This window comes from Orbicella faveolata, unplaced genomic scaffold, assembly GCF_042242905.1.
Source record: "Orbicella faveolata isolate gen_17 unplaced genomic scaffold, um_ofav_v1 contig_34, whole genome shotgun sequence".
In the NCBI taxonomy this organism is placed as follows: domain Eukaryota; kingdom Metazoa; phylum Cnidaria; class Anthozoa; order Scleractinia; family Merulinidae; genus Orbicella; species Orbicella faveolata.
Genome location: NW_028301563.1, coordinates 29231586 through 29302542, shown reverse-complemented (window position 1 = coordinate 29302542; position 70957 = coordinate 29231586). Strand labels below are relative to the sequence as shown.

Below are 70957 nucleotides of genomic sequence, written 5' to 3'. Positions count from 1 at the left end.
AAAGCCATTACCATCTAGCTTTATTATTTTATTCTAAAATTTTATTCACTGAAATAACACAAATCCATAACTATTCAATATAAGATATATTCAATACAAGATTTCAAGGCGCATCAGTATGGAATTCCATCGATGAAGATATGTAAAATGTCTTTTCTTTCAACCGGCTGCATGGTATTTTTAATTTTTATTTCGGGTAGCGAAGCTAACACTGCTATTATTTTTGCTTTCACTCTATAACATTTTAATTTCTAACTCTGGGGTTAAATTAAAATGTTTAAAGTCTTTGTTGTTTGCTGTTAGAAAAGTGTTCGCCCTTCTTGGATTGTTTCTACCCAAGCGCTGCGCAATTCCATTCATAAAACCCTGCGGTTAAGACTGCACGTAATAATTGGGGATCCAACGCTATGGGTATAAAACGACCTTACTATGCAATTATACCGAATTAGTATGCTGCATATTTGTATGAACTCCCTGTGAAGTGTATCAAACTGTTTACGTTACTTTAATAATCAATGCATTTTTCCACATTTCATAGTATTCATTCTATATTTTCCAGGATGTTCTATTAATTTTAATTTTATAGTTCTTGTCCCCCTTTACCTTTTTTAAACGTCTGGTTTTATTTTGCTGTAGTATTTCGATTGATTTAAATATCTCTTCTTTTTTTTCGCTCGTCTGCCAGGCATGACAGTAATGAAACTACCTGCATATCATAAGCGTGATGTCATTTTTCCATCTGAAAGAAGTTCTTTTGACGAAAGTTTTATACAAGAGGAGAAGGGTGCCATGAGACTTCCCGCCAGCCTCTTCGCTGCTAGAGGTAACGAAAATTTATTGTTTATCCTTTTTAGGTTAATTGCACTTGATTACCTTAAATTTTGACTAACTCCTGGCCAATTCGCAAGAATAGGAAGTTAGGTGTCTTCAACAGACAGTCCATCTCATCAACTTGTTTGTTGTAGCAATTACTTGGTATAATAAGTATTTTGGAGAATGAAATATTTTTTTCCATGTTTATTCAATCTGTTTCAGAACGCTATGTGGTCTGTATGCTGTACAAAAATGCCGCCGAATTAATGCCCGAAGAGGAGAATGGGGTAGATAACGAGTAAGTATTTTTTTTTTCCCTTGCTGTTTTGTTTTGATATTTTCAATAACTGTGCGAACTCCTCACAGGAAACTGAAAATAACTATAAGGGCCAACTATAGCCCAGACCATATCCGACAGTATGTTGACTTTGTTGAAACGACATTGCAACGGCAAGTGAAATTAAGTCTGCTCCTATGAGTAAGGTTTTTCCTGATATTCAACATACTTTTTCTTAACATGGTGATCAAATGCGAGCTTTTTGCTTCTTTAGATTGGAAACAACTATTCGTTCCCGGATTATATCTTGCTCAATAACTCCAGAAATTCAAGGCATATTAAACGATGACGTGATAATCAAGGTTAAAAATAGAAAGGTACGTAACAGGAAGAAATTAAAAAAAAAGATACAATTCAATTTAGAGTCAACGAGGACTAGTTAGAAGATAGCAATGAACTTAGAATCTGAAAAACTGTCGGTTTTGTTCAAGGTTTTTAAGTCGTGCCCTTTAATTTGTCTTCATAAGGCGTTGTTCAGTTGTTCAAAAACGTAAATTATTGATTAGTTGAACGAAACAATTAATTTTTCAGTGGTATGAAGTTTTCAAGCAAAACATTTTTCTGCATTGTAGCCGATTGGACTGATTCCCACCAGAACATGAAGACGATTGTAAAAACTAAGTTGTTGCAGTAAATAATTTCTAAACGTCATTTCTACTCATTTTTGGGAGATATTATTGAAACTGAATGTCGACTCAGTTGTGTACTTAAAGTAGACAGTTGTAACCTTCTGGCTGCAATGCGAAATTGCAGGAAACGTCAAACACCGTGAAACATGTTAATGTCCTTTCTTCAGAGACAAACGACAGCCAAGAAATCGAGCTGTGCATTCTGGGACTTCTCTATCAGGTAGATAAATTTCCAGAAAATCTCATGCAACTTGTTAACAAATGCATTAGTTCCTTTTTGCTATTTTTCTCGAAATTATCATCAATCGTTTTTTACATGGTTGACTGATTGATTGACTGATTGATTGATTGACTGAATGATTATATACACGAATGATAGTACACGCATTTCAAACCCGAAAAAAGCAACAACTTCTGTCAACACAACTACTTCTCCCACTGAAAAGCCAACCTAAACATTACTTCTTTCTATCCTTCCCTTGAGAAGCGATCGTTTCCTACTCTTCGATCATCCACAATAAAATTTATTGACTGGGAAAGTATCTCCTTTGGTGTAATATCTCCTCTCAGACTACATATTAAGCATGCCTTATTAGGAAGTCCAGTGGTACTTCCGCTTCCTGTCGGCTTCCTCGCACATCTTCCCTCTTTCGCTACCAGGCTTCTTTCGAATTTTGATTTTGATAAATTTCCTTCTGCGTAGAACAAAGTTTGACGGAGCGTGGTCAAAAAAAGGTTGTACATTGGTCCAGGAAACAGAAGAACACACCACTTGCCAATGTAATCATTTGACAAATTTTGCTGTTTTAATGGAAGTGGGAGAAACGGAGGTAGGAAAGTCCAGACTTCACTTAATCTCATTTCGGTACGGTTAACCTAGCCTTGTCAGTTTGCAGCAAAATTTAAGTTTATAACTTTTTTTTTAGATTCCAGATGGTCACAAGTTTGCCCTGGAGATGGTGACCTACATTGGATTTGCCCTGTCTCTAGTCGGCGAGATTCTTACCATACTAGTCTACTTGATTCTTATGTAAGTATCATCTTTTTCCCCTTTCAATTATCCTGTAGTATTTCAATAACGCGCTTTTTGAAATTAAAGGTATCACAAGAAGACAAACGTCTTTCCCATCGAGTTGGCGGTGAGTGCAACGCTAGAGCTCAAGGGGAAACAATACTCACTGGAAGCTATCTGTTACATTGAAGAGTTTCCCTATAACACAGTGATAACTATATATGTCGCAGTCTCGAGGTATGTGTCCAGTCAAGTACTAATCCAAAGTCCAAACAGTTCCTACCCAAAGGATTTCTCCCAGTTTTGATTCCGCTCATGTGAAAGAATTGCGGTGTTTATGGGCACATTTTTCGACAAGCATCAAAAATGTGTACAGTTGTACAAATCAAAGCAAAACAAACACGAGGAGGAACGATTCTGTAATCGATAAAAAAAACCTCCTTTTGAAGGCTTTTGAGTCACTTCTTGGCAGGTTTTCTTTAATAGGCTTTTGTTTTTGGACATTTCTGCTGAAAATTGCGCGGAGAGTCTTGATTGTAACTTGCAAATGCTAAGACCCCTTATAAATTCTGAAGATCTCTTTCGTTTCTTTCCAAGGAACCTAAGAACTACGCAGTCTCATATTCGGCTAAATCTGGTCACCTCTCTGGCCATTGCCCAGTTGATATTTATGGCCGGTATCAATGCCACTTCGGTGAAGGTAATTTCGATCTAGTTGTTGTTGTTGTTGTTGTTGTTGTTGTTTTTTTTTCCATACTTAATAATATACAACATATAATATAAAGTATTTAAATATTTCTTGGCATTTACCACTTATAATGATTGACTTTGTACATAGCACATGACTGAGAGGGGCCATAAATAATGGGAGAAATTTCATTCCAAACTTGCGAAAACTATAACCGCAAACGTTACAATGAGCCTTTTTTATTGTTTTGTTTGTTCAGTTGTTTCTTCATTGTTTCGTTGGTTATATCGAGCGTAAAGCTGCATGACTGTTTATTGTTTTGTATTTTTACTCATTCGACATTCTTTGTTGTCGTTAATTAATAGATATAATTATATTGAATTTATACATTAAATGTTTAGTTTGAAATTTTCCATTGCCTGAGTTCTCGAATATGATTTTACGAGAAAAAAGAGAAAATCAGCAAAATAAAAAGCTTACAGGAGACAGGAATTAATAACTTCTACAAGGTTTCTGAAGAGCAAAACATGAACCGACAGTGTCATTTTAATTTTTTCATGTTATTTGTTTTATTTCATATTCTTCTTTCAGGCTCTGTGCATTGCTGTTGCTATAACAGTGAACTATCTATACCTCGTTGCTTTTGGATGGATGGTTATGGAAGGAGTTATGTTGTATTTGAAAGTCGTTAAAGTCTTCAATATTTCCACAAACAACATGTACTTTTATGGCTTCGCATGGGGTAATAAAATTAATACATAAAATCAATGCAGTAAAGAATAGACTTTACGTGCTGCTTTTATGTACATTGGCGCTGAGTTCGTTACGTCCTCGATTCGCTTCTGACGTTCGTAAGAGAAGTATCACTTACATCGTACTTGTTTACCAGCTTCTGTTCTCCGGCTACTAGTGTAGACAGTTTCCCGTAAGGGAATAATTATAAGTTGGAGCGGTTTTACTATCCTTTCTTTTTCTCACAGTGTGACCTAGTGAACATACAAAACATTTTTGTTCTTGTTTCTATTGAAACTAAAAACCCTCGTAAAAGTTTGTGCTCACTCCAAAAAAGGGAACACTGTTCACACTTCACACAGCAAAAATCTCTTGTTCTCCCAAACTACTACTATTGTTCCTAGCTATAAGTCAAAAATCAGTCAATGAATGAAACTGTAAACGATATTGAAATATTTTCTTTGCGAAACTCAAACATCAGTCTAGAGACCCTCGTACATTTATTTTCATCACTGATTTCACGATACAGAGAAATTAATAATAACCTGCTGTACTTTTGTATTTTTCTTCAGGCGTTCCAACAATCGTGGTTGCAACTACCATTTGCACAAATGTTTTGGTTAACGGGGATATGAGCAGCAGCATGCGGGAAGACGTGTGAGTATGAATGGTCACGTGTTTCTTTCTACTCGCATGACGTCATGTTAAATTAAATAGAGCGAAAAATGCCAAGCTTCTCTTGGTACTGCATTCACTTGTCAAAACAGAATTGGCAACTATTTTCAAGAATCAGCTTAAAGGAGCTACGTCACGGTTAGGGCGTCTTCAAAAGTTTAGTCTAAATTTTTCAAGTTTGCCGTTTGTAATCCTTGTCAATCTTCTCCATCCTTAATTAACCATTCTTGTTCCTTTATGGTTTATTATTATCTCTTTGGTGTTTTTCCATTTTAGTAAACTTCTGTTTTCAGGTTTCCTTCAATTTAAAGGGAATTCAGTAGCGGCCAAACAAAAAAAAAAAAAAAGAAAAAAGGGATATAACTCGCTTAATGGACACCGGCTGTAAGGGCTGCATCCTATGCTGCACATAATGCCCTTCAAGTCATTTATTTTTTTTATTGTATTAATATTAGTATTAGTATAGTTTTTTAGCAGTGTCCCCTAAGTAGTATGGTGTTTTTGTTCCCAGGCTATAAGGCTTTTTGACACTTTAGTAAAGTTCTCACTCGCTCACTCACAAAAAAAGAGAACCGCCGAGTACGGTGACTGAGCTCCTTTAACAGTGCATTCTTCAACACGTTATGCCTGACGAGTAATTGTGTTTACAAAATTAATTTCATATGGATTGAAGTCTGATATGCAGTAACTGAACAAAAGCACTTGTTCACGCTTCTTTTATCTTTGAAGAAACCAAAACACATGAAAGTATCCCTCTAGTTATGCTTAATTCCTTTCTTTCGTTTTCATTTTTTTAAATTCTTTGTTATAGTTGCTGGTTCTCATTTTCGTCTGGTCTTGTATGGGCTTTTGTTGGATCTGTGTTAGCTGCAAGCTTGGTAAGTTGAAAATTCTCTTCTTACAAAACGTCACGGACGTATCTTTGAAAATCTGAGAAGAAGGAAAACTATCGAACGCAGGGCTAGATTTAATAGCGTCATAACCAAGCTTGTTATCTTGCACAGCACCCTCCAGACTGTCTAGGAAGATCGTGGTTGCAGACCTGTCCGAGTATTAATCTGTTATTTTGATAACAGCCCAATCTGATCAGAGACGATCTTGATTCAAGCATTTTTTTTCTTTTAGGTAAACTTAGCCATACTCATACGTATCACAGTGGAAATAATGAGGCTAAAAGATATGTCTGGCAATTCGGAGAATCACTCATTCAGGCAAGTAGTTTAGTTCTGTTGTTGGCAGATGCTACAGTCTGCGAATGCTGTCGTATATCGTAGTGTCAAATCGATGGCTGGTTGACTACAGGCGTGTTTTGCCGTATCACGTGTTGTTTTCGTGAGATGCGCTGCACTTTTAGCAAGTCGTTAGTGCTGAAGAACGGGGCGAGTAAAATAAGCTGTGATAGTACACAAACTAACAGGCGGTTATCAACAGGTGTTTTGCATGCAATAACTGCGTTGTTGTGGTTATGGTTGTTTGAGCGGTTTTTAATTGAGTATCGTAAAACTAAACCCAAACCTATCACTCCAGTCGATTACCGTGAACGACACAGACAACCCAATGAACCAATCAAAACTCCAACTAAATACGTGTAGATGACTTAGAGCGCGGGAAAACGTGTGCAAGTGAGTCAAGATTGGTTGGTTTTGGTTTTACTTCTTATTGGATGACAAAGTGGCAGGAGCTTTTTAAGGGGTTTAGCGAAGCAAAGCAAAACCAATTACTTACAGACTCTCAAGCGAAAAGTTCAGTAAGCGCTCTGTTATTGATGATTGTGTAGCGATTGTTTAACTTTATTGTTTTTCGCCTTCATTTTCTAGGCAAAGCCTGAAGGCGTGTGTGGTGCTTTTCCCTTTGTTTGGTGTAACCTGGTTATTCGGTGTTCTCACCGTCACGGATGCAGGGCTGATCTTTCAATATTTATTCACAATTCTTAATTCTTTACAGGTAAAAAGAAAAGTCAAACGACAAAATAACATCATAAGAGAAAAAAACGTGGAAATTTCGATAAGATGCCACCGAAAATTCAACAAAATAAAATTCGCCAAAATTTACGGATGGTAGTGAACATTCGTGGCAACGAAGTTTCGCGGCCATTTTGAGTATCAAAACAAAAGTTCGAAGAAAAGCAGAGACGTGGAAAATTTATGGGGTACGCAGTTACATGGAAAGGCCACAGTGCCCAAGTAAATTTGATAAAGAAATTTTCAGGGCTTCTTAGCTTCTTCAACTTTAGAGCACTTGTCAAAATCGTCTATTACTCTCTTGCAGGGATTTCTCATCTTCATTTTCCACGTTGTCAGAAGTAAAGAAATCAGAGCGGCGCTGGAAGCAAGAAGACAAAGATGGGAAACGTCAAGAAATGTGTCAGTGGCGAATGAAAAATCCACTCTCGGCAAGGGAACATCGAGCACAATGAAACCGAAAAAAGCGTTCGTGGTAATGAACAAGATTAGCCCCGAGACCGTGATGAACAGCAAGAATAGCTTGCCTTCTGTTACATAAATTATCATGTACAAATTATTTGCATAAATTATCATGCTAAAACACACTGATTCTGAGAAACTTACGGATTTCGATAGCAAAGGCGAGTACGTTGTGAACACAATTAATTCAGAAACGGTTGCACATCACCAGACTGATAAGCTAAATTGCCAGCTAGTCGATAAATTATCATTGGCAAGACTGAAAAGAATATCTTAATTACCAAAAGTTGCATAAATGGTTATAATGAATGAATCTATTGAATGAAAGCGTTTTCATCATATAATGAACTATCGCAAGGAATGAGACGTCAAAGAATAGCGATATTGCAATATTACTGTTAAAGATGATTTCCAGTCCGTGCTGCTCAGTCTCAGCACCCCAATGTTTGTGAGCCTCACTCGATGAAATGCGAATCGATTTTCTTCGTTACTTATACTGCTTACCTTATCTTTGCGGCATTTATATTCTTTTTTCCAACTGTTTCTTTGCTTTTTACAACAACGACGTTGTTTCATCAAGCGATGTCAGAGAGAACAAAACATTGAGCTTTGCATCTATAATGGCGGTTGACATGAAACTTTGAGTTTAATTCCTGTAAGTTGTTACGAAATGTGACATTTTGTGACGCCTTACATGAAACGGAACAAACAAAGTGAACAAACTCCCGAGGGTGCGCAGTGCGGACTGAAAAGCATCTTAAAGTACATTTCATTCTTGCTTTTCAATCAGTGTTACAAAATTGAAAGAATTCACTACACGAAGATAGCGAAGGAAGCTAAAATTGTTATAGATTGATATCATCAGAGGCACAATCCACACACAGATTTAGCAGATATCTTAATGATTATTTTTAATCCTGAAATGTTTGAGAGTACCAGATACAGAATATCTCAAAATCACATAAATTATACTTGACCCAATAATTCACAAGATGAGATCTGACATTTTAAAACCACCAGCGTGATTGAAAAACATCATAATCCACTCAGGCGCATGTTTAACAAAACAGAACGATTTATATGTAGAAAAATGTAAATAAATGCGTTTGTTCTTTGTTGTTTAATTTGCTTCTCCTCATTCCATTTGGATATCATGATGCGTTAGTTTTTGTTCTTCCAGTGTATATTACGAACTAATATACACTATTCTCTTTTTCTCAGCTCGTGAGCGGGCGGAATCAACAAATCCTACAATCTGATTGGTTCCTGGAGCGGGAGGAATTTTCTCATCCGGACCGCCACAGCGGGCGAAATCCGTCGAGTTGATCTATTTTCGCGAACGAATTAGCGGTAATCTTCAATCTTTCGCCCTTTTTATACTTCCATAGACGATTAATCAACGCAAATTTATCTCTGTTCACCTTTAAATAGCAAGGAAAGTCACTGTGAGTAAATTCAATTGAGTTTTTTGAAGTTGTGAGAGTTTGTTTGGCTGTTTGTAACTCGGCGCTGTAATGGCGCGTAATCCTGTGTGTCGCTCTCTGAACAATTTTCAGTAAAAAATGTAGCAATTTCAGTCGAGTCTACCTCTCTGATCGTTGCTGTAATTTTGAGATAAATTCTGTGGAATACACTTAACGAATTTCTTCGCTATCTGCTATTCAATTTACGGTAGAAAAATCTGATTTCGAGTGATTAGCAGCGACTGACAGAAATTGTTTTTGTAGTACAACTTCAAACTTTGACGAAATTTCACACCGAAAAACACTTTTGGAGAACTTAACTGGTGAACTAAATACAACTAACATAAAGTAGTTCGAAATAAATCTGTCCTTTAATACATCTTTCTTTGTCTAGTATCCGAGTTACCCGCTTGTTCGTTCGTTAGAATTTTTTCAAGTACGAATGGTTTGTAGACGGTGCGTAAGCCGATTCAGCGACAAAGTTGCATAAACAAACCCACTTGCAAGCCAGTTTACCACAACAGAAAAAGATAAACATGTTATTGTCCGGCTTAGGGTCGGTCCGTATAGTGAAAAACTGTGACCTCGGGCATTTTCAAGACCTCGGTCACAGTCTTTCACTATACGGACCTCCCAGTCGGCCAATAACATATATATATATATAGGAAACAGGATTTTATGCTTATCCCAAGATGAAATGAATACATCACATATTCATTCGTCTTATTACGTTTCGCCCCTGAGTGTTACAATCATTACAAAATAGACCAACTACGGGGAAACTCTTACCAGTTTCCAGCAACATAGCCTTTCTGAAGAGAAATAAGGCCGCCAAGTGGAGTATTTCTGATCATCCTATTTTCGACTGTAATGGAACCCCTTTTACTTGATCGATAATATATTCATAGTCTCTCGCTTTGCCCTCACATTCTTCACGTGTAGTTTGCCACTTGGGGATAACGAGACTTCATATTTCCAGGCTTCTTTTTTCCCCAAGAGACAATCTCTCCTCGAGGCGTGAACGCGACAGAAAAATTCAAACATCGTTGATTTAGAGTGCCAAACATCAAAAGAAATCTTTCTTACAAAGGTGACATAAAAAATGTGAGAGATTGATCTACATTATCGTGATAATGGAACCCACATGAGGGCTTCCTCGCACCCAGTACTTTGCTTTTATGTTTTCTTAAGTGGTAAACTGAGGTGCCCTGAGAGGTAAGGGAAGGGGACACGGACAGCTAAGGCCCCTTCCCATGCAAACCCCTGCATCCAATCTCGCGTCACTGTCGCAAGAGCCTGATTATAATATGGCACGACTTAAATATTCTCTGTCACCATTAAAGCAATTTACGTGACCGCACGAGGAGAAAATAACAAATGTAATTATATTAAGACAAAACGTTGCGCTGCAAAGGTCTTTTTTTTTTAATAATAACAATAAAAATTTTAAAACTCACTAACACAAAAGTTACAATCCATTTACATTGAAACTCGATCGTTTTTGCATTTCGTGGGAGGTACGACAAAAAGTAATTACATTTAAATCGATGGCAGGCGATGGAGGAGCAAGGAAGGCGAAAATTGGGAAATTTGAAACGAAACGCAAACTAACTTTTTAAGCAATTGACGCTTCTTTTCTCAAGATGCAAATTTGTGCCGAGTTTTCTGACAAATTTCCGTCAGCAAACAGCTAGCAAAAGCTGCCAGCAAGTCGTTGTATCATAAATGACATGCTGTATTGGCCATCTCATGAATAATACAGTCACCTGTAAATAGAACAAATTAAAATGTAAATGCAGAGTTGTCAAAGGATAAAAGCTCTTAAGCAGTGAACACGAAACACCTGTTTGAAACCGAAAACAAATTCCAAATTTTGCACGCAGCGACTTAATGATGGAACCTGTGCGAAAGTGTGCTTTCTGAATAGCTCATATTAGAGAAAATAATATTCAGATGAAAGCCATTTACTGGTTCATTCAGTGGTTCAATTTATTGGCGGCGACGGTAGCTATTTTCAGATAATTACGCGGAAATGCTATATTTTGATAGTGCGACGTACGATATGTCGTCAAATAGTACTAAAACAGAGTTTTTAAGGATGAAATTAACATTATGGGTAGAAAGCATCCATTTGACTATTTTACTAGATCACAGAAAATGTTTCTAAACGAGCATTTGGGATTCGTGACTCCTTGCAACTCTGACCAAATTTTGAATTATCCTTGTAAAATTAATAGGCTGCCCAGGAAACCGCGACAGGGCAAAGAAGATCGCGAAACACGGAATTTTGCCTCCGGTATCATCACTACACGAACACTCTAAGCCACCAATCAAAAGCCGCCGACTTACTGGATTAGAGGTTTCAAGTATTTTTATCCAAAAATCGAGAAGCCTTACGACTCAAATGTCTTTTTTTTTTCCTTTATAAGGATTAGATGCTAGGTAATTTAACGGAGCGGAAAAAAAAAAAACAGCGGTAATTGGTGGACTTGTGCATGGGTAATGATCAAAACAAGCGGGCAGGCAAGCGTCATGAAATAACTACCATGAAATAATTTATCGTGTTCCTTAGTTTTCTTATCGATTGCCATCTTTTAGTTTTTGTTATATAAAATCAGTATAAAAGTTGGAATAAAAATCGAATGTTATAATAAATGCGCATAAATTAGTTCTAGACGCCACAAAAATGAAAGAGGCCGTCAATTCAAGTAAGATTGGGCATAATTTTTGAAGTAACACTCGTGAGAGGACTAACGATGGGGAATCATTATTTGCGGAAACCTGCTTGCTATGCACGAACGCGAATTGAAACTGAAAGCGCGATCAAAGCTTAAAAACTTCAACAACGGCTGTTCCAGTTACCTTAATGGGTGTTTGACAAGCAGATTCAATTTATGCATAAGTTCTATCAAAGTTTCCTCTTTGGCGGAGCCGACAGATCGAAAATGATTCTAAGCGGGAATGGTGTGCTGTGTTGGCAAGCGTTGCTGGCTCTCTTGTACCTCGTTGACGGTAAGTTTGAGAATTCGCTTTTTTCTGACATGCAACAGGAATTATGGAAGAGCTGTTGTGAGTGTGATTGGAGGAGAAGTGATGTTTCAGCCGAAAGTAAAAGCTTAAAGACAAACAGAAAAAATAATAACTCTATCCAATTAATTATTGAGTATCTCTGCGTGTGTTTTTAACATCATAATGTCGTTGGTCTGTGGTGATCAAAAAGCTCTATCTAACATCAATGCTTAAGATTCACCACTCGTTTTAAGTCATATTTAAAAGGAGTATTTTATTTTGGAGAAAATCCCTAAAGCGTTAATATTTGTCTAAGCTATTTAATATACATCAAGTGTTTTCAAAACATCGTCCGTTTTATTTTAAATTATACGCCCGTCGATAAATTTCCTCAGAAAAGCCATTTATCTTAAGGTTTTAGAGAAGTTTCAACAACACTCCAATGATTTCACATCTTACGTCATGTACGAGATATTTAACTGAAATTTCCAATTTCCTTAAAATATCTCGCCTTCATCTTATTTAACTCAACAAAAATCACACGGCATTAACTTAGGACTTGCATATGTATTTTTAAGTCAAGACAAAAGCTAATTTTAAACTTCGTATACCACATTTAGCTGTTTCAAGAAAATCTGAAGAACACAGCGGAAACGTCAAGGGCAATAGATATGAAGTGAAATTTAAAATTTTCCGCTTTCGTCGAAAATGATATGCTGTTCTTCAAACAGGATGTCGGCACGAACTAGTCAAAATATAGCCGTGTTTGTGATTTAATTTTCTCATGCAGGGTCAAATGGGTTTGCAATTTCAGCTTGAATCAGATATAAAGAGGTTAAAGTGCATTTTTTTGCCTTCAGAGTAAACATCTCCGCAGCAAACGCTAAAATTTAATTTATATTTGGTGTGATAAACATGCAAATGTCCCCATGTTATGACATCATAACTTCCTCTCATTTCAGTAACAGCGATAGGCACGGTCCTTGCATAAATTACCGCTGATCAGCTATACCTTTGGAACTAATTTCATTGTCTCTAAATTAGCATTTGATTGTTGAGGTCTTAGCCAGATCTTTCAAAATAGAATCTCCAAATGCCATAAGCTTCGTCTTATTAGAATAAATTTCTGAACTAAATCGTGTATTGAATTTGCCAGTGCAATTTGGAAGACTATAGAAAACTAATTTGCATATTAATATACATTAGTAGGAGTAGCACCGTTCTTATACGATCAAAGTACTCATCCGGAGATAGATTTTAGAACGATATCGTCTAATCTGTTTTTGCGATCGTTCAAGTTCGTGGATATTCTCAATTGCTTTTTCAGGCTACGAGTTAGACGGTTACCCAAGGAATTGGACCTCGGCTGCAAACACATTCACGGGAAAAGATCATGGTGTGCTATTGGCCAGAATTACGAGCATTGAAGAGCTTTGTGAGGCCCAGGCAGAGATGAAGCTCAATTATGGATACTGGACTGCGCTCAAACTCAACAGTATGGGCGTGTACCAGTGGGGGCATCTCGCCAACAACACAGCTAACGTTACAGAGGAACTACTAGACAGGACTCAGCCAGTGGATCGCTGCTATGTGATAAACAGATCTGTGATGAAACTATTGTCAAAAGACTGCGACAGCCTTCAAGGAGTTTTACTCTCATACCCGGACGATGATGATGGTAAGCAGACAATCTCATCTAGTCATATCATCAGAAACTATTTATCATATTAGGCCAGGATAGAAAACATACCCGCTTTTTTTTCAAACTTATATAAAGTTTGATAAAAAAGGGGTTAGAGTTTTGAAAATTTGGGTGGTTCTGAAAAGTTGTATCTTATCTTATGCGTTTCTAATTATTCGAAGAATTTAGAGCCTTTTTGAATTAAATAACTTTAAAAACCTTTTCAAATAACTCTGTGAAGATTCTTATGATGCCACCATAGTAGTGTCAGCTGACAAAATAATGTAGTATCGATCAATGGAAGTAGAAGTCATGAAAAGTGCCGGACTGTAGCTGTTGTCAGTCACCTTAGCGGAAAAAAAAATTGTTCCTATCTACACGTTTTTTTGTCCTAGTGCTACATAAATTGTTTTTATGTTATTTCCCATTGCAGATAATTCAAGTTCAAACCGGCTTCTGGAATATTATTCGGATGGATGCATCGAATACGAGGTAATCGAGAGAAAATTTAGAAAGTCAAGATGTGTGTCAAGATGTGGTGTCAAGATGTCTACCGAATGTCAAGTTACTTCTTTTGATAACCAAACTGATCCAACATGCATGCTTATCTCCACCATATTACATAAGCAATACTTTAAATATATGAACCATAAAAAGCTGTTCAAGAGTAATTCGTGTAGCAATTACGGTGCCAATGTTGGTCACATTCTTACGGAAATAGAGAACACGTCTGCGTGTTTGGGAGGGCAAGTGCACAATCATTATTGCATTTGCGTGCAAGAAGAACGCGTATTTATCATTATGTACTGTGTACCACTATGTATAAAGAGTCAATAGCGGATAATATTTGGATCACAACCATGTTTATTGAAAACATTATTCATTCAAAGCAGCGTAGCCAGTCAAACTAGATCTCGCAACTGTTATACGGACACAAGAATGTCACCAATTAATGACAAAGACAAATGTTTCTTTCGTATTTCCTTGCAGCTTTCAAAATGCTCAAAACTCGTCGATTCAACAAAGCAGGTAAATACTTCATTAATTGATTTATGAAAATCATTCTAAATTTGCTTTCGTTTTCCCTTGAATTGGAAAGCAATGATTAGCAGGCTGGAGGGGGCGGGGGAGGGGAGGGGGTGGTACGACATTTTAATCCTAAAATGGTTGCTTGGGGTAAAATTGTTATTTTGATATATAAAATAACGGTATACGGGATATGTGGGCCTACCTACCAGCGCCTCCCACCAACCTCTCCCCAACCGATTCCCTTCTGAAGGGGGCCTCAAGCTTGTTGATATTTCTAGAACCTCTTACACTGATACTTCACATGCAAGTTACTTTTTGCTGTTGCTGTTAATTTCTCTAATGCGTTTGTAACCGTCAAAACACACAGCTGAGGTTGATAATAGTTATGTTCATTGTATAGAATTTCAACAGCTTTTTAAATGATCAACTAATGAGAGGTCATAAGGGATATTTCTTCATTCAATGGTTGTCCCTGTTTGAATTGTTTGATCGATTGATCGTATTTAAAAGGAATTGCCGCAGCCATGGTCTTGCAAACGGTCTAACGGAATGTCATATGGAAGCTGCCAAGTCGAGGAGGCTATCTTAAAATGCTGCCAGACCTACTGTCAAGCAGGCAACCACACCTACAGGGTAGACACAGCATCCGGCACGGGTAAGTGAGCATTAACTCTCTATCGTTACACTTACCCTTCGAGCGAAGATCAGATCAGAATTACCCACTGTCAACTGTCAATCAAACATAGGTAATCAGTTTGAAAGTGTGTCTTGATTGGGTCGCGTCCGTCTCATTCCCAGGGGTACCTCCTCAGTTAACAGCGGTGCTAGCGCTTGTGGAGTTATAGGCTTGCCGCGCTTGGAAACGCGCTGTGCTTTCTGTTTTCTAAACAGTGATGCTAGGATAAGTTGTGAAGCCACAGAGCATCACATTTCACATCAGAATTAATTCTATTAGAGACGTGATTGTGACCGAAAAAATGCAGTTTGTAGCCAACACTGTGGGGCAATCCGCAGCGTTTACAATGTTCTTGATGATTAGCCAAACACAACACAAACAATGCCCCTAGCCAAGTGTCAGCCATCTCCAGCCCTCAATCTATTCGCCGGGAGATTAAACTAAAGGCGGGAGATGACTGTCATTTCAGCACACCTCTAGCCCTTATAACAAAATAGGTGCATATTGACAAGAACGAATCTAACTAGAGATTTTAAATAGGTTCAGGTCAAGTGAACATTGTTATATTTGCATAAGCTAACCACCGGCTCAATAAATTTTTCATAATAAATTGACGCCTTAAAGGTCCCCAGTATTTTCTTAATGAATTTAATTACTGCAGAAACAAAAGTAACAAAAGTGCCCAGAGGATATAACAAAGATGTGGAGATCAGTTTTAACACAAGTGCCAACAATGAAGAAAACAAAGAGGTTAAAGTCACAATTGCATCCCAAGTGTTCAATAATACAGGTAGGTAGCATTCATTATTGCATTAATTCACTAACTAATTAGTCTAATAATTAATTCTCTTTAGACCGGAGCGGGCCATTTCCGTGAAAACAATGTCTTGAAGCAAGTTTTGAAAATTCTGGTTTTTTTTGTTTTGTTTTGTTTTTTTTTCTGTTTTGAATTAAAAATCAAATTTACATTTTTGGGGTCGCTATTAACGCATTCTAGTCCCCAAAGGCCACGCTCTTTTTAGTCAGCGCCAGAAATTGCGACCTCTGGCCGAACCCGATTTCCTGAGCATGCACAGAGTTTTCGTTTCGTATTTGCAGCCAATCAGCTTTGTCAGAGTTGGCGGAAAGTCCGTGAATCGCGGACTTCCGGTGTTGGACCAGCTCAGAGGTCGCGATTCTTGGTGCTGACCAAAAGGAGCGCGACCTCTGAGAAAGAGAACGCTATAAACATTAATTTTTTTTTCTAATTTTGAGTCAGATTTGAGTCAGAAATCCAAAAATGACGTCTGTTTGGAAGCTGTGACGTATTATGTGTGACTGTTGTCACTTTGTTATCCCGCATTGCGGATTTCAAAGGAAAAAAAATGCTGGACGTGCTATTCGCAAATTTTTACCAAGTTTTGCCGTAGCTTTAACACTGATTGGGAGGGGAGCACTTGGGGCAAAAAGGTAATAGCTTGTATAAAAGTGCTTTTCACGCGTTCTAATTGGTTAACTCGGAGGTTATTAGCACTGTATTATTCACCTCTGAGCAACATGGCGCGAATCATTTTGGAAATTTTGACTTTTGAAGGTTTATCAGGTCAGAAATGAAGCAATGCGGTATAAAACGGTGGATATTTAACTCGCCGCTTCGTGGATCGGTAAATATCCACCGCTATTCACCTGCACTTCAATGAATAATTATTAATCAGAACATGTCACTCAGCTCACTATATCGAAATTTTGCATTTATTATTCTTATATTCCTCCGGCTTTTAGAGAGGGTTGTCGCTGTTTTGTTACATCGCACCACAGGTGATCAAGAATTCAAACTGACGAACACCAGAAAGTAAGTACACGTACAATTGACTTTCATCTTGATTTCTTGAAGATTAGGGATGGCGCAGTGGTGAGAGCCCTCACTTGCCTGTGTCATATGTGGCTTGAGTTTGTTGCTGGTTCTTGCCTTGCTCCGAGGGTTTTTCTCTGGGTTCTCCGGTCTCGTCCCTCCACAAAAAACAACATTTCCAAATTCCAATTCGACCAAGATAGAGGACCCGCATGCGAATCAGCTAGGGCTGATGTAGCTTCCTCTCTAAACAAATATATACCTCTTACTAATCGAGTTCAAGGGCCGCACTGTAAGTTACGGACCGAGTTTTTCCCCATCGATTCATGATGGCTTAAGCGCAAAGCGCGCAGGGCATAAATAGAAGAGGAAAAACGAGGATCCGTAACTTTCAGAACGGACCGAGAAGACGAGCTTTGTAAAATAGATATTTATTATATCTCTACTGTTTCGGCCGGGTTCGGGAACGATCTCTATTCTCGCGGAACGGCTTAAAATTTCTGACGCAAGTCAAAATTAAAACGAATCAATTTGAAATCTTTGTTAAGTGACTCTTAAGTCGTTTGCAGGTCTTACTACACAATTTTAGAAGTTAAAGAGAATTGTAAACTTTTACTTGCTATAAAGGTTGACAAAACTTGACGATAAAACACGAAACATTTTGGCAACAAAAACAGTTTTAAGTTTTAGCGGGCCGTACAGTCGAATATCGCCCGCTAAATTGACCAATTACGGCGCGCGTACTAACTGAGATATATAATAATACAATTAATCGTTTCTCTTTTAATTCAGTTTCCTACTCTATTCTGATGTTGTTGGAGTTGTACTTGAGCCCCCCAATAAGGAGATTATTCCAAATAAGGTCATCATCTACTTCAGTCACAACAAGGTGAGATGCTATAGCTCTCTGCTTAGAATGTAATTCTCTTATCTCTTCAAATGAGGCAGAAATTTTTAGACAAGACATTTCCGACCAGAAGAAGTTGGGACGAGACATATTGCTTACTCTCGCAGTCGCTTACTAACGATGTTCAATCATTTCTTTTCTCTGCACTCGGTCTCCCTCACCTCGCCACATGTAGGACAGCTTGCTTGATAATGAATCTGAGATAAGTTGTGTTTGAATCACCAACTGACAGCGTTAAGTTTCAAGAAGAACTTCATTATGGTGTATAGTACATCCAAAATTGTTTCCATTAAAGTCGTAGAATTGGCCTTCGTCAAGAAATATAACATGAACAGTCCCAGATAATTTGCTGGATTCGTCATCATAACGAAAACCAAAGATGTGAAAGTAACTTAGAATAGCTAAAGGTAGCATTTTGTTTATATTTGTGCGATGACTGTGCTGCTGAATGGCAGTACATGCATGTCTTCTTTTTTATTATTTCTTTTTAGCCCGAATCCAGTCAAAGAATCCATGAAAGAAAATGTGTCTTTTGGAAAGGAGATTTCGAGTAAGGTTTCGTCTGCTTGTTTCTTAAGCTTTGCTTGCTTGTGTTTTGATAAGTATTCCTCTTGTCCTTCAATCGTGATGAAGCATTCATTACGCTAACTTTCGACTTGAAAATGCTCACTTCCCAAGGCCCAAAATCCATGAAAAAATCACTAAAACAAACAGTGTCTTCCGAAAGGAAGATTTCAAGTGCGGTTATGTTTGCTTGTGTTTTGATATGTAAGATATTCCTCTTCCCCTTCAATCGTAATTTAGCATTCATTACGTTTCGAAATACTCGATTTCCCATACCACGTCACGCAGTTAGATTCACTCCCACAATACCACTCTCCTAGGGATTAACAAAGCTCAGTAACAAAATGCTGGGGGAATAACCTTAGTTTGCGGGTGTAGTCATCTAGATCTTATGCTACCGAAACCAAAGGTCGCTTCTGAAGCCACTAGTTTCCACTGAAAACTGCTAATTTATTTAAAGTAACATTGCGCTGATACTTTATTTAAGGACCTTGAATGGCTCGTGGTCAAGTGATGGGTGCGAGGTGTTCAACAATTCATCACCTGAGACAACAATCTGCGGCTGCAATCATCTCACCAATTTTGCTGTTCTAATGCAATTCAAAGATGTAGAGGTAGGGGTCACTCAATGCATGAATAAGCTAGTTTCTACCTTGAAATATTCCAGGTGTTGGTTCTTAGATGGCCGGCATTAAGAACATGATCTCAAAGTACAAAACAAAACAAACAAAAACAACAAAACGAACAAACAAAAAGAGAGAAAAAGATAATAGAAAAATGAAATGATCGGTTAAGGAACGTTTGTCGGGTAGCCTCCTTATTTTACTTCATGTAAAATACATTCGGCCTCGACCTCGCACTTGGGATGAATTTTGAGCCTAATTACACAGATTATACGGCTCATTTTACAAATCAAAGATAGCTTCTTGTCTAATAATCATAAGCGACACACAAGGATAGGTATAACTGTCCTACTCTTTAATTTGTCACTTCTATGAATTGAAATATAGCCTTAGTTCTCCAAATAGCGACAATGCATAATATAGCTTTTCTGTCGACACTGTTGAACAATCATCTCCGTGCAGTGGAATTCTGACCACACACATAATATTAGTAGTTTTAGAAGTTTAATAGGTATACATCACCTCCATAGATATTAGCTAACACTACTTTCTCCTTCTTTTTTTCTTTTTTTTTTTTTTTGATTTTGATCTTTTATTCTGTTATTGTTCTATTCTATCAGGATATCCCACCTAAACACAAAATAACGTTACTAGTTATAACGTACATTGGATGTGCCTTATCTCTCGCTGGAGAAGTTCTGACTGTCTTTATATATGTTATATTTATGTGAGTACTTCCATTCCAAAATTGTACTAAACTTGTCGGCAAGTAATAGGCCATTTTACAGTTGTGTGCTTAGTTACCTGGCCTATGAATGCAAGCGAGGCTGGAAGTGACCTTGCTTTGATACAAACCAATCTGCTTTTCTCATTTAATTGCCGGCTAGTTAGCATAAGAACAGCTTGATTTACACAACAAAAACAGTGACGTCGTAATCAAACCAAGGTCACCTCCAGCCTCGGTACCATTCAAGGGCCCGGTCACTGATCAGGCAACTGTAAATGTTCTATTGATCTGTGAGCTATTGACAAATCGCGATATTTGCTGATGACCGAGTTCAATAACAAAGTTTGTTTCTATATTTGAATCACTCTCTGACCACCCAGGTAAGCGATCTGCCATTTTCCACACAAGAGCGTGGTTACAATTACGCATGAGCAGAATATTAGTTGCAGCTAAACACATTTATACGGCATTACGCATCAAAGAGCTATTATTTGTAGGCAATTATTTGCATGTCGCGCGTTACTTTATTGCTCAATAAAAGGAGGAAAAATTGCACCCATTGATAAAATACATTATTATTTAATATATTTCTGAAATGAGAAGTTTTGATAATCTTTTTTTTTTCTAATAAAAGGCATTATGTGTACTGAAAATAGCTTTTCTATTTGTATTATTTTCTTTTTGCAGGAAATTCAAGGCAGAAGGAATTCAGATTCGCATTAACCTTGCTATAGCTTTGTTTCTGGCTCAAGTTGTGTTTCTTTCAGGGATCGACGCTACGAATAACGAGGTGTGAATTTTTAGCAAGGAATTCAACATTTTGAAAACCACTTTGTCGTCATGAATAGGTTAAATAGAATAAACCCTTTTATCTATTTTTTTTTTCAAAGTAGAATACTTCGTTTTGTACATTTTATAAGACTAAATTAGTACAATAGTAGGTTCAATGTATCTTTACAATCAAAGAAAACAATTTTTAAGTGATGTCTGTCTGGTTTAAACTAACATCTATTAGAAGTCGCACAAACCTCGAACAACCCCCAAATGGGTCTTTTTTAGGGGTTTATATTAATTCAATTTTTTCGAGGAGTATTCCCGATATATATTTTCACATGGGAACCTCCCCCCTCCGGGTTCATTACGGCTATCATGGGATAAACTGAATACTAGTCAGGTTCTTATGGGACGCCAGAAGTGCAATTAGCTTATTATGCCCTCTTGGCGTAACGCGTTAGCATTACTAGGCTTCTTTTATTACACAAAGTTTAGTTGCATTGTATACCGAATGGTATAAAAATGCTATCTGACATATGACGGTATCATTTTTATCAACACACGTGACCTCATTTTTGATATCAGTTTAACTGCGCTTAAATTTGTTGGTGCGTGATCGAAACATCTTCGGATCTTCCTCGGAAGTCTATCTTTAGAAAAACTTGGTAATCTTAACCTCTTTTCTCTTCAGTCTGTGTGCGTCTTAGTTGCTGTGTTGCTTCATTACTTGTATCTGGCGTCGTTTGGTTGGATGTTACTGGAAGGAGTCTTCCTGTATGTCATGATCGTTGAGGTCTTTAGTACTGTGAACGTGCGATACTTGTATTTATTTGCATGGGGTAAGTAATCCTTTTGTGTCCTTATGTCCTTATGTCGCTCGGGTGACCCAGGCCTTAGTCGTTACGTTGTCAACGATTTGACAACTCGATACTATTCGACGCGAAGTCTCGTTACGATAGTGGTAAAAAGAAAAAAAGAACCGCGTAGCTATTTTGACAACTCGGACTCTCGTGACAGTGTTTCGATCTGGATCAACGGAATGTGAAAACACAAATATAAACAGATTTCCAGCCATTCAATAGAACCTGGCGATAACAGTACTGTGTGAAATTTCTCCAAAAGTTGCATGACAGTCTTGAGTCTGATCCAGTTAAACTGCATCAAATTACTAAAATCCCCTTTTGTTTTAAGAGAGCTTTCCTGGTCTTTGCTCCATCCGTTTGTTAGAAGAACTAATCCTTTTTCAGTTGTAACTTACAAGCGATACCTCATATCTGTCGATAGGTTATCCTGTTATACCAGTTGTAATTTCTTTTGTCATCGGTGCTGACAGTGACGAAGGGTTACAGAATTACACAAACGAAAACTTGTAAGTACACGGAGCATTGTTGAAGCGCATTAGTTAAAGTTCCGAAGATTGTTTCAACGACAGTCGCAGATTCGTCAGAGACGTGGTCATCAGGGCTCAGTCATTCAAAGGGTGGATTACGCTATCAGGATAAATCGTTATCCAGTGGATAATAAACAATTTTTGGATGAGGTTTTTGTGATATCCGTACTAATCAAGGTCGAGGTAAGTGTTATCAGCCGAAGCCGAAGTCTGAGGCTGATAACACTAACCGGGGCCTTGATTATTTCGGATATCACAAAAACCGAATCTTATAATTGTTTTAGTATACATTGTATTAAAGAAAATAACAGCAAACACATTATCGCACCGAACACAGTTTATTTTCGACAAGCCATGTTCTACGTGAACTTGACATTGTTCTTGGCAATCATGCATTGCGCGCGCAACCTACGGATTATTTACTAATCTGCTAGCAGATTAGTGAATAATCTTTAGGTTGCGCCGTTTCACAGAATTTACTGTAGGCTTTTAGCCAAAGAGAAGACAGATGGTGACTATAATGCATAATAATTGCTGTTGTACTGTAGCTGGAGTTTAGCGGAATCTAACGCGCGCTCTTATTGGCTCATTTACGGTTATGTGCCAATGGCTAAATCTGAGAAAACAAACCTGTTTCTCTCGGGGTCAGTGATTAAGTGTCTAATAAAACCCCGGCGAAAAAACAAACTATGCTACCCACTGGATAGTGATTTATCCGGTGAATAGCGTAGTAGCAATCCACACTAGGAATCCTTGTTATAGTACAATATCTATGAATAACTGCCACACACTTATGTGATTCATTTCACAGCTGCTGGTTGTCATTCTATAAGCATTTAAGCTGGGCATTCATCGCCCCTGTACTACTTATCACACTGGTAAGTTCCACTTATAGTCTGCGAGCAACGTCATCCTTAAACTCGCTCCCATGCCAAAGCGAAAAACCAGTTTGCACGCACGTTCTATTCACCGACCAACTGATAAAAACAAATATCATATGAAAGTTAAATTTTCGAATAAAAACAGGACTCTCCGAATTCAGTCAAAACTGGGTCAATATAGAAGCTTCAGTTCCCGCATAGCAAATTGCTTCCCAGATTAATTTCAGCCACGTTTGTCAGCTTTTACTTAAATGCTAAAATTGCTATAAACGGGCAATTAGCACGAACACCGACAGGTCTGGATAAGGTTAAAATGATTACATAACTGCTTCAAATACTGATGGATTGATGATGATTGACTAAGGGACTGAGTAAGTGACTGACTGACTGACGGACGGACAGACAGACAAAGACAAACAGACACAGACAGAAAGACAGGAAGACAGACAAAGACAGACAGACAGAAAGACAGACAGACAAATACAGACAGGTAGACAGACAGACAGACAAAGACAGACACAGACAGAATGACTGACTTCCTGACTGCCTGACTTCCTGACTGCCTGACTGTCTGACTACCTGACTGCCTGATTGAGTGCCTGGCTGACATAGTGTCTGACTGTCATTCTTCTGTCTGACTGTCATTCTTCTGTCTGACTGACTGACTGTCTGAATGACATATACTGACTGGCTGACCAACTGATTGATTAATAAGCGACCGATAATTTTTATAAACCCATTTTCCTTTTTTATCTTTAGATCAATTTTGTGATACTAATGGCTGTTCTACGAGAAATCAGAAATCTGCACGAGCCCAACCCGTCTAAAATGAAAACTTTCAAGTAAGTTGTGTATTTCACTCAATCGTTGTTATCGGAACTGATGTTTTTTTTGTCCAACAATCGATAACTCTATTGCTATTTATTTTGTTTTCCTTCGTTGCTTCGGAAAAGGCTCATTTCCCCCCGAGGCCCTCAATGTTGAGGTCGAGTCACCCGTTTCTCTTGGGCCCAAATTAAATGTTTTGTTCTACATCCCAACTCAAAAATAGAAAAAAAAAAAAAACTGCGAAAAAATTATTTGCCTGACGCCAGCTAGCACAACAAATTTGCCGCGGGTTCAAGATGCACGACCTCATCACGTTCGAGTCGATAGTGCAAGTTGTTGTTAGTGAGTTTCGTTCGCCCTAGAGAGTTGGTAAGTTTTGACCCACGACACGCGACACGTTCTCCTCAAATCGGAAAACGTTTTTGAGTTGGAACTAAACCAAATATGTTTCTCTTGTATGTTATTTTCTTCATGCAGTATGGCCTTACACTACCTTAAGAATCAGTGCGTAACTGTTTGTTTCTTGTCTTGCTATTGTTTCATTTTTCTTTTTGAATTTTTTTTTTTTTTTTTTTTATACAAAACCAAGAGCTCAGTCGCAGTATCTTGGCCATCTACAAAATTACCTTTCAATTGAAAAAAACCTGAAAATAGTAGTTTACGAAGATAGATAAACACCCAAGAAATAAAATAAACCATAAAGGAACAATGATAGTTCAGAATGGAGAAGATTAACACGGATTACAAACGACGAACTTGAAAAATTTGGGTTAAACTCTTCAAGATGCACAAACCGTGACGTAGCTCCTTTAAGCCCCAAAATACATACTCAAGAAGAAACGTGCTTTTTCCTAATTAAACCATTGCTATTTTATTGTGTGTTTCTCGCCTTAGCAAAAGTCTCAAGTCATTTGTCATCTTAACTCCTCTGCTGGGTTTGACTTGGGTGTTTGGTCTGTTGGCAGTCACAGACGCCGGACTGGTGTTTCAATACATTTTTACCATTCTTAATTCTACACAGGTCTGTATACGGTTATTTATTGCTTTGGCAGCCGTACTCATAGTTGAACAATTTGCTGTATGGCCTTACTCTATAGAATTGCCAGGTTTAAAATGAACTTTAATTTTATTATTGTTTGTTTAATTTTCGAATTTTTACAAAGAAGTGAGGTAGAGACTCAAAATATACATTGACTAACAAGCTTTATAACAGCAAAGTGCATTAAAACCGCCGCGTTTCTCGGCCATAGAATAAAATAGGATACCGTTTTTTTTTTTTTTTACATTTAACAGGCTCTTCTCAAGATATCGATTCTCATAAGATGCGTCCTTTACTTCAACAGGGCATGCTCATATTTCTTCTGCATGTGCTGAGAAACAGCGAAGTACGGACAGCTTTTCATCACAAGCTTCTGAAATGGAGGTTTGACATGTTTTATAGCAGCACTAGCGTCAATCGTGTCCAAGGTGACGTCTCGCAATCAAAAGGGAAAAGAAAACGGCAAATTGATCCAGATGAATCTAATAACAAGGAGTTACACAGTACTCGTCAGTCAGGAGAACAAATGGCACTTTCGGTTCAAGTCTCCATCCGAGTAATGGCTGAGCCTGCGGTTTCCAGCGGAAGTGTTACTTATTAGAAACGTGTTTTAAAAGACACGCTCCTCTTGGCACGTTTTACATGCAGTTGAACCGTAGTTAATAGAGGGAATGGTTATGAAACCAGGCAAAGTTTTTTTGTTGTATGTTTCTGTTGGCTATTTTGGGGTTTAACCTTCACAAAACCTGGCAAAATACAAAAAGTGGTTATGTGTGCTCATACAACTAACCAATAGAAGTATTGCGATTACGTAATTCATGCATAGTCAGTGAGCGTAAAGCGAAAGATGTCCAAGGTCAAGGACCTTCCAACATAAATCTTAGCCTGTTTGTTTGCTTCTTTGATGTTTACCGGGCTCCTCAACCATTTCCCTCTATTAACTATGGTTGAACGAAACAAAAAAACTAGCTAAACATGTTTTCTCGGCTGGTCTGCTTGGATATTATGAAAAAAGACATTCACCTAAAAGATAGTTAAAATAAATAAGAGAAAAAAAAAGCACAGTCTTTTTATGATTTTTCAATGGGGAGCGGAGTATGAAAAGAAAGGGAAACAGTGAGGATTTGATACAAAATGAACTAAGCAGTTTAAAAAATGTAAAGTAAACGTCGAAAGAGTTTTTAACTACAAGTTGACTTTAACCTGTTTGTAACAATATTGCACGTCTCCTAGGTGTTTTTTCACTATGTTCCTAATCGTAAAGCCCAAATTAACACCTTTTTTTTAAAGAAAGATATTGAATAGGACTCAGATTCTACGGAAAAGAATCCTAATCCAAAATATGGCTATACGGTAGGTTAGATTCTCCTACATATAATTTCCCCTATTTCGTTTTGCTCTAGCACCAGAAATTAAGTAAAGATTCATAGTAAAAAAAAGTGAATGCTTATCTCCTGTGTTTTCATTGTATTCGTAATCATAAAGCTCAAGTTCATTATTTTTCATCAGAGATATTGATTGAGGAGGTGAATCCCAATCCGCTGGATATGGCTATAACGCAGTTTTACTTTCTCCTACAGCTAATTTCCTCAATTTGTAATAATCAAGCACCTGAAATTAAGCAAGAATTCGTAGTGAAACAGTGGCATCCACTAGAAATATTATTTATTTTTGTCTTTTTATCATAAAACAGATTATAAATGAAAAAAAAAAAAAGATAAATTCTTATAGAATTTAAAACGGAAGGTGAAAAAAAGGGCAAAAGGTAAATTTAGGGAATTTTTCAAAGTTGATATTTTGAGCCCTAACTTTTCTTCGACGCAAATCAAAGCTATAAAGGGGCTACTTCCTCGATTCTGAGTAGAGGAATCCTTATCCAAGATATGGCTATAACTTTCTTTTAGATTCTCCTACATATAATTTCCTCTTTGTTTGTTTGTTTGTTTGTTTGTTTGTTTGTTTGTTTCAGGGACCAGAAATAAAGTAAAAATTCCTAGTAAAAAAGTGGCATCCGATGGAAATATTATTCATTTCTTTCTATTTTTATCACGAAACAGGTTGTAAATGAAGAAAAAGAAGATTAATTCCTACAGAATTTATTGAATTGCAACGGGAAGTGAAAAAGAAAAATGAAAAAGCTAAATTAGTACAGCAGGAAGTGAATTCAGGTTTAGGCTGGAGGTGGAAAGCTAACGCACAAAACAATTAACACTCGCAAGACACCTTTCTGTTAATTCCAGTTATCTAGTGTTTTCTACGTAGGTGTTTGTGAAATCTGACCCTAAAGCAATAATCCTTGCACGTACATCTCTTTTGCTGGCGTGAATAGCTATTTACTAGAAAAGAAAGATTTATTTTCAAATGAAATAAGCACAGATGCAGCTTGATATCCAACGTCAGTCTTATAACACCGGTTCTTACAACGATTCTACACGACACAACGTAATGTTCCAATGTTAAATATTGTTTAAGAAATGATGCTTTTCGTACGTGCATTTCCATTTTCTCTAACTACAGCTGAAGACCAGTAAAAAACCCCGGATTTTGTTTTCATTCGTGTGCAAATGTTGATTACAAAACTGAATATAATGAGGTTGAATGTTGCATAACCAGTATTTAATATAAATTCAAGGACGCTTATTAGTTACGTTGTGTAACATTTCGGTAAAACAGTCTTAATGTAAGTAGGAAACTCAACGTGTAGTTAGCAACAAAGGACCCTTACAGCACTGCACCTGGTAATGACAATGACGTATTTTTGTGATATTATATAATAACATAAAAGAAAACACCATGTTTTATGAAATATAAAATAGAAACTGTTTTCCTTCATGATTTTACCGGTAGAGTTTTAGACTTTCCCTCAAGTTGAACTTCGAAAACCGAGTTTTGAACGCGAAAAATGTGTGCTCTAAATTTGAGTACGACGCGAGAGGGGTAGAAGGACACTGAGAAAGTGTAGTGGAGTTTCAATGGCTCATTTTGTGTTCTTTCTCGATCTTTGAACCCTGAAAGGAAATATTTGTACATTAATGAGTTTTTGTTTGTCTGATATCCGTTAGTTTTCCTGTTGCCATCCAAAACAGAGGGAACTCCTAGTTTTTTTCTTTATTTCGTCTAATATCCGTTAGTTTGCCATTTTAATTCAAAACAGAAGCAACGCCTATGGGCAGTCATTGGGTAAGGTGTTGGTTACCTTTAAACTCTAAGCTCTAACATGTGTTTAATTAAGTCAGTTCCTGAAAGTTCTCGAAGGTTCAAAACCAATTTAACTGAACAGCTGCAAAAAAGAAAAACACGATTTTACTGTCCTGTTTTTGCTTAAAAAAAGTCGCAAATATTATGCTGCTATATGCAAGCTATGTAGCGCAAAGTAAAGGAAAAAGAGAAATGCTTGAGATAGAAAGGCTTCGAAATAATGCTGTTTTGGTTGTAGAGACAGGATAATGAAACAGACCCTGAGAAACGACTGAGTGGGCTTAAATGCCAATCAAAATAATCAGAGGCGATCGTATTGGCTGAACATCAGATGAAAGTGTCTCTCTTTTGTCAATCTGTTTTCAAATCGGTGGGCACTTCAACACAATGTTTAAATTATGACAGTTTTGCATGCAGTGGATTCTGTTATTGTGCTCTTGTCAGTGAGCCGGTCACACGAACTCTGGAAGAAGTTGTCCACGAAGGAAAAACACCCCAAGGAGAAAAGGAAGGTAGGCTTAAGAAGTAGGCACGAGTCAGTTCTATCGATTGAAACTTCTCTGAGCGGCGTAAAAACGTTATCGATCTCCGAGTTGCGTTGTTCTAAGATGTTCTGAGCATATCGCTTTCTAGGTGGCAGGCGAACTTTACAATTGCGTAACTCCACTCGAATTTGCTCCATTTCAGGTCTTTTTTGACCGATCTGTTCAGTTTAAAGAGATTTCTAGCTTTTATTAGTAGCAGAAAACAATGATGATTATGTCAACCAATTAATACAAATTGCAACTCGACTTCTTTCTGAATTTGTTAGCAAGTAAAGCTACCATTACTAGTTGAGATTATATACAAGAAGAAACTAAATTATGTAGCTACATAAAAACTAGTAACATACATGACAAATTACAATTATTTCGAATTGAACTAAGACCAGTTATGAAAATCCTCTTTTTCCATCGCAATCGAGCGACCATACATTACCAACCGTTCTAAACCTAAACCTCTCAAAGGAAAGAAATATTGAAATAAGTACAATTTTATGTCTTAATATCAAAACAATTGGATAAAACAAAACAAATGGACAACTGGTTCTCGCTTTTCCCTGAAAACCATTTAGGTTATTCCCCCGGCTTGATTTTCCGTACTAATAAAACAAATGAAAATTATTTAAGCAATAGACCACTCTTTCTATGGGTTTACCGGCGCAGTAAAACACGCGGGATGTTGGAAGACCACGAGAGCAACTTGTAAATCACGAGCCGTTAGGGGAGTGACTTTCAAGCTTTTCGAGTGTTCTCCAACAACCCAAGTGGTTTCTTGCGCCCGTAAACCCATAGAAAGAGTGGTCTATCGCTTTTATGAAATGACTATAGAAAACGTCTGTCAATGTACTTTTGTGATCAAGTTGCTTATTCTCATCAAATTCATGAGGTGATGCGACAAACCAATCACAGCGACTGAGAGAATAAAAGCACGGACACGAAATCTGCAGAGCAAAGCGACGAAAACATTTCACGCTGAGAAAGTGTTAAGAAAGGAAAGGGAACGGCTATCGGTGAAAGGCAATTAAAAAGAATATTATTTAACTCAAAAGTATTTTCACTGGGAAGTGCAGGGATTCGTAGGTGGAATCGGTCATTACAAAAGTAAAAGGCTGTAACGTGAAAGTTGTGCAAGTAGTCGAAACCTCATGTGCTTGGAGAACTGATTCAACGCAGTGTTAAACGATAACTTTCCAAAGTTTTGTGAATGGAATAAAGGTTAGTTACAAAAACGCTGCTTCCGAAATTTATTCAGCGCTGAAGGTTATGAAGTCCGTTTTTCTCTGTATTTTGCTAAATGAAAACTATTGCTTGAAAGCTAAGCTTATGGAAACCAAATTCATTTATCGTATTATGCATGCATATGCACGCATGCACTCAGTTTAACCTCAAAATGTCTGATAGAAAGAAATCTTTTTCCTGCTTTTTTGACAACCCAAATTGATCAGTCAAGCCCACTGAGCTGACTTTGCCCTCCACATACCGTGGAAAGTACCGAAAAAAGGGTTTAAAACTTCTTTAATTTTAATCTCAAACGTAACCGGAGTCGGCGCAAAGTTTTTGCATGTAAAAAAAAGGTAAAGCTTTATATGACGATCAACCTCTGGTGCTTTTTTTTCCTTGCAAATCCTCATGTATATGTTGAATGAAAACATATTCGTGTTATTTTTAGTATTTTATTTGTTATCGCTAGAGTAGTTGTCTAGTTCCCGCGTAGAGCTGCCATAGATCGGGAAGCGTGGTTTAGCGGTACAATAGAACATAGGTTTAGCAACTCTATTGACCAATCAGAGCGTGCGTAGTATCTCAGTTATTTTATAATTGGTTTGAGCTTATGCTACAAGAAATATTCTTTCATTTACTTGAAAGCCATATGATTAATTAATCCTTAAACTTTATTGACCAAGCTTATTCGGTCAAGATGGTTTGAGTTTGGCCTCGTTCTTTTTTTGCGAGTTTATGGACCTCGATTCCGTCTCGTTCCATCTAAAAGGCAAAAAAAGAACTTAGCCAATATATATCCATATGACTTCACATGATGTCAGTAGATACCCTAAAATGATAACAGAAAGTAAGTTCTAATGCTTAACTTGGAATGGTACACTAAAAGGAACCAAAACGTTTGGTTGGATGTGGCGAAGAAAGATCAGTTTCGTGCGATTTCACTCATTAAAGGATAATACATTTTGAAGGTTTTATTTAAAATGGTTGCTGTGGCAACTAAGTACACCCTTTTGAGGTAATGTTTCCTTTAGAACTGGCGCCAACAGCTCCAGCTCTTTTCCAAAACAAGACTGAATTTCAAACAAACATATCGTGTAAGTTTCTGTTTCGCCCTTTGCAATAGTCTGTCCTCGTTTGATTTAACCAGAAATAGTACAAAACATTTTTCTCTCTGAAATGTTACATTAGTTTCTAGCTATGCTCTTTACTCCTGAAAAGTAGTAAGCAATGGGGATATTGTCGGTGTGTTTCGTTGCAATTCTTGCTGCTCATGTCCCATTTATTGGACGAGGTGTTTACGCTAAAGGTCATTTTGGAGGTAAGAAAATTGTTAATTGTTTCTCTTTTTTTGCTCCCAATATCAGAACTTGAGTTAATTTTATTTTTTATGACATTTTCTTTTACAAAGATCTAATTTTGCCATAGTTTTGGTCAGTTCAGAGCTAAAATAATTACGACTCATCATCATCATCATAATTCATGGCTCTCCTCTAGGAGAATAGGACCATTGACTTGTCTCTTCCAATCTGCTTTGTCTCTCGCAACGGCGACAGCTTCATTCCAAGTGGAAAAATCCATCTTCTACCTCTCTCCCTCTGATGTCTCCTTTCGTCGGCCTCTTCTCCTCTTTCCCTCAGGTGCCCAGGTTAGGGCAATGCGTGGGTTCTATTGGTGGTTCGAATCCATACGCAGTAAATGCCCTATCAATCGCTACATTGGTCTCCTAATCTGCTCTTTGATGGTGCGCAAGTCCTAGCGCTTAGCCTCACTTCTTCGTTGGTAACCCTTATCGGCCAATATATCTTTACCAACCTCCGTAGGTACTTATAAATGAATTTGTCTAGCTTCACCTCATCCCTCTTGGTCATTCTGTAAGTCTCGCATTCATAGAGTACCACTGCTGTGACGCTGGACTTGAAGATCCTGATCTTGGTGTTTTTGCTCAATTGACCACTTCTCCAGATCTTGGCATGTTCGCCTGTGCTCCTCATCACCCAATCAATCACCAAGACAGACAGGAACCCTGACATATTGCATCGCTGCTTAACATCTGACTTCACCTCCAACCAATCTGTCCTTTCATAGCCGTCCACCACTGCACTTGTACAGTTAGTGTACTTGACTTGCACCATTCTCACGATCTTCGTTGGTAGTCCATAGCATCTCCTGCTCTTTCAGAGAATGTCTTTCTTTATGCTGTTGAAAGCATTCTCGTAATCCACGAACCAAAGGCAGAGGCTGGAGTTCTATTCAGTTGCCTGCTCAACAATATTCCTGAGTACAAAGATCTGTTCTGATGTACTCCTTCCCTTTCTAAAGCCAGCTTGTTCCCTTCTCAACTCAGCATCTGTCCCGGCAACAATCAGGACTCTGCCCGACAACTTGGCCACAATGTACATGAGGGTGATACCTCTCCAGTTCCCACAACTTGTGAAATCCCCTTTCTTGGGCAGTTTGATGATAAACCCCTCAGGGACACTTTCTTCCTCCTATACTGTGTTGAATAGCCCATGCAGGGCATTTACTGTCGTTTCAGCGTCAGCCTTTGAAAGTCTGCCGTAATGCTATCTATACCTGGAGCCTTTCCACTTTTCACGTCCCCAAATGCACTCTTGATCTCCTCTCTTGTTATCTCTCCAATACTGTCATTCACTACATCTGTCTCATCCACATCAGTAACTTCAGCCTGTTTAGAATTTTCCTCCATATATAAAAAGCTCTTGACATCTGACTTTGACCTCGCCTTGTTTTGGTCAATAGCCTTCCTTCTTTGCTCTTCATCATTCCTAACTTCCTTGGCCCTTCGTTGCATAACCTCCTAATTGCTTCATATGCTCCTTTCCTTTGGCCCTGCCGCACAGCGTCTTCAGCTTCTTATGCGACACTGTTGATCCATTTTCTCTTGTCCTTCCTAACACTGCTCTTCATCCTCTCATCCTTTTCTTTATACTCATTTTCTGTCTTTGCTTTTCGGCTTTTCTGATCTTGCATCATCTATCTTTTTTTTAGAGTCCTCCTCTTCTTGATCTTTCTCCAACCTTCCGTGCTGATCCAGCTCTTACACTTCCTCTTTCTGCGCCCTAATACATTCAGTGCCGTTTCAGTGTAGGTGGTCTTGATCTTCTGCCACGTTTGATTTATGTTGTTGGTTGGGTCAGGTTACTCACTGTTCTGGTGGTCATCCACAACCGTGTCGTTCCGGTCTGGCGTCTGCAGGATGCCGAATCTATTCCTCAGTTCGAGCTTGAACTGCTGTCTGACCTCAGGTATTCTCACTTCACTCTCCTCATACCTGGCGGCCCCTTCCTGTTTCTCGCCTGTGCTGTTCAACCTGAGTTCGGCCTTCGTTATGACAAGGGTGTGGTCGCTCCCCACATCAGCTCCTGTGTGCGCTCTTGTGTCTGGGGCGGACCTCTTAATCCGGGGCCTGACTGCTGATGTTTAACAAAACAGAACGATTTATATGTAGAAAAATGTAAATAAATGCGTTTGTTCTTTGTTGTTTAATTTGCTTCTCCTCATTCCATTTGGATATCATGATGCGTTAGTTTTTGTTCTTCCAGTGTATATTACGAACTAATATACACTATTCTCTTTTTCTCAGCTCGTGAGCGGGCGGAATCAACAAATCCTGCAATCTGATTGGTTCCTGGAGCGGGAGGAATTTTCTCATCCGGACCGCCACAGCGGGCGAAATCCGTCGAGTTGATCTATTTTCGCGAACGAATTAGCGGTAATCTTTAATCTTTCGCCCTTTTTATACTTCCATAGACGATTAATCAACGCAAGTTTATCTCTGTTCACCTTTAAATAGCAAGGAAAGTCACTGTGAGTAAATTCAATCGAGTTTTTTGAAGTTGTGAGAGTTTGTTTGGCTGTTTGTAACTCGGCGCTGTAATGGCGCGTAATCCTGTGTGTCGCTCTCTGAACAATTTTCAGTAAAAAATGTAGCAATTTCAGTCGAGTCTACCTCTCTGATCGTTGCTGTAATTTTGAGATAAATTCTGTGGAATACACTTAACGAATTTCTTCGCTATCTGCTATTCAATTTACGGTAGAAAAATCTGATTTCGAGTGATTAGCAGCGACTGACAGAAATTGTTTTTGTAGTACAACTTCAAACTTTGACGAAATTTCACACCGAAAAACACTTTTGGAGAACTTAACTGGTGAACTAAATACAACTAACAAAAAGTAGTTCGAAATAAATCTGTCCTTTAAGGTTACAGTATACCTTCGGCTCGGCAATTTTCTTCAAATTTGGATTTTTGGGTCAAAATAGTGGTCGAAGAATAATCTCTAATTTCTGAAAACATTTTTTGAAAAAGGCTAAATATTGGTGGAGAAATGGCGGTTTTACGTTTTCACCGGAAGTAAAAGTTTACCTCTTGATTGACAGCCCTATAGCGCGTATGCAATCAACCGAGACGATTTTCGCGGGAATTACCTATATGGATGTCACGAATTGACTACTCAGTTGATCAGCATTGTTGTTCTGACTACCCAGCATCTTTGGTATTAGGCGTGTTTCTATTAAGTTATAAGTAAACATAGACCACGTTTAAACCATGGACCAGTTCGAAAAAGCGAAAACAGCGAAGAACGAATGAAAATACATCAATGAGTGAAGAAGCGAAAGTTCGCCACGCGGATGAAGCTATAGTTATTGTATAAGGCGGGCAAATATTCGTGGTAAGAGAAAAGAAAGGTTCTGTAAAAATTTCGGAACTTGACAGCAATAACAGGGATGCTGACAGAGACTCTTCTGATGAGTCCGATATCGACGAATCGTCGGACTCATTGAGACCATTTGAAATATTAACCATGCACAGTTGCCCACACACAGTTGCTCTCCGCGCTTTCTTTTGTTTGTTTCCTTCGCTCAGCCACTCTAGCGTTCGTATCCTTTTTAGTCTTCTCCAATTTGCCAGACCAGCTTCAAGAAAAACCGAGCTACAGAAAAATCATCTCTCTGCCTTCGGTTCCTTGAGCGCATTGCGAAACACAAGAGTTTTTTAGAGATTCGCGCGTAAATTTCACCAGGAGGTTAACGGTAGTAAACTTTCCCTGCACTGATTGGCTTAGTTATCTGAGAACCCAGTTGAAGGCGTTTGTGGGTGGAGTTTGTTTGCGAAGCAGAAAATTTTTCTTAGCGCTGTTTTCTCGAATAAATTTTTCCACTTGAAGCAGACACTTTAAAGAGTTATAACTCAAAGGGAATTTGTTCAATTGTTCTTAAATTTGGACAGTGCCTAGTTTAACATATAAACTACAAAAGCGTGTCTGGGAATTGTTAATTTCGAAATACTTTTTCTTCGAGAGCGATTTTTGTACGATCACTCCACATTTTTTTAATCCTATTTCGAAAATGTTCTGTAACTTTTTACTGCAATTGAATATGCCAAAACGCAGACACGTTTTTTAAGCGCTTTGGGCCCTGAAACCGAGGAAAAAATTAAATAAGCGAAAAACGAAATTCGCTTTGACTTGTAGCTTTCGAAAGGTGATTCGGGCGCTCGCATTTAGTGGTCGTGAAAAATTCGACAATTCATTTTCTTTCAAAATTCTTGGTATAGTTTGATAGCCAGCCCCATAAGCTTTAATTTGATATAGGGGTTTAGGTATCTACAGCTTAAACTGCACGCGCATACGCGTATACTGTAACCTTAATACATCTTTCTTTGTCTAGTATCCGAGTTACCCGCTTGTTCGCTCGTTAGAATTTTTTCAAGTACGAATGGTTTGTAGACGGTGCGTAAGCCAATTCAGCGACAAAGTTGCATAAACAAACCCACTTGCAAGCCAGTTTACCACAACAGAAAAAGATAAACATGTTATTGTCCGGCTTAGGGTCGGTCCGTATAGTGAAAAACTGTGACCTCGGGCATTTTCAAGACCTCGGTCACAGTCTTTCACTATACGGACCTCCCAGCCGGCCAATAACATATATATATAGGAAACAGGATTTTATGCTTATCCCAAGATGAAATGAATACATTACATATTCATTCGTCTTATTACGTTTCGCCCCTGAGTGTTACAATCATTACAAAATAGACCAACTACGCGGAAACTCTTACCAGTTTCCAGCAACATAGCCTTTCTGAAGAGAAATAAGGCCGCCAAGTGGAGTATTTCTGATCATCCTATTTTCGACTGTAATGGAACCCCTTTTACTTGATCGATAATATATTCATAGTCTCTCGCTTTGCCCTCACATTCTTCACGTGCAGTTTGCCACTTGGGGATAACGAGACTTCATATTTCCAGGCTTCTTTTTTCCCCAAGAGACAATCTCTCCTCGAGGCGTGAACGCGACAGAAAAATTCAAACATCGTTGATTTAGAGTGCCAAACATCAAAAGAAATCTTTCTTACAAAGGTGACATAAAAAATGTGAGAGATTGATCTACATTATCGTGATAATGGAACCCACATGAGGGCTTCCTCGCACCCAGTACTTTGCTTTTATGTTTTCTTCAGTGGTAAACTGAGGTGCCCTGAGAGGTAAGGGAAGGGGACACGGACAGCTAAGGCCCCTTCCCATGCAAACCCCTGCATCCAATCTCGCGTCACTGTCGCAAGAGCCTGATTATAATATGGCACGACTTAAATATTCTCTGTCACCATTAAAGCAATTTACGTGACCGCACGAGGAGAAAATAACAAATGTAATTATATTAAGACAAAACGTTGCGCTGCAAAGGTCTTTTTTTTTAATAATAACAATAAAAATTTTAAAACTCACTAACACAAAAGTTACAATCCATTTACATTGAAACTCGATCGTTTTTGCATTTTGTGGGAGGTACGACAAAAAGTAATTACATTTAAATCGATGGCAGGCGATGAAGGAGCAAGGAAGGCGAAAATTGGGAAATTTGAAACGAAACGCAAACTAACTTTTTAAACAATTGACGCTTCTTTTCTCAAGATGCAAATTTGTGCCGAGTTTTCTGACAAATTTCCGTCAGCAAACAGCTAGCAAAAGCTGCCAGCAAGTCGTTGTATCATAAATGACATGCTGTATTGGCCATCTCATGAATAATACAGTCACCTATAAATAGAACAAATTAAAATGTAAATGCAGAGTTGTCAAAGGATAAAAGCTCTTAAGCAGTGAACACGAAACACCTGTCTGAAACCGAAAACAAATTCCAAATTTTGCACGCAGCGACTTAATGATGGAACCTTCTGTGCGAAAGTGTGCTTTCTGAATAGCTCATTTTAGAGAAAATAATATTCAGATGAAAGCCATTTACTGGTTCATTCAGTGGTTCAATTTATTGGCGGCGACGGTAGCTATTTTCAGATAATTACGTGGAAATGCTATATTTTGATAGTGCGACGTACGATATGTCGTCAAATAGTACTAAAACAGAGTTTTTAAGGATGAAATTAACATTATGGGTAGAAAGCATCCATTTGACTATTTTACTAGATCACAGAAAATGTTTCTAAACGAGCATTTGGGATTCGTGACTCCTTGCAACTCTGACCAAATTTTGAATTATCCTTGTAAAATTAATAGGCTGCCCAGGAAACCGCGACAGGGCAAAGAAGATCGCGAAACACGGAATTTTGCCTCCGGTATCATCACTACACGAACACTCTAAGCCATCAATCAAAAGCCGCCGACTTACTGGATTAGAGGTTTCAGGTATTCTTATCCAAAAATCGAGAAGCCTTACGACTCAAATGTCTGTTATTTTTTTTTCCTTTATAAGGATTAGATGCTAGGTAATTTAACGGAGCGGAAAAAAAAAAACAGCGGTAATTGGTGGACTTGTGCATGGGTAATGATCAAAACAAGCGGGCAGGCAAGCGTCATGAAATAACTACCATGAAATAACTTATCGTGTTCCTTAGTTTTCTTATCGATTGCCATCTTTTAGTTTTTGTTATATAAAATCAGCATAAAAGTTGGAATAAAAATCGAATGTTATAATAAATGCGCATAAATTAGTTCTAGACACCACAAAAATGAAAGAGGCAGTCAATTCAAGTAAGATTGGGCATAATTTTTGAAGTAACACTCGTGAGAGGACTAACGATAGGGAATCATTATTTGCGGAAACCTGCTTGCTATGCACGAACGCGAATTGAAACTGAAAGCGCGATCAAAGCTTAAAAACTTCAACAACGGCTGTTCCAGTTACCTTAATGGATGTTTGACAAGCAGATTCAATTTATGCATAAGTTCTATCAAAGTTTCCTCTTTGGCGGAGCCGACAGATCGAAAATGATTCTAAGCGGGAATGGTGTGCTGTGTTGGCAAGCGTTGCTGGCTCTCTTGTACTTCGTTGACGGTAAGTTTGAGAATTCGCTTTTTTCTGACATGCAACAGGAATTATGGAAGAGCTGTTGTGAGTGTGATTGGAAGAGAAGTGATGTTTCAGCCGAAAGTGAAAGCTTAAAGACAAACAGAAAAAAATAATAACTCTATCCAATTAATTATTGAGTATCTCTGCGCGTGTTTTTAACATCATAATGTCGTTGGTCTGTGGTGATCAAAAAGCTCTATCTAACATCAATGCTTAAGATTCACCACTCGTTTTAAGTCATATTTAAAAGGAGTATTTTATTTTGGAGAAAATCCCTAAAGCGTTAATATTTGTCTAAGCTATTTAATATACATCAAGTGTTTTCAAAACATCGTCCGTTTTATTTTAAATTATACGGCCGTCGATAAATTTCCTCAGAAAAGCCATTTATCTTAAGGTTTTAGAGAAGTTTCAACAACACTCCAACGATTTCACATCTTACGTCATGTACGAGATATTTAACTGAAATTTCCAATTTCCTTAAAATATCTCGCCTTCATCTTATTTGACTCAACAAAAATCACACGGCATTAACTTAGGACTTGCATATGTATTTTTAAGTCAAGACAAAAGCTAATTTTAAACTTCGTATACCACATTTAGCTGTTTCAAGAAAATCTGAAGAACACAGCGGAAACGTCAAGGGCAATAGATATGAAGTGAAAATTAAAATTTTCCGCTTTCGTCGAAAATGATATGCTGTTCTTCAAACAGGATGTCGGCACGAACTAATCAAAATATAGCCATGTTTATGGTTTAATTTTCTCATGCAGGGTCAAATGGGTTTGCAATTTCAGCTTGAATCAGATATAAAGAGGTTAAAGTGCAATTTTTTTTGCCTTCAGAGTAAACATCTCCGCAGCAAACGCTAAAATTTAATTTATATTTGGTGTGATAAACATGCAAATGTCCCCATGTTATGACATCATAACTTCCTCTCATTTCAGTAACAGCGATAGGCAAGGTCCTTGCATAAATTACCGCTGATCAGCTATACCTTTGGAACTAATTTCATTGTCTCTAAATTAGCATTTGATTGTTGAGGTCTTAGCCAGATCTTTCAAAATAGAATCTCCAAATGCGCATGCCATAAGCTTCGTCTTATTAGAATAAATTTCTGAACTAAATCGTGTATTCAATTTGCTAGCGCAATTTGGAAGACTAGAAAACTAATTTACATATTAATATACATTAGTAGGAGTAGCACCGTTCTTATACGATCAAAGTACTCATCCGGAGATAGATTTTAGAACGATATCGTCTAATCTGTTTTTGCGATCGTTCAAGTTCCTGGATATTCTCAGTTGCTTTTTCAGGCTACGAGTCAGTCGATGACCTAACGAGTTGGACCTCGGCTGCAAAGACATTAACGGGAAAAGATGGCGGTGTGCTATTGGCCAGAATTACGAGCATTGAAGAACTTTGTGAGGCCCAGGCAGAGACTCGCATGAAGCTCAATTATGGATACTGGACTGCGCTCAAACTCAACAGTATGGGCGTGTACCAGTGGGGGCATCTCGCCAACAACACAGCTAACGTTACAGAGGAACTGCTAGACAGGACTCAGCCAGTGGATCGCTGCTATGTGATAAACAGATCTGCGATGAAACTATTGTCAAAAGACTGCGACAGCCTTCAAGGAGTTTTACACTCATACCCGGACGATGATGATGATAAGCAGACAATCTCATGTAGTTATATCATCAGAAACTATTTACCATATTAGGCCAGGATAGAAAACATACCCGCTTTTTTTTCAAACTTATATAAAGTTTGATAAAAAAGGGGTTAGAGTTTTGAAAATTTGGGTGGTTCCGAAAAGTTGTATCTTATCTAATTATTCGAAGAATTTAGAGCCTTTTTGAATTAAATAACTTTAAAAACCTTTTCAAATAACTCTGTGAAGATTCTTATCATGCCACCATAGTAGTGTCAACTGACAAAATAATGTAGTATCGATCAATGGAAGTAGAAGTCATGAAAAGTGCCGGACTGTAGCTGTTGTCAGTCACCTTAACGGAAAAAAAAAATTGTTCCCATCTACACGTTTTTTTGTCCTAGTGCTACATAAATTGTTTTTATGTTATTTCCCATTGCAGATAATTCAAGTTCAAACCGGCCTCTGGAATATTCGGATGGATGCATCGAATACGAGGTAATCGAGAGAAAATTTAGAAAGTCAAGATGTATGTCAAGATGTGGTGTCAAGATGTCTACCGAATGTCAAGTTACTTCTTTTGATAACCAAACTGATCCAACATGCATGTTTATCTCCACCATATTACATAAGCAATACTTTAAATATATGAACCATAAAAAGCTGTTCAAGAGTAATTCGTGTAGCAATTACGATGCCAATGTTGGTCACATTCTTACGGAAATAGAGAACACGTCTGCGTGTTTGGGAGGGCCAGTGCCCAATCATTATTGCATTTGCGTGCAAGAAGAACGCGTATTTATCATTATGTACTGTGTACCACTATGTATAAAGAGTCAATAGCGGATAATATTCGGATCATAACCATGTTTATTGAAAACATTATTCATTCAAAGCAGCGTAGCCAGTCAAACTAGATCTCGCTACTGTTATACGGACACAAGAATGTCACCAATTAATGACAAAGACAAATGTTTCTTTCGTATTTCCTTACAGCTTTCAAAATGCTCAAAACTCGTCGATTCAACAAAGCAGGTAAATACGTCATTAATTGATTTATGAAAATCATTCTAAATTTGCTTTCGTTTTCCCTTGAATTGGAAAGCAATGATTAGCAGGCTGGAGGGGGCGGGGGAGGGGAGGGGGTGGTACGACATTTTAATCCTAAAATGGTTGCTTGGGGTAAAATTGTTATTTTGATATATAAAATAACGGTATACGGGATATGCGGGCCTACCTACCAGCGCCTCCCACCAACCTCTCCCCAACCGATTCCCTTCTGAAGGGGGCCTCAAGCTTGTTGATATTTCTAGAACCCCTTACACTGATACTTCACATGCAAGTTACTTTTTGCTGTTGCTGTTAATTTCTCTAATGCGTTTGTAACCGTCAAAACACACAGCTGAGGTTGATAATAGCTATGTTCACTGTATAGAATTTCAACAGCCTTTTAAATGATCAACTAATGAGAGGTCATGAGAGATATTTCTTCATTCAATGGTTGTCCCTGTTTGAATTGTTCGATCGATTGATCGTATTTAAAAGGAATTGCCGCAGCCATGGTCTTGCAAACGGTCTAACGGAACGTCATATGGAAGCTGCCAAGTCGAGGAGGCTATCTTAAAATGCTGCCAGACCTACTGTCAAGCAGGCAACCACACCTACAGGGTAGACACAGCATCCGGCATGGGTAAGTGAGCATTAACTCTCTATCGTTACACTTACCCTTCGAGCGAAGATCAGATCAGAATTACCCACTGTCAACTGTCAATCAAACATAGGTAATCAGTTTGAAAGTGTGTCTTGATTGGGTCTCGTCCGTCTCATTCCCAGGGGTACCTCCTAAGTTAACAGCGGTGCTAGCGCTTGTGGAGTTATAGGCTTGCCGCGCTTGGAAACGCGCTGTGCTTTCTGTTTTCTAAACAGCGATGCTAGGATAAGTTGTGAAGCCACAGAGCATCACATTTCACATTAGAATTAATTCTATTAGAGACGTGATTGTGACCGAAAAAAATGCAGTTTGTAGCCAACACTATGGGGCAATCTGCAGCGTTTACAATGTTCTTAATGATTAGCCAAACACAACACAAACAATGCCCCTAGCCAAGTGTCAGCCATCTCCAGCCCTCAATCTATTCGCCGGGAGATTAAACTAAAGGCGGGAGATGACTCTCATTTCAGCACACCTCTAGCCCTAATAACAAAATAGGTGCATATTGACAAGAACGAATCTAACTAGAGGTTTTAAATAGGTTCAGGTCAACTGAACATTGTTATATTTGCATAAGCTAACCACCGGCTCAATAAATTTTTCATAATAAATTGTGGCCTTAAAGGTCCTCAGTATTTTCTTAATGAATTTAATTACTGCAGAAACAAAAGTAACAAAAGTGCCCAGAGGATATTACAAAGATGTGGAGATCAGTTTTAACACAAGTGCCAACAATGAAGAAAACAAAGAGGTTAAAGTCACAATTGCATCCCAAGTGTTCAATAATACAGGTAGGTAGCATTCATTATTGCATTAATTCCCTAACTAATTAGTCTGATAATTAATTCTCTTTAGACCGGAGCGGGCCATTTCCGTGAAAGCAATGTCTTGAAGCAAGTTTTGAAAATTCTGGTTTTTTTTTTTTTTCTTCTGTTTTGAATTACAAATCAAATTTACATTTTTGGGGTCGCTATTAACGCATTCTAGTCCCCAGAGGCCGCGCTCTTTTTGGTCAGCGCCAGAAATTACGACCTCTGGCCGAACCCGATTTCCTGAGCATGCACAGAGTTTTCGTTTCGTATTCTCAGTCAATCAGCTTTGTCAGAGTTGGCGGAAAGTCCGTGAATCGCGGACTTCCGGTGTTGGACCAGCTCAGAGGTCGCGATTCTTGGTGCTGACCAAAAGGAGCGCGACCTCTGAGAAAGAGAACGCTATAAACATTTTTTTTTTTTCTAATTTTGAGTCAGATTTGAGTCAGAAATCCAAAAATGACGTCTATTTGGAAGCTGTGACGTATTATGTGTGACTGTTGTCACTTTGTTATCCCGCATTGCGGACTTCAAAGGAAAAAATGCTGGACGTGCTATTCGCAAATTTTTACCAAGTTTTGCCGTAGCTTTAACACTGATTGGGAGGGGAGCACTTGGGGCAAAAAGGTAATAGCTTGTATAAAAGTGCTTTTCACGCGTTCTAATTGGTTAACTCGGAGGTTATTAGCAGTGTATTATTCACCTCTGAGCAACATGGCGCGAATCAGTTTGGAAATTTTGACTTTTGAAGGTTTATCAGGTCAGAAATGAAGCAATGCGGTATAAAGCGGTGGATATTTAACTCGCCGCTTCGTGGATCGGTAAATATCCACCGCTATTCACCTGCACTTCGGTGAATAATTGTTAAACAGAACATGTAACTCAGCTCACTATATCGAAATTTTGGATTTATTTTTCTTATATTCCTCCGGCTTTTAGAGAGGGTTGTCGCTGTTTTGTTACATCGCACCACAGGTGATCAAGAATTCAAACTGACGAACACCAGAGAGTAAGTACACGTACAATTGACCTTCATCTTGATTTCTTGAAGGGTAGGGATGGCGCAGTGGTGAGAGCCCTCGCCTGCCTGTGTCATATGTGGCTTGAGTTTGTTGCTGGTTCTTGCCTTGCTCCGAGGGTTTTTCTCCGGGTTCTCCGGTCTCGTCCCTCAACAAAAAACAACATTTCCAAATTCCAATTCGACCAAGATAGAGGACCTGCATGCGAATCAGCTAGGGCTGATGTAACTTCCTCTCTAAACAAATATGTACCTCTTACTAATCGAGTTCAAGGGCCACACTGTAAGTTACGGACCGAGTTTTTCCCTATCGATTCATGATGGCTTAAGCGCAAAGCGCGTGGGGCATAAATAGAAGAGGAAAAACGAGGATCCGTAACTTTCAGAACGGACCGAGAAGACGAGCTTTGTAAAATAGATATTAATTATATCTCTATTGTTTCGGCCGGGTTCGGGAACGATCTCTATTCTCGCGGAACGGCTTAAAATTTCTGACGCAAGTCAAAATTAAAACGAATCAATTTGAAATCTTTGTTAAGTGACTCTTAAGTCGTTAGCAGGTCTCACTACACAATTTTAGAAGTTAAAGAGAGTTGTAAACTTTTACTTGCTATAAAGGTTGAGAAAACTTGGCGATAAAACACGAAACATTTTGGCAACAAAAACAGTTTTAAGTTTTAGCGGGCCGTACAGTCGAATATCGCCCGCTAAATTGACCAATTACGGCGCGCGTACTAACTGAGATATATAATAATACAATTAATCGTTTCTCTTTTAATTCAGTTTCCTACTCTATTCTGATGTTGTTGGAGTTGTACTTAAGCCCCCCAATAAGGAGATTATTCCAAATAAGGTCATCATCTACTTCAGTCACAACAAGGTGAGATGCTATAGCTCTCTGCTTAGAATGTAATTCTCTTATCTCTTCAAATGAGGCAGAAATTTTTAGACAAGACAATTCCGACCAGAAGAAGTTGGGACGAGACATATTGCTTACTCTCGCAGTCGCTTACTAACGATGTTCAATCATTTCTTTTCTCTGCACTCGGTCTCCCTCACCTCGTTTTATGTAGGACAGCTTGCTTGATAATGAATCTGAGATATGTTTGAATCACCAACAGACAGCGTTAAGTTTCAAGAAGAACTTCATTATGGTGTATAGTACATCCAAAATTGTTTCCATTAAGGCCGTAGAATTGGTCTTCGTCAAGAAATATAACATGAACAGTCCCAGATAATTTGCTGGATTCGCCATCATAACGAAAACCAAAGATGTGAAAGTAACTTAGAATAGCTAAAGGTAGCATTTTGTTTATATTTGTGCGATGACTGGGCTGCTGAATGGCAGTACATGCATGTCTTTTTTTTATTATTTCTTTTTAGCCCGAATCCAGTCAAAGAATCCATGAAAGAAAATGTGTCTTTTGGAAAGAAGATTTCGAGTAAGGTTTCGTCTGCTTGTTTCTTAAGCTTTGCTTGCTTGTGTTTTGATAAGTATTCCTCTTGTCCTTCAATCGTAATTAAGCATTCATTACGCTAACTTTCGAGTTGAAAATGCTCACTTCCCAAGGCCCAAAACCCATCAAATAATCACTAAAAGAAACTGTGTCTTCCGAAAGGAAGATTTCAAGTGCGGTTATGTTTGCTTGTGTTTTGATATGTAAGATATTCCTCTTCCCCTTCAATCGTAATTTAGCATTCATTACGTTTCGAAATATTCGATTTCCCATACCACGTCACGCAGTTAGATTCACTCCCACAGTACCACTCTCCTAGGGATTAACAAAGCTCAGTAACAAAATGCTGGGGGAATAACCCTAGTTTGCGGGTGTAGTCATCTAGATCTTATGCTACCGGAACCAAAGGTCGCTTCTGAAGCCACCAGTTTCCACTGAAAACTGCTAATTTATTTAACGTAACATTGCGCTGATACTTTATTTAAGGACCTTGAATGGCTCGTGGTCAAGTGATGGGTGCGAGGTGTTGGACAATTCATCACCTGAGACAACAATCTGCGGCTGCAATCATCTCACCAATTTTGCTGTCTTAATGCAATTCAAAGATGTAGAGGTAGGGGTCACTCAATGCATGAATAAGCTAGTTTCTACCTTGATTCCAGGTGTTGGTTCTTAGATGGCCGGCATTAAGAACATGATCTCAAAGTACAAAACAAAACAAACAAAAAGAACAAAAAGAGCAAACAAAAAGAGAGAAAGAAATAACAGAAAAATGAAATGATCGGTTAAGGAACGTTTGTTGGGTAGCCTCCTTATTTTACTTCATGTAAAATACATTCAGCCTCGACCTCGCACTTGGGATGAACTTTGAGCCTAATTGCACAGATTATACGGCTCATTTTACAAATCGAAGATAGCTTCTTGTCTAATGATCATAAGCGACACACAAGGAGAGGTATAACTGTCCTACTCTTTAATTTGTCACCTCTATGAATTGAAATATAGCCTTAGTTCTCCAAATAGCGACAATGCATAATATAGCTTTTCTGTCGACACGGTTGGACAATCACAATTTCTCTCCGTGCAGTGGAATTCTGACCACACACATAATATTAGTAGTTTTAGAAGTTTAATAGAGATACATCATCTCCATAGATATTAGCTAACACTAGCTGCTCATAAAATAGAAGTTGTATGTGATTTTTGCACCAAACCGGCAGGATATTTACGTACTCCTTCCTTTCTCGTTCTTTTTTTTTTTTTTTTTTGATTTTGATCTTTTATTCTGTTGTTGTTCTATTCTTTCAGGATATCCCACCTAAACACAAAATAACGTTACTAGTTATTACCTACATTGGATGTGCCTTATCTCTTGCTGGAGAAGTTCTGACTGTCTTTATATATGTTATATTTATGTGAGTACTTCCATTCCAAAATTGTACTAAACTTGTCGGCAAGTAATAGGCCATTTTACAGTTGTGTGCTTAGTTACCTGGCCTATGAATGCAAGCGAGGCTGGAGGTGACCTTGCTTTGATACAAACCAATCTGCTTTTCTCATTTAATTGCCGGCTAGTTAGCATAAGAACAACTTGATTTACACAACAAAAACAGTGACGTCGTAATCAAAACAAGGTCACCTCCAGCCTCGGTACCATTCAAAGGCCCGGTCACTGATCAGGCAACTGTGAATGTTCTATTGATCTGTGAGCCATTGACAAATCGCGATATTTGGCGATAACCGAGTTCAATAACAAAGTTTGTTTCTATATTTGAATCACTCTCTGACTACCCAGGTAAGCGATCTGCCATTTTCCACACAAGAGCGTGGTTACAATTACGCACGAGCAGAATATTAGTTGCAGCTAAACACATTTATAAGGCATTACGCATCAAAGAGCTATTAATTGTAGGCAATTATTTGCATGTCGCGCGTTACTTTATTGCTCAATAAAAGGAGGAAAACTTGCACCCATTGATAAAATACATTATTACTTAATATATTTCTGAAATGAGAAGTTTTGATAATCTTTTTTTTTCTAATAAAAGGCATTATGTGTACTGAAAATAGCTTTTTTATTTGTATTATTTTCTTTTTGCAGGAAATTCAAAGCAGAAGGAATTCAGATTCGCATTAACCTTGCTATAGCTTTGTTTCTGGCTCAAGTTGTGTTTCTTTCAGGAATCGACGCTACGAATAACAAGGTGTGAATTTTTAGCAAGAAATCCAACATTTTGAAAACCACTTTGACGTCATGAATAGGTTAAATGGAATCAACCCTTTTATCTGTATTTTTTTTCAAAGTAGGATACTTCGTTTTGTACATTTTATAAGGCTAAATTAGTACAATAGGAGGTTCAATGTATCTTTACAATCAAAGAAAACAATTATAAAGTGATGTCTGTCTGGTTTAAACTAGCATCTATTAGAAGTCGCACAAACCTCGAACAACACCAAAATGGGTCTTTTTTAGGGGTTTATATTAATTCAATTTTTTCGAGGAGTATTCCTGATATATATTTTCACATGGGAAGCTCCCCCAACCGGGTTCATTACGGCTATCATGGGATAAACTGAATACTAGTCAGATTCTTATGGGACGCCAGAAGTGCAATTAGCTTATTATGCCCTCTTGGCGTAACGCGTTAGCATTTCTAGGCTTCTTTTATTACACAAAGTTTAGTTGCATCGTATACCGAATGGTATAAAAATGCTATCTGACATATGACGGTATCATTTTTATCAACACACGTGACCTCATTTTTGATATCAGTTTAACTGCGCTTAAATTTGTTGGTGTGCGATCGAAACATCTTTGGATCTTCCTCGGAAGTCTATCTTTAGAAAAACTTGGTAATCTTAACCTCTTTTCTCTTCAGTCTGTGTGCGTCTTAGTTGCTGTGTTGCTTCATTACTTGTATCTGGCGTCGTTTGGTTGGATGTTACTGGAAGGAGTCTTCCTGTATGTCATGATCGTTGAGGTCTTTAGTACTGTGAACGTGCGATACTTGTATTTATTTGCATGGGGTAAGTTATCCTTTTGTGTCCTTATGTCCTTATGTCGCTCGGGTGACCCAGGCCTTTGTCGTTACGTTGTCAACGATTTGACAACTCGATACTATTTGACGCGAAATCTCGTTACGATAGTGGTAAAAAGAAAAAAAAGAACTGCGTAGCTATTTTGACAACTCGGACTCTCGTGACAGTGTTTCTGGATCAACGGAATGTGAAAACACAAATATAAACAGATTTCCACCCATTCAATAGAACCTGGCGATAACAGTACTGTTTGAAATTTCTCCAAAAGTTGCATGACAGTCTTGAGTCTGATCCAGTTAAACTGCATCAAATTACTAAAATCCCCTTTTGTTTTAAGAGAGCTTTCCTGGTCTTTGCTCAATCCGTTTGTTAGAAGAACTAATCCTTTTTCAGTTGTAACTTACAAGCGATACCTCATATCTGTCGATAGGTTATCCTGTTATACCAGTTGTAATTTCTCTTGTCATCGGTGCTGACAGTGACGAAGGGTTACAGAATTACACAAACGAAAACTTGTAAGTACACGGAGCATTGTTGAAGCGCATTAGTTAAAGTTCCGAAGATTGTTTCAACGACCGTCGCAGATTCGTCAGAGACGTGGTCATCAGGGCTCAGTCATTCAAAGGGTGGATTACGCTATCAGGATAAATCGTTATCCAGTGGATAATAAACGATTATTGGATGAAGTTTTTGTGATATCCGGACCAATCAAGGTCGAGGTAAGTGTTATCAGCCGAAGCCGAAGTCTGAGGCTGATAACACTAACCGGGGCCTTGATTATTTCGGATATCACAAAAACCGAACCTTATAATTGTTTTAGTATACATTGTGTTAAAGAAAATAACAACAAACACATTATCGCACCGAACACAGTTTATTTTCGACAAGCCATGTTCTACGTGAACTTGACATTGTTCTTGGCAATCATGCATTGCGCGCGCAACCTACGGATTATTCACTAATCTGCTAGCAGATTAGTGAATAATCTGTAGGTTGCGCTGTTTCCCAGAATTAACTGTAGGCTTTTAGCCAATGAGAAGACAGATGGTGACTATAATGCATAATAATTGCTGTTGTACTATAGAGTTTAGCGGAATCTAACGCGCGCTCTTATTGGCTCATTTACGGTTATGTGCCAATGGCTAAATCTGAGAAAACAAACCTGTTTCCCTCGGGGTCAGTGATTAAGTGTATAATAAAACCCCGGCGAAAAAACAAACTATGCTATCCACTGGATAGTGATTTATCCGGTGAATAGCGTAGTAGCAATCCACACTAGGAATCCTTGTTATAGTACAATATCTATGAATAACTGCCACACACTTATGTGATTCATTTCACAGCTGCTGGTTGTCATTCTATAAGCATTTAAGCTGGGCATTCATCGCCCCTGTACTACTTGTCACACTGGTAAGTTCCACTTATAGCCTGCGAGCAACGTCATCCTTAAACTCGCTCCCATGCCAAAGCGAAAAACCAGTTTGCACGCACGTTCTATTCACCGACCAACTGATAAAAACAAATATCATATGAAAGTTAAATTTTCGAATAAAAACAGGACTCTCCGAATTCAGTCAAAACTGGGTCAATATAGAAGCTTCAGTTCCCGCATAGCAAATTGCTTCCCAGATTAATTTCAGCCACGTTTGTCAGCTTTTACTTAAATGCTAAAATTGCTATAAACGGGCAATTAGCACGAACACCGACAGGTCTGGATAAGGTTAAAATGATTACATAACTGCTTCAAATACTGATGGATTGATGATGATTGACTAAGGGACTGAGTAAGTGACTGACTGACTGACTGACGGACAGACAGACAAAGACAAGCAGACACAGACAGAAAGACAGGAAGACAGACAAAGACAGATAGACAGAAAGACAGACAGACAAATACAGACAGGTAGACAGACAGACAGACAAAGACAGACACAGACAGAATGACTGACTTCCTGACTGCCTGACTGTTTGACTACTTGACTGCCTGATTGAGTGCCTGGCTGACGTAGTGTCTGACTGTGATTCTTCTGTCTGACTGACTGACTGTCTGAATTACATATACTGACTGGCTGACCAACTGATTGATTAATAAGCGACCGGTAATTTTTATAAACCCATTTTCCTTTTTTATCTTTAGATCAATTTTGTGATACTAATGGCTGTTCTACGAGAAATCAGAAATCTGCACGAGCCCAACCCGTCTAAAATGAAAACTTTCAAGTAAGTTGTGTATTTCACTCAATCTTTGTTATCGGAACTGATGTTTTTTTTGTCCAACAATCGATAACTCTATTGCTATTTATTTTGTTTTCCTTCGTTGCTTCGGAAAAGGCTCATTTTCCCCCGAGGCCCTCAATGTTGAGGTCGAGTCACCCGTTTCTCTTGGGCCCAAATTAAATGTTTTGTTCTACATCCCAACTCAAAAATAGAAAAAAAAAAAAAAAAAAACTGCGAAAAAATTATTTGCCTGACGCCAGCTAGCACAACAAATTTGCCGCGGGTTCAAGATGCACGACCTCATCACGTTCGAGTCGATAATGCAAGTTGTTGTTAGTGAGTTTCGTTCGCCCTAGAGAGTTGGTAAGTTTTGACCCACGACACGCGACACGTTCTCCTCAAATCGGAAAACGTTTTTGAGTTGGAACTAAACCAAATATGTTTCTTTTGTATGTTATTTTCTTCATGCAGTATGGCCTTACACTACCTTAAGAGTCAGTGCGTAACTGTTTGTTTCTTGTCTTGCTATTGTTTCATTTTTCTTTCTGAATTTTTTTTTTTTTTTTTATACAAAACCAAGAGCTCAGTCGCAGTATCTTGGCCATCTACAAAATTCTCTTTAAATTGAAGAAAACCTGAAAATAGTAGTTTACGAAGATAGATAAACACCCAAGAAATAAAATAAACCATAAAGGAACAATGATAGTTCAGAATGGAGAAGATTAACACGGATTACAAACGACGAACTTGAAAAATTTGGGTTAAACTCTTCAAGATGCACAAACCGTGACGTAGCTCCTTTAAGCCCCAAAATACATACTCAAGAAGAAACGTGCTTTTTCCTAATTAAACCATTGCTATTTTATTGTGTGTTTCTCGCCTTAGCAAAAGTCTCAAGTCATTTGTCATCTTAACTCCTCTGCTGGGTTTGACTTGGGTGTTTGGTCTGTTGGCAGTCACAGACGCCGGACTGGTGTTTCAATACATTTTTACCATTCTTAATTCTACACAGGTCTGTATACGGTTATTTATTGCTTTGGCAGCCGTACTCATAGTTGAACAATTTGCTGTATGGCCTTACTCTATAGAATTGCCAGGTTTAAAATGAACTTTAATTTTATTATTATTTGTTTAATTTTCGAATTTTTACAAAGAAGTGAGGTAGAGACTCAAAATATACATTGACTAACAAGCTTTATAACAGCAAAGTGCATTAAAACCGTCGCGTTTCTCGACCATAGAATAAAATAGGATAATGCCTTTTTTTTTTTTTTACATTTAACAGGCTCTTCTCAAGATATTGATTCTCATAAGATGCATCCTTTACTTCAACAGGGCATGCTCATATTTCTTCTGCATGTGTTGAGAAACAGCGAAGTACGGACAGCTTTTCATCACAAGCTTCTGAAATGGAGGTTTGACATGTTTTATAGCCGCACTAGCGTCAATCGTGTCCAAGGAGACGTCTCGCAATCAAAAGGGAAAAGAAAACGGCAAATTGATCCAGATGAATCTAATAACAAGGAGTTACACAGTATTCGTCAGTCAGGAGAACAAATGGCACTTTCGGTTCAAGTCTCCACTCCGAGTAATGGCTGAGCCTGCGGTTTCCAGCGGAAGTGTTACTTATTAGAAACGTGTTTTAAAAGACAAGCTCCTCTTGGCACGTTTTACATGTAGTTGAACCATAGTTGATAGAGGGAATGGTTATGAAACCAGGCAAAGTTCTTTGTTGCATGCTTTTGTTGGCTATTTCGAGGTTTAACCTTCAAAAAACCTGGCAAAATACAAAAGGTGGTTATGTTTGCTCATACAACTAAGCAATAGAAGCATTGCGATTACGTAATTTATGCATAGTCAGTAAGTAGAAAGCCAAAGATGTGCAAAGTCAAGGACCTTCCAACATAAATCTTAGCCTGTTTGTTTGCTTCTTTGGTGTTTACCGGGCTTCTTAACCAAATTTCCGTCTATTAACTATGTTTGAACGAAACAAAAAAAAAACTAATTAAACATGTTTCTTCGGCTAGTCTGGCTGGATATTATGAGAAAAGGAAAAAAACAAAAAACATTTGCCTAAAAGATAGTTAAAATAAATAAAAGATGAGATGATGGGGAGCGGGCTTCGAAAAGAAACGAAAACAGTGAGGATTTGATACAAAATGTAAGCAGTTTAAAAAACGTAAAGTAAACGTCGAAAGAGTTTTTGACTACAAGTTGACCGTAACCTGTTTGTAACAATATTACACGTCTCCTAGGTGTTTTTTCACTATGTTCGTAATCATAAAGCCCAAATTAATACCTTTTTTTTAAAACAAAGATATTGAATAGGACTAAGATTCTACGGAAAAGAATCCTAATCCAAAATGTGGCTACACGGTACGTTAGATTCTCCTACATATAATTTCCCCTATTTTGTTTTGCTCTAGCACCAGAAATTAAGTAAAGATTCATAGTAAAAAAAGTGAATGCTTATCTCTTGTGTTTTCATTGTATTCGTAATCATAAAGCTCAAGTTCATTATTTTTCATCAGAGATATTGATTGAGGAGATGAATCCCAATCCGCTGGATACGGCTATAACGTAGATTTACTTTCTCCGACATCTAATTTCTTCAATTTGTTTTAATCAAGCTCCTGAAATTAAGTAAAAATTCGTAGTGAAACAGTAGCATCCACTAGAAATATTATTCATTTGTGTCTTTTTATCACAAAATAGATTATAAATGAAAAAAAAAAAAAGATAAATTCCTACAGAATTTGTCAAACGGAAGGTCAAAAAAAATTGCAAAAGGTAAATTTAGGGAATTTTTCAAAGTTGATATTTTGAGCCATAACCTAACTTCGATCTTCGATGCAAATCAAAACTTTAAAGGGGCTACGTCCTCGATTCTGCGACAGGAATCCTTATCCAAGATATAGCTATAACGTTGTTTTAGATTCTCCTACATATAATTTCCACTTTGTGTGTGTGTGTGTGTGTGTGTTTTTTTTTTTGGTTTCAAGGACCAGAAATAAAGTAAAAATTTGTGGTAAAAAAGTGGCATCCGATGAGAATATTATTCATTTCTTTCAATTTTTATTACGAAACAGTTTATAAATGAAGAAAAATAAGATTAATTCCTACAGAATTTATTGATTTGCAACGGGACGTGAAAAAGAAAAATGAAAAAGCTAAATTGATACAGCAGGAAATGAATTCAGGTTTAGGCTGATGGCGGAAGGCCTAGGCTAACGCACAAAACAATTAACACTCACAAGGCACGTCTCTGTTAATTCCAGTTATCTCGTGTTTTCTACGTAGGAGTTTGTGAAATCTGACGCTAAAGCAATAATCCTTGCACGTACATCTCTTTTGCTGGCGTAAATAGCTATTTACTTGAAAAGAAAGATTTAGTTTCAAATGAAATGAGCACAGATGCAGCTTCATATCCAACGTCAGTCTTATAACACCGATTCTCACACCGATTCCACACGACACAACGTAATGTTCCAATATTAAATATTGTTTAAGAAATTATGCTTTTCGTACGTGCATTTCCATTTTCTCTAACTACAGCTGAAGACCAGTAAAAAAACCCGGATTTTGTTTTCATTCGTGTGCAAATGTTGATTACAAAACTGAATATAATGAGCTTGAATGTTGCATAACCAGTATTTAATAAAAATTCAAGCACGCTTATTAGTTATGTTGTGTAACATTTCGGTAAAACAGTCTTAATGTTAGTAGAAAACTCGACATGTAGTTAGCAACAAAGGACCCTTACAGCACTGCACCTGGCAATGCCAATGACGTATTTTTGTGATATTAGTAACATAAAAGAAAACACCATGTTTATGAAATATAAAATGGAGACTGTTTTCCTTCCTGGTTTTACCGGTAGAGTTTTATTTTTTCCCTCAAGCTGAACTTCGAAAACCGAGTTCTGAACGCGAAAACTGTGTGCTCTTAACTTGAATACGACGAGAGAGAGGGGAAGAACGACACTGAGAAAGTTTAGTGGAGTTTCAATGGTTCATTTTGTGTTCTTTTACGATCTTTGAACCCTGAAAGGAAATATTGTTCATCGATGATTTTTTGTTTGTCTGATATCCGTTAGTTTTCCTGTTGTCATCAAAAACAGTGGTAACTCCTAGTTTTTTTTCTTTATTTGGTCTAATATCCGTTAGTTTTACCATTTTAATTAAAAACAGAAACAACGCCTATGGGCAGTCATTGGGTAAGGCGTTGGTTACCTTTAAACTCTAAGCTCTAACATGTGTTTAATTAAGTCAGTTCCTGAAAGTTCTCGAAAGTTCAAAACCAATTTAACTGAACAGCTGCAAAAAAGAAAAACACGATTTTACTGTCCTATTTTTGCTTAAAAAAAAGTCGCAAATATTATGCTGCTATATGCAAGCTATGTAGCGCAAAGTAAAGGAAAAAGAGAAATGCTTGAGATAGAAAGGCTTCGAAATAATACTGCTTTGGTTGTAGAAGAAACCGGATAATGAAACAGACCCTGAGAAGTTAGCAGACCCTGAGAAACGACTGAGTGGGCTTAAATGCCAATCAAAATAATCAGAGGGGATTGTATTGGCTAAACATCAGAAGAAAGTGTCTCTCTTTTGTCAATTTGTTTTCAAATCGGTAGACACTTCAACACAATGTTTAAATCATAGTTTTGCAGTTGATTCTGTCATTGTACCCTTGCCAGTGAGCCGGTCACACGAACTCTGGAAGAAGTTGTCCACAAAGGAAAAATACCCCAAGGAGAAAAGGAAGGTAGGCTTAAGTAGTAGGCATGAGTCAGTTCTATCGATTGAAACTTCTCTGAGCGGCGTAAAAACGTTATCGATCTCCGAGTTGCGTTGTTCTAAGATGTTCTGAGCATATCGCTTTTTAGGTGGCAGGCGAACTTTACAGTTGCGTAACTCCGCTCGAATTTGCTCCATCTCAGGTCTTTTTTGACCGATCAGTTCAGTTTAAAGAGATTTCTAGCTTTTATTAGTAGCAGAAAACAATGATGATTGTGTCAACCAATTAATACAAATTGCAACTCTACTTCTTTCTGAATTTGTTAGCAAGTAAAGCTACCATTACTAGTTGAGATTATATACAAGAAGAAACTAAATTATGTAGCTACATAAAAACTAGTAACATGCATGACAAATTACAATTATTTCGAAATGAACTAAGACCAGTTAGGAAAATCCTATTTTTCCATCGCAATCGAGCGACCATACATTACCAACCGTTCTAAACCTAAACCTCTCAAAGGAAAGAAATGTTGAAATAAGTACAATTTTATGTCTTAATATCAAAACAATTGTGATAAAACAAAACAAATGGACAGCTGGTTCTCACTTTTCCCTGAAAACCATTTAGGATATTCCCCGGCTTGATTTTCCGTACTAATAAAACAAATGAAAATTATTTAAGCAATAGACCACTCTTTCTATGGGTTTACCGGCGCAGTAAACCACGCGGGATGTTGGGAAAACACGAGAAAAACTTGTAAATCACGAGCCGTTAGGGGAGTGATTTACAAGCTTTTCGAGTGTTCTCCCAACATCCCAAGTGGGTTATTACGCCGGCAAACCCATAGAAAGAGTGGTCTATCGCTTTTATGAAATAACTATAGAAAACGTCTGTCAATGTACTTTTGTGATCAAGTTGTTTATTCTCATCAAATTCATGACATAACGCGACAAAGCAATCACAGCGACTGAAAGAATAAAAGCACAGACACGAAATCCGCAGAGCAAAGCGACGAAACATTTCACGCTAAGAAAGTTTTAAGAAAGGAAAGGGAACGGTTATCGGTGAAAGGCAAAAAGTGTATTAATTAACTCAAAAGTATTCTGACGGGTAAATGCAGGGATTCGTAGGTGGAATCGGTCATCACGAAAGTAAAAGACTGTACGAAAATTGTGCAAGTAGTCCAAACTTCACAGTGTGCTTGGAGAAGTGATTCAACGCAGTGTTAAACGATAGCTTCCAAAGTTTTGCGAATGGAATAGAGGTTAGTTACAGAAACGCTGCTTCCGAAATTTAGTCAGAATTTATTTACTTATGCTGAAATGCTGAAGGCTTTGAAGTCCGTTTTTCTCTGTATTTTGTTAAATAAAAACTATTGCGTGAAAGCTAAGCTTGTTCAGAATGTCTGATAGAAAGAAATCCTTTTCCTGCTTTTTGACAGTCAAGCCCACTGAGCTGACTTCGTCCACCACAGACACTGGAAAGCACCACAAAAAGGGTTTAAAACCTCTTTAATTTTAATCTCAAACGTAACCGGAGGCGGCATAACATTTTTGCCGTGTAAAAAAATAAATAAATAAATAAAGCTTTATATGACGATCAACTTCTGGTCCTTTTTTTCCTTGCAAATTCTCATGTATATGTTGAACGAAAAGATATTCGAGTTATTGATATCTCAACCAGTGAAAAGCAAAACTGTTTATTACATTTGTTATCGCTAGAGTTCCGAGTTGTCTAGTTCCCGCGTAGGGCTGCCATAGATCGGGAACCGTGGTTTACCGGTACAATAGAACATAGGTTTAGCAACTCTATTGAGCAATCAGAACGTGCGTAGTATCTCAGTTATTTTATAATTGGTTTTAGCTTACGCTAAAAGAAATATTCCATTCTGCAAGAAAAGTTTACCCGAAAGCCATATAATTAATCCTTAAAGTTTATTGACCAAGCTTATTCGGTCAAGATGGTTGGAGTTTGGCCTCGTTCTTTTTTTGTGAGTTTATGGACCTCGACTCCATCTCGGTCCATCTAATTAACAGGCAAAAAAAAAAGAACTTAGCCGATATATATCCAGATGACTTCACATGATGTCAGTAGATACCACAAAATGATAACAGAAAGTACGTCCTAATGCTTAACTTGGAATGGTACCCTAAAAGTAACCAAAACGTTTGGTTGAATGTGGTGAAGAAAGATCAGTTTCGTGCGATTTCACTCATTAAAGGATAATACATTTTGAAGGTTTTATTTAAAATGGTTGTTGTGGCAGCTAAGTACACCCTTTTGAGGTAATGTTTCGTTTAGAACTGACGCCAACAGCTCTTGCTCTTTTCCAAAACAAGATTGAATTCAAACAAACATATCGTGTAAGTTCCTGTTTCGCCCTCTGCAATAGTCTGTCCTTGTTTGATTTAACCAGAAATATTACAAAACATTTTTCTCTCTCAAATGTTGCATTGATTTCTAGCTGAGCTCTTTACTCCTGAGAAGTAATAAGCAATGGGGATATTGTCGGTGTGTTTCGTCGCTATTCTTGCTACTCATGTCCCATTTATTGGACGAGGTGTTTACGCTACAGGTCATTTTGTAGGTAAGAGAATTGTTAGTTGCTTTTTTTTTTTTTTTGCCCCCAATATCAAAACTTGAGTTAATTTTATTTTTTGATGACATTTTCTTTTACAATGATCTAGTTTTACTATAGTTGTGGCTAATTCAGAGCTAAAATAATTACGCCTCATTATCATCATCATAGTTCGTGGCTCTCCTTTGGGAGGTCAGGGCCATTGACTTGTCTCCTCCAATCTGCTCTGTCTCTCGCAACGGCGACAGCTTCATTCCAAGTGGAAAAATCCATCTTCTGTGTTTCCCTCTGATGCATCCTTTGGTCGGCCTCTTCTCCCCTTTCCCTCAGGTGCCCAGGTTAGGGCAATGCGTGGGTTCTGTTGGTGGTCCATACGGAGTAAATGCCCTATCAATCGCTACATTGGTCTCCTAATCTGCTCTCTGATGGTGCGCAAGTCGTAGCGCTTAGCCTCACTTCTTCGTTGGTAACCCTCATCGGCCAATATATCTCTAATAACCTCCGTAGGCACTTATAAAGGAATGTGTCTAGCTTCACCTCATCACTCTTGGTCATTCTTCAAGTCTCGCATCCATAGAGTACCACTGCTGTGACGTTGGACTTGAAGATCCTGATCTTGATGTTTTTGCTCAATTGACCACGTGCACTTCTCCAGATCTTGGCATGTTCGACTGTCCTCCTCATCACCCAATCCATCACCAAGAGAAACAGGAACCCTGACATATTGCGTCCCTACTTAACATCTGACTCCACCTCCAACCAATCTGTCCTTTCATCACCGTCCACCACCGCACTTGTACAGTTGGTGTACATGACTTGCTCCAATCTCACGATCTTCGTTGGTAGTCCATAGCATCTCATGCTCTTTCAGAGAATGTCTTTCTTTATGCTGTTGAAGGCATTCTCGTAGTCCACGAAGCAAAGGTAGAGGCTGGAGTTCTATTCAGTTACCTGCTCAACAATATTCGTGAGTACAAAGATCTGTTCTGTTCTGTTATGTGCTCCTTCCCTCTGTAAAACCAGCTTGTTCCCTTCTTAACTCAGCATCTGTCCCGACAACAATTAGGACTCTGCCCCACACCTTGGCCACAATGTACATGGGGGTGATACCTCTCCAGTTCCCACAACTTGTGAAATCCCCTTTCTTGGACAGTTTGATGATAAACCCCTCAGGGACACTTTCTTCCTCCCATATTGTGTTGAATAGTCCATGCAGGGCATTTACTGTAGTTTCAGTGTCAACCTTTGAAGGTCTGCCGTAATGCTATTTATACCTGGAGCCCTTCCACTTTTCATGTCCCCAAGTTCACTCTTGATCTCCTCTCTTCTTATCTCCCCGATACTGGCATTCACAACATCTGTCTCATCCACATCAGCAACTTCAGGAACTGGCTGTTTAGAATTATCCTCCATATATAAAAAGCTCTTGCCACCTGACTTTGACCTCGCTTTGTTTGGTTAATAGCCTTCCTTCTTTGCTCTTCATCATTCCTACCTTCCTTGGTCCTTCGTTGCATAACCTCCTAGTTGCTTCATATACTCCTTTCCTTTGGCCCTGCCGTGCAGCTTCTTCAGCTTCTTGTGCGACACTTTTTATCCAGTCTCTCTTGTCCTTCCTAACACTCCTCTTCATCCTCTTATCCTTTTCTTTGTACGCACTTCTGGCTTTGTTTTTCGGCTGTTCTGATCTTGCATCATCTATCTTTTTTTAGGTTCCTCCTCTTCTCGATCTTTTTCCAACTTTTCGTGCTGATCCAGCTCTTACACTTCCTCTTTCTGCGCCCTAATACATTCAGTGCGTTTCAGTGCATGTGGTCTTGATCTTCTACCACGTTTGCTCTATGTTGTTGGTTGGGTCAGGTTGCTCGCTGTTCTGGTGGTCATCCGCAATCGTGTCGTCCCGGGCTGGCGTCTGCAGGATGCCGAACCTATTCCTCAGTTCAAGCTTGAACTGCTGTCTGACATCAGGTATTCTCACTTTACTCTCCACATACCTGGCGGTCCCCTCCTGTTTCTTGCCTGTGCTCTTCAAACTAAGTTCGGCCTTCGTTATGACAAATTTGTCGTCGCTCCCCACATCAGCTCCTGTGTGTGCTCTTGTGTCTGAGGCGGACCTCTTAATCCGGGGCCTGACTGCCATGTGGTCGATTTAGTTCTGGCGGCGACCGACTGGGGAGGTCCATGTGTACTTGTGCACATCCTTATAAGGAAACATGGTTGATGTTATGGCGAGGTTGTTAGATGCACAAAACGTCACAAAGTGGTCACCGTTGTCGTTTCTCTCACTATTTAGACCATGTTTCCCTGCGATGCCACTCTCACCCTGTTGTCTCTCTCCCGCCTTAGCGTTCCAGTCTCCCATTACCAATAGTATATCGTGTCTGGGAATCGCATCAAAAGCCTTCGGTTATTGATCGCAAAGGGTCTCCTTTGCCTCGACGTCTTCTCCGTCGTTGGTTGGAGCGCAGACACGTACTATAGTTGTCTTTATGTTTCTGGAGTCGAATCTAGCTGAAATGATCCGGTCGCTGACGGGTGTCCAACTCTCCAGACATTCGCTGGCATACCTGGTCATCATGATTGCTTCTCCACTTTGGGGAACGGTAATCTTCCCTACCTGAGCAAAGGACGGTCTCTCTGGTGGGAGTTCTGAGCCTGCCGAACCCAACCCACCTGCACTCACCAACTCCCAGGATACTGATCCTATATATATCTTACTTAAGCTGCATGTTTTGCCATTCCAGTATCCGATCCTATACATAATTTTGGGATTAGCTAGTGACACTCTCAGTCTACGAGCGTCTTTGCAGAGTTCATCCGTGTCCATCATTCTGCCATCGTCGCACGTTATAAAGTTGTCGTCTGGACTTTCGGCAAGTCGTGGTACTTGACCCAGTAAAGTTTTTTCTCAACAAATCTCTGATTTCCGTAATCAGGGTTTTTGTACGGTGCACGTGTAGAGTGAGAGGATTGGTGAGTTATCGGGATTTCCCTCCCCTTGGTAGTTGCCTTGTTAGGCTAAAAGGTACTACCACCTGGGTTTTGGCTCGGAGCTTTCCATCTCTGAGATGGGCTGCTTCCCACGGCTGGTGAGCCTCATTTGCCCGTTCAAAAATAGTTACGAGTAAGTAGGTTTATTTTCTTCTTTTTTTGGATCCAAGGACAGAAAAATTGGCCTCACTATCATTCTCTCAATACGGCAAGGCCGAGGTTTGAGATTTTCGTGTAAAGACCAAGCGGTCGAGGTTAATAAGTTGTTTATTATATGGCTTTTTGTTTTGCTTTTGCAGGCCCGTAATCGGCCTTAGAATCAGCCAATCAGAGCGTCCGTTATATCGGCTCACAAACCATATAATAATAGATTGTTAGACAACAGTTGATTTATTTTGTGTTTTTATTCCTTCAGCCCCTTGCCAGCCATTTTTGGTAAACCAGACCGAGCTTTGTGATGAGTTCCAAACCTTAGTGCAAGGTTATGGCGTTGATAAAGTTTGTAATCGACCTCTCGCATCGTGTAGTTTGAAAACTCGTGCTGCTCCACCTAGTCGGAAAAACCCTTCCGCGTGGGCGAATGTTACTGCGATGAGGTCTGTAAAGAGATTGGTGATTGCTGTGTAGACCATGACGAGTGGTAAGTCACTAACTAACGTAGAAAAAAATCTTCAAGCTGTAGCCGCAAACGTGACTTTTGCGAACGACGGTGTCGTGTGACTACAATTACCAGAATCCTTCACGCTTCCTGTTTCGATTTTCATTTAGATCAAACCGGAAGCCTTATGAGCGCTTACCCCTGGCATACATTTCTCTGTAAAATTTGACGCTAACACGGAGAGTCATTTCAAAAGCAAATGATATTCATCTCTTCATTTAAAGGTTTTTGACAAGTTGTATTGTTGCTATGGTAACCTGTTATATAAAAAGGATGACCACTACATGACCACTCTGAATCCTCTCCAGAACTTTTAAAGTTATCCGAAAACATTGGGTTGCATGACAACATCAAGTTCCAAGAACAATGATATGTCATACGAAAGTGTTCCCTGATACGTTTCAGATGAAGTTTCAAAGTTTGGCAGCGCAAACCTAAGGAGGCTGGCAACAGTTTCCAGCACTTTACCAACCGCTGTACTTTGAAAGATGCATATTACTATTGTTTATCAAATGATGCCACAATAATGGTATAGCACAAATGCCCAATCATTGATAAACAAGTAGTGATATTTTTGACGTACGATATTAATTCTAAGGACAACAGAGAATTCCCTCTGTAATGGGTTTACGATTTGCAGAGGATAAACAAAAATTGTTGGAAAGAGAAATTCTTGATATGATTCAGACGAGCAACAAGCATTCTGTCCCTTCTATATGTTGATCTGCGGAACAGGTGGGAGAAGTCTGAAGTGTGATCTTGAGGGGAGCATCAGAACTCTTCTCTCCTCTATACGCCAGCTAACGGCTATTCGCCACGTCTCGGTCCCTTTCCTTTTACTCTTCTTCTCTGCCATTCAGTTTGTGTACAAGAACCTTGCTTCCCGCTCAAGTACTTTAAGGCCTGCGTCAAAGGCGTTTACGAGTAAAAAAAATTATGTTATATTTGTGAAGACATGAATGACAATGGATCCAAATTCGGCTCACAGTTATGTTTTAATGCGCTATTATTTGAGGAATTGGTGGCGGTTTTTAGTAATATCATCCAAGAAAAAAGCGTTTTAGATGCAGGTCAATTATTTCCATCCTCTCACGTTAGAAATGGCCGTCACTCTTTTCGATCGTAGAAAAAATTTATAACGCCAACTTTTTCAACAAAATTCGACTTTTGATCACTTATATCTTTCATAGTTAGTTAACTATGTGTCTTCTAAAAATGAAATCAAGGGTGATCATTCCAGACGTAGCAAGGGAGATAGGTCAGCTTTGTGCAACAAATATGACAAGAGATATTCGTCAAAATATTTTGCACAAATTTACAGAGCCCAGTATGGAGCCGCCATGTTGGCGTACCGCGGCCTCCGTGATACACCAACATGGCGGTCGGAAAATAGTGTAAACATCCGGAACTTACTTTGGCCATCTAGGCGACTGATTATCTGTAATGAATAAAAAAGCATTTAGATAAACACTTCTCTCAAAAAAAGCCTAAGTTCCCCTAGTAGCTTTACGCTACAGATTCTGTTTAAACTGGTGCGTGGGCCTTTTCGACCCAAGTGAAAATTTAACAACCTTTCATACTATCGAATGGTTCGTATATGCACAAAGGGTTGGAATGAACTCCAAACTCCAAAGTGAATACAAAACTAAAATGGGCAGATTTTTAAAAACTTAACAAAACTTAAGTTTTTTTTGTGGAACAGAGAAAGAGATCCTCGCAGTTTGACAACAACGTTAAGTTTACCTGCGATACAGAAAGCCTATGGATAGATCTAGGCTCAAATATATTATCAATTTCATGTATATTCATATAACCATGAATAAGTAAGTAAGGTGCCACTGTAAAGTTTTAAAAGGGTCTTGATGTCGCTAAGTAGCTAGCCACATGTGCTTTCGTATGACAACCGTCAGGTTACATGATAGCCACTACCAAGTTAACAACCAATCGAGCCATTAACAGGCAATTAAAGCGGCAGCCCCTCTAATGCTATTGACTGTATCATTAGTCTGTAAATAAGCAGTAATGAAACTTGTATCACTATAGCTATCATGCCGTGTAACCCAATAAAAGTGTATGATAGCCCAATGGCTCAGTTGTTACTAATTTTCGTGCTTTGTTTTCTTTCGCTTTAGTTAAGGTTTTTCTTTATGTTTTTGGTTTTGGCAGTTTGATTGTTGTTAGAGCGGTTTTCAATTGAGCTTAGTAAAACCAAAACCAAAGAACCAACTCGATTGGAAACCGCTCTAGACTCGAAGCAAATGCGTGAACAAACCTGAGGCAAAATGTGGCCGGGAAAATCTTTGCGGGCGACTCACGATAAGTTTTGATTTAAAATTCTGATTGGATGACAAAGTAGCGCATGCTGTTAAGGTGGCTCAAAACAGTTTCCAGCACTTTCTAAGACTTAGATTTTGATGGGTCATAAAAACCACCCTTTATGAATTGATGCCACAATCATGGTATTAAAAAACTGCCCAATCATTGGTGAACACGTTGTTATCATTTCTGGGACACAATAGGTTACCATAGCAACAGTATGACCTGCTAAAAACTTAATTATAGCTTTTGGGCTTATGATTCAAAAACGGCACGGTGAATTTTTTTCTTTCATATTATCAAATTTTGATAAGCAGGAGAAGACGCAACGTTTGACAAAGTTTTAAAAAAAATCTGTAAATGGAGTTCAGAGCCACCTTAAAGTTTTGAAAATTTATAGTGCCTCTGAACCCTATATGCAGAATTTTTTTTAAACTTTGCCAAAAGTTGCGTCTTATCCTGCTTATCAAAATTTCATAATATGAAAAAAAAAAAATTCACTATGTCTTGTTTGAACTATAAGCCCTTAAAGCTATATTTAAGAGTGTTTTTTGCAGGTCATACTGTTACTATGGTAACCTATTGTGTCACGAAAATGATAAAAATGCGTTCACCAATGATTGGGCAGGTTTTTTTATACCATGATTGTAGCATCAGTTGATAAAGAGTGGTTAAAATGACCCATCAAAATGTAAGTCTTGGAAAGTGCTGGAAACTGGAAACCATTTTTCCAGTGATACCAAAAGATAGGAAATAAAAGTTTTCTCTACAACTTTTCTTAGCCGATTTTTCTCACCTCATTTCGACTTTCCCTTGCCCTTACTTAAGGGCCTCTTCATATGAGCCCGGTAACTGGGCTGGTTCGGTTACCGGGACGAATGTTTTTCATCCCGGCAGACCGGGATGAAATTTCAGAAACAAAACCAAAATGGTGGAACATAAACTTGTATCGTTCGCGACTATTGTAGCTTTGTAGATTCTTGTAACTTTACCACTAAAGGTATTCCGTATACCTCTGAAATGTAAATACATATAAGACAAAAATGCCATTTTTGCCGCTATGTTGTGATAGCGAAGCTATTTTGTCAAAAAATTATCGTCCCGATCGCCGGCGCAGGAGTGTTCATATGGGAAAATTTTCATCCCGGTTACCGAGATCTCCGTCGCAAAGTCCCAGATCTCGGTTCCGGCTTCTCATATGAACAAATCGAAATGTTTACGAAGAAAAGAGTGGTAAGGCGGGATCTCGGAAACTGAGCCAACCCGGTTGACCGGGCTCATATGAAGAAGCCCTATAAACTGCCTCTGGGTTTCTAAGGATGGAGTTTTGATTGCCACTCTGTTGTTGTGTAACTGATATTCCACAGTCCACACCTTTGTTTTCCATAATCCAATTCCACATTCTCCATCATTGCGTAATGCGCATGTCGTAACGTGGAAGCCATTGGATCGATGAAAGTTCACTCGGCTTAGTTCGTTCTTCATAGTCATCCCTTGAGCATCAGATGGCTCCACCGGGAGATTCGAAAACATTTTTTAAAGCTGAAGGTGGTAGAGGACAACAGAGCCCGAACGATCTGGAAGAAATGGTCTCGAAGGCAAACAAACTCGGTGGATCCGAACAAGGCAAGACAGGAGTCAATGGGATTTTACTCGGCCCACCAGGAGCCGGCAAAGGAACACAGGTTGAAGGCGATTTTTTCATTGCTATTTGCATTAGAATTTTGTGATATTTGAATGAATATTTGATTAACTTGTTGCTTAAAGTAGGCTTGATAAGGATACTATTTAATCACAAATCCACATTAGTTGAAGTTCGTTGGATATTGACCTCTAATAAGCTTAATTTTATTCATTCCTTGTGTGTGTATGTAGGCACCCAAATTAGCAGAGAAATATTGCGTTTGTCATTTAGCTACGGGTAAGTTATTTACTTGTATTTGCATTGCTGTGAATAACAGGCCGACTCTCAAATAACAGAGTGAGCGTAATTGGCTTCACTCTCCCCCACCCCCTGGGAAAGCCTCTTAACTTTATTCCAGCCTCTGGTGAAAATATGGAAAATAAGCCACCCGAGTCCCGGATGTGTCATCATATGAATTTTGCGAGTGGTGTACCGTATTTTCCAGTAAAACACTCGTGTCTATATAATGATTCATTTTATTATATGGCTAACTCCGTTGGGTTGGCAAGATGAACCAAACTCTGTGCTCTGATTGGCTACCTGAGTTGGCAAGTTGTTGAGTTGTTTTGGTATGAAGGGGTTCCCACCTTTTGCTCAAAACTGCATGGCTAATGTACATGTAGGGTTAAAACTAAATCAGCAGGGGGAAACATGTAATTTTTAAATCTTTTTCTAGGAGTTTATAAATATATATGTATTTTAGTATCAGAGTCAAACTGTACAAACTTCCAATTCTAAGGTTTTACATTTGGGGAAGCAAGCAAGATTGCCGAGATGATTCTAGGAAAGGAGGAAGTTCTCAAATTTGCATTTAAGAAATTTTAATGGCACTCCACAGAAAAGAGATAGTGAATTCAATGTATAATAATAAGCTTTGACGAATGAACTTGTAATAGTTTGATTTAGTGGTTTGTCATGTTAGGTGACATGTTAAGAGCTGTTGTGGCATCTGGTTCTGCATTGGGAAAGAAAGTGAAGCAGGTTATGGATGCAGGACAAGTAAGGACAAGTTAGAATACTTGAACATAATACAAACCTGTGAAAGTACATGTAGGCTGAATGTTTTGAGAACTTAAAATTTTTGCCTCAAAATGTTAACAGATTTATATTTGGTAAACCAGAGCATTTTGAGAGTTTTAAAATGAGAGGTCAAACTCTTTCTGAGACCACTGGAAGCTGAGATTGAATATTTTTCAACTTGTAACGGCGGCCAAGTTTATACACAAGCGATGTAAACAAAGTACATGTCTGTGTCAACTAATAATTGGTGTTATTACCATATTTTACCATTTCATAGTTGAAAAGTGTAACCTTGTAAAAAAAAAAACAAGAGATCTTGAAGCATGTTTCTGTGCCAGTTATTACAAGTAGCTGCTTACAGTTTGGCAGAGCATTTTCGCTGCTTTTTGGCAACAAAACTGCTTGGGTTAAAACTATTTGAGACGCGAGTCAATGTACATGTACAGACTGTAATCAGTCTTGGGTTTATTGGATAAATTAAAATCATTTTCTAAAGCCACCTTCCGCGTTTCTAAGGGTCTAAATATTTGAATATCGAAATACGGAAAGACCAATTCGTAAGAATTTAATTTATGCTTTGATGGTAAATAAGAAGAAGCAACATGTGCGATTTATTTATTGTTTATTTAGTCTTTGTGTCAACCAGCAAATTACTCTGGTTCCAGAGCATTAGCTCCACTTTATTCACAAAAAGAAAATTAAGTCTCACCAAAGTCTCGCTTACATAAAAGCGTTTGCACTCTTCAGAAATATGCTACAAGTCACTTGTATGTAAGTCACGTCTTATTTGTAAACCTGTCTTCATTTGTATAAGACAGCATTCTGGAGGCATTGTAGCCTCATGGTTGTTGTGCTTGACTCTGGATCAATCGGTCCTGGTTCGAGCCCTGGCCAGGGTCATCATGTTGTTGTTCTTGGGCAAGATACTCTCTCCACCTGGGTGTACAAATGGGTACCATCAAATTTAATGCTGGTGGGTAACCAGGCTACGATGGACTACAGTGTAGCATCTCATCCAGGGGGCAGTAGAAATATTTCTAGTCACTTCATGGTACAGAAACTGAGATAAGCTCCAGCCTGCTACATACAGGCTACTTACATGTAGCTTGTATGCAGACTATAAGACAGGGCTTAGAAATCAGCCTACTGCAGCATTAAGCCGTCCTATTTCTTAGATTGCTTTTATTTCTCAGCTTGTGAGTGACACTCTTGTTGTGGAACTCATTGACGACAATCTCAACAAACCTGAATGTGCAAATGGTTTCCTTCTTGATGGATTTCCGAGAACAGTGGTTCAAGCAGAAAAGGTATGTATAAAGACACTGGATGTGCATATTGTACCAGGGTTGGTGGATGTGCACAGGAGTTTCATTAACATTTTCAGCAGGGTGGCAACTGGTTTTTACAGGTGTGCAAAAGTATTTGAATTGAACTTCTTTATAACAAAAACCCTTCTGCTAGATGGTCAAACCAGGCAGGCAAAACCATCCATCTGGTCAATTTGCACAGTGCCCAGCCCTTAATGAAACCCTTGTGTGCCTGTAAATGCATGCACTTCTGTTAATCTATAACACTATACCTTTCAACTGTCATCTACAATCTTGTGGCTGGGTGGCTAGATATTGGCCAAGATCTTTTATAGCATGTTTGTAGACCAAGCAAGCTTGGTGAGTTAGAGACTTACACTGTATCATGTGACATACACGGCAGGGTGGTCTTGCGGGATACTGTAGAGTGGGAAATCTCAACTGGGTGGGACTGCCCCATCTCGTGTGCTTGGGTATATTAATTCTGGCCAATTACATGTAAAGCACATGATTTGGTCCATCGTGCACTTTTGTGCAGTGGCAAAGATTTGTATACTGACTGTTGTCAGCATCAGCTTTGGATTTGGTTGATAAGACTTGCACTTGTGGATATCACAAAACTTTATCCAATTCAGGGAAATCTCTTTCATGAACACCAAAGAGATGAGCAAACTTGACTGTCCATATCATGGAGGTTGCTGTGTTATAGAGTTAGATATTACATGTACATGTAATGAACTCTGGTTTTGCTGAAACTAAGTGAACTGTACATTGTAGCAGGTTTTGTGCCGGTTCATGCAAAGGGCGTAGTCTAAAAAACTTATTTGTGATGTGAGTAAGTTTGTGATTTCAGCTCGATGAACTGATGGAAAAGAGGAAGACTGGATTGGATGCTGTGGTTGAATTTGCTATTGACGATTCACTACTGGTGCGGCGGATTACTGGAAGGTACATGTATACTGAACATGTAGCTCGGCTGCATGAACAACTCATGAATATTAAATGTTGAAACTGTCTGATATGTTTCTTTCTCTGTAGCATGGGTTCTCTGAGCAAAAGGGTCAATGAAATGCAAAGGTGTGAGGGTATGAAGGTGTCAGTAATGAATTGCAGTTCATGTGCCATTCACCGCTTTAGAAACCAGTATAGAAACTTGGGGCGTGTCATCTCACAGTGGCTTGTGAGATTGTTACTGGGGTCGACAAAACAAAAGATTGGAAGCTGTATTGTCCCCAATGACAATCCCACAAACAACTGTGAGATGAAACTCGCTCCAGATTTCTTTTCATATCCAAGGTGGCAAATGGACAAATCGATCTTCATGAAGCTGTGGGGTGGTGCATCATGGGTAAAGGGGGGAGGGGGGAGGCATAGCCTGTTCCAGGCTCTCAGTCAATGGAGAGGATTAATGACTTGCTTCAAACCAGACCCCGCTTGCAGCCCGCCCGCTTTTTCAATCCTTCCCATTGACCATGAGCCTGGAACTGGCTGGGGGAGCTGGGGAGGCTTCAATTTTCTGCCTCTAGATTACACGACTGGTAAACAGATCCATCAGCCACGCTGCATTCGCAAAGTACATGTATATTATCATCACTTTCAGGTTGCTTCACAAGCCTAGTGGAAGAACTTATCACACTGAATTTAACCCACCCAAGGAGTCAATGAAGGATGATGTGAGTTTAGCTTTTATTAGTAATTGGTATCAATTGTTAAATGATCAAATAATACTGGGAAACTTATTTGAATGGAGGCTGATGCTATACATGTGGCACTTACACACATCTACTGGGTCCAATTCTTAGATAATATTGGACTAACAACAAAGGACCCTGATTGGTTGATTTTGTTTTTGGTCTTCTGAACTATCTGAGTTGTGTAATACACTGCTCAGATTTGATAGAACTGTACAGCAATTCTGCATCTTTTTTCCATTTTTTTTCTTTTTCTATCAATACTAAGGTACTGCCTTATGTTATGCACATTACATGTAGTTTGTTAGAAGCAATGGAAGTTAATACACAGAGATTTGGACCCCACAATCCCAACAACTAAAATACAAATTAAACATTTTGGTATAGTCAATGCCTGGCAAATTTAACAAAAGCCATTATGGGTTGAAATGAACTAAAGTGTGCCTTCGTCCCCAGGTTACTGGTGAGCCGCTGGTTCGTCGGTCAGATGATAACGAGGTTACCCTGAAGAAACGCTTGCAAGCTTATCATCAGCAAACTTCACCGCTGGTCGACTATTATAAGAAGCGCGGGCTCCATTCTCGCATCGATGCTGCAGAAACCCCGGATGTTGTTTTCAATAGTGTTTTGAGGGAGTTTGAAAAAGCGAAAGCTCGCGCCAGGAAATTTTTTTAATGAAGAATTATCTCCGGATGACATTATGAATTAGGTTGTAATTGCCCCCCTTTGATGTCCATTCGAGAATTTTTTTGACATACATAATGTGTGATAGGCCTTCCCACAAAATAAAGTGACGTAGAAATGCGTAAATATCTTTCCGGATTTCTAAATATCACAGAATATTTTTCTCCAAACATCTCAAAAAACCCTTTTTAAATATCTTGTTTTTGTTAACGTTTTAAAATTAACCGATTTTAGACCAAAATTTTCCAATTTTCCAAAAATTTTGTACCTGTAGTAGAAGGATATGAGGAAGAAGATCCAGGCGCTGCAATGTCACCGGCATCGCTCATCTTGGAAAATTGCTGCTTTAGTGCTTTTAGTGATGAAATACATGCATATTTTTCAAATCCACGCGAAACCACTTGTTTCTGTTACAGAAATACCTATTGTTTCGAGAAAATAACGAAGAATACACAGGCCCAGCCAAAAAAGCTATGAATATTTCTAATTAGTATATTCTCAGCTCCGACTATTGCATTTCTAGCTCTCTGATTGGCTCAAAAACTCCGACTATGAGCCATTAGTCGGAGTTTTACCTTATATGGAAAACAGTGCGCCAAGTTTAAAAATTTTCCGCTCTGTAAAATTGTTGAAATAAAAATCGGCGGCAAAAACCCGATTAAGAATATACTAAAACAATTATTCCATTCGACCTTGTTGGATATGAAGTGATCATAACCAACTCGCGCTACGCGCTCGTTGGTTATTTATCACTTCATATCCAACGCGGTTTCATGGAATAATTGTTAAATATCCCAAAAATATTTTTAAATATCTCAATGCTCCCTAAATATCTCGGAGATTTCTAAATATCCCCAAAATATCCGGATAGTTGTGGAAAGTCTTAAATTGTGTGAAATGTGCGTCAGCGGGGTGATAAAAATGCTCTGGTGTTCTGTCTAATCAAAATAAACAAACCAATTTCAAACCAGCTTGACAAACCAGTTTGTCACATTTCCCGCGCGCCACACCGATTCTTTATATCGTACCCAGATCTCTCTCTGTTTGACCGTAAAAGTTCTGGGCTCGAGAAAAAAGTTCGGTTTGAGCGAGTTTTCCCTACTTCAGACTCTTCTCTAGCATAAGATTACTTCCAAGCTTGGGCCAGACACGAGAGCGACAGACTTGCAGGTTGTTGAAGGTGATATGTTCCCAGCAAAATGGGATCGCATTGGACCCTGTAAATCATTGGGTAGGGCTGTGCCGTTCAGTTTTCTGTCCCCCAGGCTCCTCCAGGCTTCGCCGCTCGTTTCTTCGTGCGCGCCAAGCTGTATCAAGCTAATAAAAATGTTAGCCCTTAGAAATGAATGATGACAGTTTCTGGAACAT

General features: G+C 38.6%; 4 protein-coding genes across 6 annotated transcripts in view; all 4 read left to right on the top strand.

Moving 5' to 3' along the window:
• LOC110067138 (adhesion G protein-coupled receptor D1-like) overlaps positions 1 to 8433 on the top strand; it is a 21003-nt gene extending 12570 nt beyond the window's left edge. For both annotated transcript variants that reach the window (XM_089271236.1, XM_089271237.1), the window contains 13 exons: positions 686 to 823; positions 1036 to 1111; positions 1365 to 1467; positions 1947 to 1999; positions 2483 to 2609; positions 2706 to 2809; positions 3389 to 3491; positions 4071 to 4221; positions 4784 to 4868; positions 5698 to 5764; positions 6012 to 6097; positions 6704 to 6830; positions 7155 to 8433. In XM_089271236.1, coding sequence (XP_089127362.1) covers positions 686 to 823; positions 1036 to 1111; positions 1365 to 1467; positions 1947 to 1999; positions 2483 to 2609; positions 2706 to 2809; positions 3389 to 3491; positions 4071 to 4221; positions 4784 to 4868; positions 5698 to 5764; positions 6012 to 6097; positions 6704 to 6830; positions 7155 to 7388 — 1454 coding nt within the window. In that variant the 3' untranslated portion in view covers positions 7389 to 8433. The remainder of the gene's footprint in view (positions 1 to 685; positions 824 to 1035; positions 1112 to 1364; positions 1468 to 1946; positions 2000 to 2482; positions 2610 to 2705; positions 2810 to 3388; positions 3492 to 4070; positions 4222 to 4783; positions 4869 to 5697; positions 5765 to 6011; positions 6098 to 6703; positions 6831 to 7154) is intronic.
• Positions 8434 to 11200: 2767 nt separating this feature from the next.
• On the top strand, positions 11201 to 26735 carry LOC149105686 (adhesion G protein-coupled receptor L3-like). The gene is made up of 18 exons (XM_089270493.1): positions 11201 to 11784; positions 13109 to 13459; positions 13896 to 13954; positions 14453 to 14491; positions 15002 to 15146; positions 15829 to 15957; positions 16929 to 16998; positions 17791 to 17887; positions 18397 to 18455; positions 18957 to 19083; positions 19713 to 19819; positions 20507 to 20609; positions 21285 to 21432; positions 21878 to 21962; positions 22795 to 22861; positions 23624 to 23706; positions 24587 to 24713; positions 25036 to 26735. The coding sequence occupies exons 1-18, from the start codon at positions 11667 to 11669 to the stop codon at positions 25330 to 25332; spliced, it is 2211 nt and encodes a 736-aa protein (XP_089126619.1). The 5' UTR covers positions 11201 to 11666; the 3' UTR covers positions 25333 to 26735.
• A 10351-nt stretch (positions 26736 to 37086) lies between these two features.
• On the top strand, positions 37087 to 52395 carry LOC149105685 (adhesion G protein-coupled receptor L3-like). 2 transcript variants are annotated; one of them, XM_089270492.1, is made up of 18 exons: positions 37087 to 38000; positions 39332 to 39706; positions 40115 to 40170; positions 40669 to 40707; positions 41218 to 41362; positions 42046 to 42174; positions 43132 to 43201; positions 43994 to 44090; positions 44594 to 44652; positions 45154 to 45280; positions 45976 to 46082; positions 46769 to 46871; positions 47547 to 47694; positions 48137 to 48221; positions 49050 to 49116; positions 49844 to 49926; positions 50809 to 50935; positions 51259 to 52395. In XM_089270492.1, the coding sequence occupies exons 1-18, from the start codon at positions 37859 to 37861 to the stop codon at positions 51520 to 51522; spliced, it is 2223 nt and encodes a 740-aa protein (XP_089126618.1). In that variant the 5' UTR covers positions 37087 to 37858; the 3' UTR covers positions 51523 to 52395. The 2 variants fall into 2 exon arrangements, with proteins under 2 accessions (XP_089126618.1, XP_089126617.1); XM_089270491.1 differs by having other exon boundaries at positions 37088 to 38000; positions 39320 to 39706.
• Positions 52396 to 64616: 12221 nt separating this feature from the next.
• Positions 64617 to 69715, top strand: LOC110045417 (adenylate kinase 2, mitochondrial-like). The gene is made up of 7 exons (XM_020751018.2): positions 64617 to 64888; positions 65079 to 65124; positions 65810 to 65886; positions 67101 to 67214; positions 68068 to 68162; positions 68815 to 68887; positions 69362 to 69715. The coding sequence occupies exons 1-7, from the start codon at positions 64709 to 64711 to the stop codon at positions 69578 to 69580; spliced, it is 804 nt and encodes a 267-aa protein (XP_020606677.1). The 5' UTR covers positions 64617 to 64708; the 3' UTR covers positions 69581 to 69715.
• Positions 69716 to 70957: the final 1242 nt, after the last annotated feature.

Excerpts from the sequence above, each read along its gene's own strand:
- LOC149105686 (XM_089270493.1), top strand. The coding sequence starts at position 11,667 with ATGCATAAGTTCTATCAAAGTTTCCTCTTTGGCGGAGCCGACAGATCG. Across the intron at positions 15,147-15,828 it reads AGACACAGCATCCGGCACGG|AAACAAAAGTAACAAAAGTG; the intron begins GTAAGTGAGCAT and ends TAATTACTGCAG. Across the intron at positions 19,084-19,712 it reads TGCAATTCAAAGATGTAGAG|GATATCCCACCTAAACACAA; the intron begins GTAGGGGTCACT and ends CTATTCTATCAG.
- LOC149105685 (XM_089270491.1), top strand. The coding sequence starts at position 37,859 with ATGTTTGACAAGCAGATTCAATTTATGCATAAGTTCTATCAAAGTTTC. Across the intron at positions 40,708-41,217 it reads TCGTCGATTCAACAAAGCAG|GAATTGCCGCAGCCATGGTC; the intron begins GTAAATACGTCA and ends CGTATTTAAAAG. Across the intron at positions 44,653-45,153 it reads TTTTGGAAAGAAGATTTCGA|GACCTTGAATGGCTCGTGGT; the intron begins GTAAGGTTTCGT and ends ACTTTATTTAAG.
- LOC110045417 (XM_020751018.2), top strand. The coding sequence starts at position 64,709 with ATGGCTCCACCGGGAGATTCGAAAACATTTTTTAAAGCTGAAGGTGGT. Across the intron at positions 65,887-67,100 it reads AGGTTATGGATGCAGGACAA|CTTGTGAGTGACACTCTTGT; the intron begins GTAAGGACAAGT and ends TTTATTTCTCAG. Across the intron at positions 67,215-68,067 it reads CAGTGGTTCAAGCAGAAAAG|CTCGATGAACTGATGGAAAA; the intron begins GTATGTATAAAG and ends TTGTGATTTCAG.